Genomic DNA, 72089 nt, shown 5'->3' with positions numbered 1-72089 from the left:
GTCGAGGGCGACAGCTAGTTTATTAATAATTATCATACTAACAAGATATATTTGATGTTAAAACTTAAACGGTTTCACGTAAATATTTTCAAATTTAAAAACCATTATGAATCTCTGTTTGGGTATCTGATAATGTAATCGATAGATTAACACTATTTATCAGTTTTGGAAGACTTAAAGCGACCGACCAAAGACGGTATTAAGTTGTAACTTTAACCATTTTAATTGTTATTAATTGCTTTGCGCTATGAATCTTTGTTGGGATTTTACTAAGTCTAAAATGAAACTTGATTGAGTTGCGGCTGCACTGTTCACGACCCTACTTACTGTTAGGACTAGGTGACTTCACGGTCAATACGTCAATTAATAGACTGATAAATGCTATAAACATTTATATAACTTCTATCTTGTTGATTTACTCTGACTGTGGAAGTGTGGAATAACAAGTTTAGCTCGCTAGTGCATGCCACAACCAGTTGATTCATATTTAAATAGTCAATTTTCAATGTCGCACATTGAAAACTTAAAATGCAATAATATCTTTAAAATGTATATAGCCGACGGTGCACATCTTTTTATTACGTGACCAATATATTTGATTAACATATATAGATCAATGTTAAACAATAAAATATTTTATAACAACGTAAATACTATCATCGTAAAAAAGTTTAAAACTTTGTCGTACCATGAATGTAAAATAAAAAAATAAACATATTATACAGCTACACGTTCTGTTTTAAAAGAACAGTCTGAATGTTTAGGTTTTTATGCTATAACTAGCTGTCGTCAATACTGTAATTAGTAGCTTATGTGTTCTTCCAGACTATGTTCTATATGTATGCCATCATCGGGATCCATTCAGCCGTGCTGTAGATACCTTCAAACAAACATCCATCCATCCAAACATTCGCATTTATTATTTTGGTAAGATGTGGCAAATGAACAAGCAGACATCTGAATTTACTTAAATAGGGAAGCCACTGCTGCCCAGAGACATCTGTAATTGCAAGTTTGTTGGCCTACGTTAAATCGATAAACGAAGAAATGCAAAGACAGAGAATATTTTCATCAAATCCACTTGCCCTTCTCCTTTCGTTATAAGAAAAAGTTGGGGAGAGAAAGAGGACAAAAATTAGGCTGGCGCGCATTTTTTAGAAGATAACAGTGGTAAAGCCCGCTTAACATCTTCTCAAGAATTGGCCGGTTCGCTCTGTGCAATACCACGATCACGCAGAAGATATACGTCAAGTTGAAGCAATTCCTCGTTTCGTCTGATGAGTGTGCGTCCCGGAGGCCAAATTTTTGTCCTCTTTGCCTTCCCAGCCTTTTTCTTATACGAAAATTATGGGAAGCCGAAGTGGATTTTTCGGATTAGGGGATACATTGGAAGGGAAAATAGTCTCTTTCTGCGCATCCCCTCCTCTGTCGATTAAAAGTAGGCAGTGCATATGCAATTACGGATATGGGTAACGATCGCTTCGGTATTTCAGCGATTTTAGTTGCCACCTTATGATATATGAAAAGAACGAAACACGAAATTTCCTACATATGTGTATAAAGCATATATATATATATAATATCATATCGTCGAAATAATTAATTCAAAATACATTGTATTTCATAGTGATATTCAACTATTACAGTTGTATACATATTTATTTCACGACACTAGTAAGTATGTAGCGATTTGTACTTTGTACTTAGCTAAATAGTAAGTTATGTATTCATTTACTTAGCTTCAATTATTTTCAAATACTATTACTATTTAAAAAAGCGACATAAAAAATAATAGAGGGCACCTCAATTAAGAGCAGTCATATGGAAAATAATATGTATCTTTATATCAAACCAAGGAAAAACATATTTTTTATTATGTTTGTACTCGGCATTCGTTTTTTTTTAATTCATTATAATTCTATTAATTTAAAAAAAACTTTTAAGAATGCTTAATACCAACAGATCGTATATCAAAATCCATCTTACTAATCTTATTTTACTAATATTATAAATGCGAATGTTTGGATCGATGGATGGATGGGATGGACGTTTGTTTCATGGTATCTCCAGAACGGCTAAACGGATCTCGCTGTAATTTTTAGATGATATGATGATATATGTAGAGCATTGTATAGAGAAACATATAGGCTACAACTTATTTTATTTTTTTAATTCCGCGCGGACGGAGTCGCGGGCGACAGCTGGTTACAGTATAATTGAGGCAACCCTGACCTGTAAAAGTCATTGTTTCTGGTACAGTTTGTGGAATAAAAATAAAAACGTATGTAAAATAATGTATTTTATTTCGACCTCGTAACTACCGGACGGATATCAGACAGGAAAAATGTACCATCTCGTCGTGTGACGACGGTTTACTTATAAAGTTATTTTTTTTAATCACTCTGTTTAATATTCTTCAAGTGTTTTATACATTGCTTTGAGAAATTGATTACGACATTCATAGATGATAAAATATTTTTTACTATTACGTTTATTCCATTGATTGATAAATGTTTCATAAAATATATTACATTTAACTTTCCTTATCGAATTCTCAAGGATTTAGTACTAATGAAATCTTAGGGCTGCTATGCACGGACTAAAAGCGGAAGTTTAATGTCGTCCTTCAAAATATTGGTTGACGGGCCTTAAACCATCATCATCATCATCATCATCAGCTCGCTATACGTCCCCACCGAGGGGCTCGGAGCCTACCCTAAGTTAAGGGTGATTACGTCATAGTCAATCACGCTGGCCAAGTGGGAGTTGGTTGACTTCACACATATCTTTGAATTTCTTCTCAGATATGTGCAGGTTGCATAACGATGTTTTCCTTCACCGTAAGAATGTCGGATAAATGTACATATGTAAATCGGAAAGCGAAAAACATATTGGTACATGGCGGGATTCGAACCCAGGACCTGCAGATTGCAAGTCAAGTGCTTTACCACTGAGCCACCGACGTGTATGGTCTTAAACCATAGGCGTTTACTAATATGTTATAGAAACTAAATTCAGAAAATGATTGACACTATTTACATTGTTCAAACTGACTTTCTATTATTAAAGTAATTTAAATATGTTTATTAAAAAAGAGTTTACTATTTTATACAATTTGAGTACGTTTACGTTAGTTTTTTTATCAAATGATTGACGATATTTGACACTCTTGGTGAAATTGTAGAACTTCTTCTTCTTCGTCTTTCTCAGCCATAACTCGCTCACTGCTGGGAATAGGCCTCCCCCAAAGATCGCCACGACGACCGGTCCTGTGCTATCTGCATGCAAGACGCTCCCACAACCTTGACCAGGTCATCGGTCCATCTCGTGGGAGGCCTGCCCACGCTGCGTCGACCTGTCCGTGGCTGCCACTTTAGAACTTATTTTGCTAAAACTGATGAATAATATTGATTGAAATAACGGTTTTGAGGAGATCGATCTAAAATATTTTAAGCACGCGAAAGAGTTTGTTTTGCGGATATTTTAACTAAAATTTGAATCAAATGAATTCAAAGTAGACACTATCGGAAGATCTTGTATTTAAAATTATAGAACACGTAACAAAAAATAATTAAAATTATACGAGGACCTTGGCTTGTTACGAATTATATTTGAAGTAGACTCATTTGACTAAACTTGTTTATGTTATGGATTATGGGAAAGAAGTACTTTACAACAAACTTCTTTTTTATATATAATATAATATGAACCAGTTTAGACAAGTTTTAAATCAACAAACACATAACTCACACCCGTAACCTAGAGGGATAGGCAGAGACTACGGACTTCCATTAGGACTGCCTAATACACTTCTATCGCTTCTATATTGACACATCTACGCAGACATGTTCGTCGGGTACTCGTAATTGCTATTATTTCATCTGTTCGCTTTTCAGAGCATTGGCTAAAACTGAAAGTGGCCTTAATTATCGTCGACTTACGAAACGGTACTTCAGGAAGACTTCTTCGGAAGTAAACGTACCTAAATAATGTTCTAATTTATACAGGGTGTCCCGCAATAAACGATAATATGAAACCTGCTAAAATAACATCTATAGAAGGCTCAGAAAAACATAAAACTATTCTTAATAAATTAGCTCTTTTATTACAATTACGACTACAGTATCAAATTAATTAAATTTTGTTGTTTTTAGGGTCATATTAATCCTCATTAAGAAAAATGGATACACTTGTGAACATAATTGTACGGTAGAGTATGTTATAATTTTTTTAAAGTTTTGTATTTTACGAACCCTCTTAAATATATTTTTAATCACTTAATTGTACTATTAGGATTTTCAGGACTATCCACTAGTTGTGGTACATCCTGTATATTGTGTTTATATGCTGCCAATATTTGTTGACATTCAAAAAGGAGTGGAATTAGTGAAATCTTCGTAGCGAGATTTCTTTTGCGTTTAAATAACTTTTACTTACCTATTTAATTGTATTGAATTGTATTTGACGTAGGAAAAATGTACTATGTACTCAATAAGGTCAAATAAATTAATTTTAAACATATACCAAGTAATTTGCGTAAGCAATAATACAGAAATGAAGACCGTTTAATAATGGACATTTTAAATAATGATTTAGCAATTTACCTGCGTATAGCATTGCTAATTAGTATTCTCACCTCCATTGTGTGATATAAACGAAATACGAACGATACTTGATCGATTAAATGAAATAAAAAAAGTAATTGAACGTCCTTATTCAAGGACAACCAAAACTATTTGATTTCTACAAGTAACTATTATTTCTGTCTGTATCTTTGTTTAACAGTGGTAGAGTCCGCTTTATCATCTTCGCACGAATTGGCCCGGCTCGCCCGGTGAAATGTCACGACCACACAGAAGACAGGCGTCAAGTGGAAGCAATTCCGCGTTTCGTCTGATGAGTGTGCGTCCCGGAGGCCAAAATTAGTACTCTTTCCCTTCCCACCCTTTTTCTTATAAGAAAAGGATGGGAAGTGAAAGTGGACTTTCCAGATGGGAGGATGCATGGAAAGGGAAGATATTTTCTTTCTGTGCATCCTCCCCTCCGTCGATTAAAGGTAGGCAACGCATATGCAATTGCGTATGTCTATGGGCAATGGTCACTTCGCTATTTCAGCGATTTCAGGTGGCCGCTCGCTCATTTGCCACCTTGTGATATAAAAAAAAAACAAAGATTAAAATATTAAAAAAAATCTGCATAGTATTTCTTGATGTAAAATATTTATTTTTATGTAAAAGTGCATCAAATGTCAAGGATGGCGCGACAATCCAACCGTGGCAGCGCCGGAAGTTATAGCTCACTACAGATGTGCTCTCTTGTTTTAGCGAATAAAGGTGGATTTCCATGGTGTCTGAATCGGACAGACGCATGGCGCACCATAAAAACTTTGTCTTCTGTGGTAGCGTAATGTAGTGACAAGTATCCATCAGATCTGCGTGGCACGGTTACAGAGTAAAATTGTTAGAGGATGGAGAACAGTCCATCTCAGTCCATAAAATTATGCACCGTAAAAGCCCGCCTTAATACCTAACATAATTCTTAACATTTTCCTTTTACGTAATTACTAATGGAAAAAGTTATTTTAAGCAATAATTAAAATTTAATTTTCCTTCTTAAAAGTACTTTATTAAAAAAATATATATTATAATAACAATACTGCACATAGATCAGATCACATCATCAGATTTTTACTATACAATCTTCAGGACTATTCACGAAAGTATCAGTATCAATGTGTTTCAGTCTTATTACGATTAATTCTTTAGCTTGCGCAACAGTGTACAGACGTAACAACGTCTCTTAAGAGAAATCTATCCCTTTAAGTATATCAGGATATTGGGAACTGACCATCTACCCCCAATAATCATTAGTTCTTTAAATTCATGACGTAATAAACAACAAAAACGTTTTCATTTAACACTAACTGTATACGATATGCGTTGCAATGTCACAAAAAGTATACAAAGAAACAAACTAAATGTCAAATCATCGTGCAAACAAAAAGTATCATTGCAAACGATTGTTTTTTTTTGTGATGGAAATTTTTCTCGGAAACTTAATCTTTTTCAGAATAATATCAGGGACATCAGCATACTATTATATGTTTCATCCGTGTTCTTTTGTCAATAAACACCGATCAACGGTTTACTAACGTATCAAGGAGAAACATATAAACATAGATTTTTTATATGTAGATAAATTAGACATAGATAACAAGATACAGAGGCTACTTAATTATAATAGGTGATGCGAAGCAAAGATTTTCGGATTTTTTCGAGCGTGGCAATCAAACATTAAGGTGTAACGTTACACCAAATCATGTACTCCGACCGCATATAGACCTCTCCATATAGAGCCACAATTTTTAGGCAGCCGGTCAGAATATTAAATAAAATACTCAAACGCGTCAGATTATAACAGGTTGAGATACATTCAGGCAAGTCTACATGTCTGTGTGTCGCGAGCCTACGTATAAACCTCTGATATTGCATTGCGTTTAATCGGTTAAAGACTAAAATAGCCGGGTTTTGAATATTTACGTTGTCTTGTGTACAAAGGGCCTTAGTAATATCAGTCAAGGAAGGGTTTAAAAAGTTCAAGTACTTATTATTATGATTCAAAAACAAATAGTTTGTTATGTATGTGAACCGGTTGTCGCGTTATTTAATTCCGTGACTTTATTATGTATTTACAATTTTAAAACCGGCTAATGTTGTTTACAAGTACATTTTTGCGTATTTTCCAATCAGGCTTTTAGATTAAGTACATCGAAATTAAAGTATGCCCTCGGCATTAAGACATGCAATTTATTTTTACCTCACTGACTCAGTGGGGTAGTATTTTTCTCGCGTCTTTAAGTTTTTTTTACTTGACTGACGCAGGTCTTGTTTTTCGCGCGTTTACGCTGTATGTATACTAGTTCCATTGTGACCATCTGTAGCCTAAAGACTGATTCAATTTTAACGCGTCATTCAATTCGTATTTTTCCATTGATTATTATAGGGGTGGGTACACAGTCTGATTTATTTAATTGTGCCGAAATATAAGATAAAAACAGGTCTACGACAACAAGCTCTGATATAAATAGTGAATCTATGATATAAATTGCGATGGTTATAGACAACTCGTAGATGTTATCGAAGTGACCTGTTCGTAAAAAGTTGGCTAATTCATCGTAGGAAAAATTCATCACTATTTTTTCGACAATATTTCTTAGAATCATTTATAGCGAATGGCGCGTTTTCGTTACCTAATCAAGTGTCAGATTGATTAGTGAGGGGATATAAACGTTGATATTTTAATAAGGCTAGTGTTGTGCTGATACACCGGCATAGTGTAGGATTTTCTTCCTAACACAAAAACCATTGAAATGTAAATGTTTACAATTAGAAAATATAAATCTTCCACTAGCAGTAGCGGGAACAAAGTGTTCATTGACCCCTATGGATATCGGGAAAACCGGAGGAACTGCAACTACGTCATCATTTGAGAAAGAGGTAGGTTAAATATTAACTATAATTGACTTATACGGATAAATTAAAGAAATTAAATAATTTCATTATCTTACTTCTTACTAATATTATAAATGCGAATGTTTGAATGGATAGATGGATGTTTGTTTGAAGGTATCTTCATAACTGCTGTTTTGTTCTCGTTGTAATTTGACACATAGAACATAGTCTGGAAGAACACATAGGCTACTAAGTTTTTTTTAATACCTCGCGAATGGAGTCGCCGGCGACAGCTAGTTCTATATAGTTACTACATTTTTCTAAGATCTAAATATGTGATGATGTTAATATTTTAAGGTCATCAAAGTCTAAAGTGAGTGGACATTTTTATAATTGTGAACGTGCGTCACATAACGGAGGTATTGTCGTCTTATATTTTTAAAGCCTACTTTATGAAAAACAATGTAAATGTTATGTTATTCTTTAGTTTAACAGTGGGTTTTTACTGTTGTTTCTTTTATTGAATAGCAAAAAATGGATTTTTATATTAGTCGTGAAAACCAAGGATTTCTATTTTTTTTTCGATATTATTATTTTTAACTCAATAATAAAGAACTTGATAATTGACTCATTTAACCTTTATTGTTACTTTCGGTAATACATACAATTGCATTGATTATTTTAATTTATATATTATTTTGTTTTCTTTCTAAAATTTAACGGTGATATACTAGTACGGAAACATAAAAATCTTTTTTTAACACTTACAACAAATATGTTATTTGTCATAGGTGTTAAAAATAGGTCAATTTGGAACTGATAAATTATTAACCTATTTTATCTTACGTTATAAAATAGAAAACTAAATGACCAATAGCAGCTAGCACTAAACTCGTGTAGACGATTCGGCAAACCAAATAGTGTTGGTACTCTTCGTATTATAAATGTTATAAATAAGTACGATTTGGTATAAACCTATTGATATACCATACATTATTAATTACCTAGACAAAAGTTCTTGTCATTTGCATAATAATTCGCTGCGTACGCTCTTCTTGCTAACGTCACAAGCGTGTATATAGAGAGTTGCGCGGGAGTCGATTAAATAGTCCGCATTAAGACGCGGTAGGCATCCCTTAGAACAGTATATTTGCTTTGTATCATTCTGTGTCGGCTCTCGAGGGAGCTGGGTCGTTTCAACTAAAGGTAGGAATTCGTTAGTGGTCCGTGTTTGTGTGTTGATAATTGATTTATTAAAATATATATTTTTTTAAATACAGTTTTATTATTTGAATTTAATTTATAAATTGTAAAATTTATTTTATTAAATAATATTATTTGCAAGTGAAATTGAATCACGTTAGATGAAAATATATTTTCACGTTCATTGTATTCAAAATTTAAGTGAAATAAGTTAATAATTTGTGAATTATTTTTTTTTAAAGTTCGCATCATTATAATTCATATTATTAACAATTATTTTTAACAATAAATACAGTACACGCAAGTTGATATATTTAAAATTTTTAAAACTGATGAAGTATCAGAAATCTTGACTAAGGCACTACAACTATTTGGAGTCCTCTGACGGTTAAAGTTGTGTTTTATAATGGATACTTTTCTTTATAGAAAATGGGTTACACGGCTACCGAAAATGTGGTACAAAGCAGCACGTGGGCTGCAACGAACATGTTCTATGTTCTCCTGGTACCAGCTCTCATCCTCTGGTACGCGTACTGGCGTATGTCCAGGAGACGTATGTACGAGCTTGCTGAGAAATTAGAGGGTCCGCCTGGACTGCCTCTGATTGGAAACGCTTTGGACTTCACCGGGGGATCCGACGGTAAGTCAAAATCGCACGATTAACCGCCGGTTTCTGAGCTAAAATCTCTATATAAAACATAGCGTCATCCAAGTCATTATCTTTGATAAAATAAAGATTGAAAATGTGTTTTAAACTGGGAATGTGGTCTTAGAAACCCACGGTAAATGATAAAATGCATTATTTTTCACAGAAAGTACATATGTAGTAAAATTTAATTTTACAAAACAAAAATATAAGCATAAACGACGATTATAATTACAGATTAAACTTTCATTAAACTTAAGTTTGGTTATATATTTTTTAATTTATGCAATTGTGTACAAATAGGTGTAACATAACAATTAAAACACTCTTAGATTTTTTTCTTTTTTTGTCGCCAGAAATTTTCAGGAACATTGTAAGCAAAAGTTATCCTTACGACAGGGAGTCCGTTATCAAAATATGGATCGGACCCCGTCTCATTGTGTTCCTGTACGACCCGAGGGATGTGGAGTTGATCCTTAGCAGTCATGTCCACATTGATAAAGCTGACGACTACAGATTCTTCAAGCCCTGGCTCGGAGATGGTCTTCTGATCAGTACAGGTAAATATAAAAAAAGGTTTTAAGAATGTTCCCTTTTTTCAATTCTTTGAACTATAATAAAAAGTTCACGTTATGACGTTCCATCTGAACATTAGTCATGCAGGTACTAAGTACGTACTTAGTACTTAGATAGTACGTGCGTACTTAGTACGTGCATGTCTTTAGAATTTAGATTGGAATTTTTTAAAAATAAATATAATACAACAGTCGCCTGATGATTTTTGCACCGATTTGGTACCTGCACACAACCTGTTTAATATAAAAAGGTTTTTTGTACTGCCTTTAATGACGTCATCTCTAACGATGTGGATTATAACATTTTAAATGATTGGTTATATTAATTTCACTAATTTCTCAAGTAAATAATGACAAAGTATGTAAAATATGCACATAGTATAGTCAATAATTCATAAAATAGTCACAACTTGAGTTTATTTACTGGAAAATAAACTGCTTATAGTAAGATTTTTTTGTAATTAATTCTTTATTAAGGTTAAACTTATTTGTATAATATTTTGTAGGCATTAAAATATTTAACAAACGTAAAGTTTAGCTGTTGTACGTATGTGGATTGCTGAACAATGTTTTTTGTTTTTTTTATTACTTTTAGATATTATTAATTACAATCCTTTGGCGCGAATGGTGCGCCTACATTGCAAAGTCGAGTGTCAGAATGGGGACACAGACATTGACATTTTAGTAAGGCTAGGGTTGTGTCAGTACACCGGCACAAAGTCGGATTTTCTTCCTGACATTACTTACATTATTAAAACAATAAAATGATTCACTTCCATATGGCGTACTATATAGAGATGTTTGTAGGTTAAAGATTAACACGGCCAGTTTTCCTCAACAACCCGCTAAGGGCAGTGGTTTAGCCTCAAAAACCTTGTTAATGCATTATGTGACTAGCTTAATAATATCTTATTTCCTGACCGTCTTAAAATATAAACAATATATTTCCTCAATAAATACTATAATATTTATGTTGCATAATATTTATGTATGCGCATGTCGTATGTTTCAAGGAATTAGTTGCATTATTTGATTTAAATTATAAAACTTGATTATGTTAAAACAAATTTATTTATGTATTAAAATGTTAACCAGTTTCTATGTCAAATTATTAAATAATAAGATAAAATAATATTGAAAGAGTAACTATAAATTTGTCGTTAAAATTTGTATACAAACTAGTATGATCCATCTATTAGCTTTTTAAAGAATAGTAGGTACTGTCTACAAATACGGTAGACATGTAAACACACATAATTTGATAGGTACATGGCGATATATCGAAAACTGTAGCGACTTTTTTCATCAGGATCTTGACAAACAGGTTCCAAGCGACTGTTTTTGGCAGCTAAAAAACAAGGGGTCGGCGACGCGTGCCTTTGTAGGGACCTCTATGCGTATATTTTGAACTGCTAAAATCACTGGGTTTGGAAGAATACAATTATCAATATTATTAAGAAATAAGTTTTTGTAATTTGTTCTCTCAAAAAGAAAAACTGAGAAAAAACTAAAAGGCACATAATATTTTAGCGATCCTAATTAAATATATTCAATCTGGTTACATAAGTAAAACTTGATACTGTTGATAATTTGCATGATAACATTCCACAAACTTTTTTGTATAATAAAAACAGGCGAGTCACTATCCTTGGGTACCAATTATGAATAAATTAAACATTCTAAATGTGAATCTCCACTATCATAACAACTCTATTACGGCAATATCGCTATCTCATATTCTATTCGAAGAAACAAGAGATAACAATTGTGTTGTATATCATAGTCAGGACATTTGAGACTAACGGTAATATTAATGTACTAGGACAAAAATGGCGGTCTCATCGCAAGTTGATCGCACCTACATTCCACTTGAACGTGCTGAAGAGTTTCATCGACCTGTTCAACGCCAACTCCCGCGCTGTTGTCGACAAGCTGAAGAAAGAGAGCGGTGTGTTTGATTGCCACGACTACATGAGCGAGTGCACAGTGGAAATCTTGCTTGGTAAGTTCATTATATTTATTACCATAATCAGCTCACTGTACTTGCCCACTGAGAGGCTCGGAGCCTTCCCAAAGTGATGACTGGGCTATAGTTGAACAGGCTGGCTTAGTGCGCGTTGGTTGACTTTACACATATCTTTGAATTTCTTCGCAGATATGTGTAAGTTGCATCACGATGTTTTCCTTAACTGTAAGAACGTCGGATAAATATGAAAATCTAAAATCGAAAAACAGATTGTTACATGGCAAGATTCGAACCTAGATCGCTGTGCTACTGGCCCGTAAGCCACCAATGCTCCTAAATAGTATAATATATCCGGCCACGTTAAGAACATATAATCACGTATTATGTTATTAAAACACAAAAATTATTCGCTTCGTTTTGTCCCGTGCACTTTGTGCTTGTGGTCCTTCGAGCCGGACTTTAAAATATCAAAACATAATTTTGCCCACAGGCAAACATATGTTATATTTTAATTGACAACTCAATAAATCAAAAAAACAATAATTATAAATATTAATTCCGTACATGAATAAACGTGTTTTTTTTCTTCTAACTTGCTAAGAACAAATAAAGCGGTATTTTATAATTATTAGACAAGTTCCGCATTAAATATGTAACCTCAAAGGTTGCTTACCATAAATGTAATAACCAGTTATAAAAATTGAATCAACGGATACAAATTATAAATACTACGTAAACGATTCCTACATTAATTAAATAACAAGAATTGTAATTACATTTATGGTGGTCGATAGAATTGTAGAATACATAACTATTTACTACACGTGTATAATTATAATATATAATATACATTGCTATGTAAACAATATGTGGTCTAAAAGTATTCATTCATTTGAAAAAAATGACGAAACGTCTCAAATATAAAATGTGTTATTTTGAAACAATAAATCATATTAATCCGAAGGTTTTATTAAATTTTATGATTTAGGCAAAAATTGCAATACAATATTGCGTATAATTTCCGCTGACACTAACTCTAGTAGCATTGACACAGATTTAAACATAACTGCAACCTCAGAATCATAATATTTCTCTGTGTCATAGATAATTTTTAAACATAACAAAAAAATATATAGATTTTATTTTTTAAACGAGACAAAGTTCTTTATGACAGATGCATTATTGTTTGTAAAAAAAATTGGGATAAGAGACAAAATAAATGAAATCAAAATTAGTATAATTGTTTTGTTCGTTACAATAAACTGAGCAAATGGAAAAAACTGATACAAATTAGACTGTTTATAGCTACTATAGCGTAAACAAGTAAAAATGTTTTCGAATATTAACTTTTTTTGTTTTCAATAAAGTTCAAGGTTACCACTATATGTGGTGAGAAATATACATACATGTAGTCATCGGCAAAAACGCTACCAGTCGAAAGCTTTTACCGTTGGTTCCTGAGACCAAAGTTTCTGTACAAAACATATCGTCATCCCTGCCTTTCATCTTTGACAAGACAAAGATAACAATATGATTTAAACGGATCTCAGAAACTCACGGTAAGTATGTGCCAGTTGTGTGAGGTTCCTCTCTGCCACACTGACCAATGTTGATTTTAGTTATATGATATAATAAGCAGTCAAAATCCATATTTCCGACATTGATTAATTTCTAGAAGTTGTTAATAAATATTATGTAATACTACAGATGAATTTACCAAAAATATTGTTAGATGGTCTTGAAATTAACATATAAATTAAGTTTTCAATGTTGATACTGCCTTACATCAGTCAAATCAGCATAAGTTACGATCTTATTTTGAATGGAAACGCGAAGTGTTAGTTAAATACTTAATAATGTGTAACTTATAATATAAATTCGAATATTTGGATGGATGGATGAATGGATGTTTCTTAGAAGATATCTTCTGGACGGCTACATCGATCTCACTGAACATTGTCTGGAAAAATATCATATCATAGGCTACTTATAAGGTTTTTATTTAAATTCCGCGCAGAGAGAGAAGCAGGCGATAGCTAGTATTTTTATAGATAAAAAAACGAATTCATAACATTACGGTATAGTACCAGTGTCTCCTTAACTATAAATTTAAATTGAATCAGTAATGTAGACTATAAAACATAAAGAACCGGTATTAATAAACTACATCATAATTATAGACAAGACAAGCTATCGAATGGAAATATACAGACCAAAACATAACATGTTCCATTTAAAAACTTCCATGAGCTTAAGATAGACGTTCTATATATTTTTTCCATTACGTACACAAAACACGTAACTTCCGAAGTTGTTTTTATTTTCAATTTAATGGAATTCATTTACAATAACAAGTTAATATTATCATGTTCATTTTAAAATAAAACACATTTAACAATTTTTTTTTTTCATATTTTTAATTTGCTCCGTTTATTTTCCGGATTGACAGGTGCATTTGTAATGAATACATTCTCTATTGTGACCTCCAATATTTTAACGATTTAACTGATTGTTCTAAAAATAAATCCACCGTAAAATCGTTTTCTCCACCATCCTAAAATTAATCAAACTAATATTATAAATACGAATGCTTAGATGGATGGATGTTTGTTAGAAGGTATTTCCAGAACAGCTGAATGGATCTAGCTGAAATTTAGCATGAATTTAAAACATAGCCTGGACGAACATATAGACGGAGTCGTAGGCGACAGGTAGTTTTATATTAATTCGATGTAAACCAAAACAAATATCAATTTAGTTAATAAAAGAGACAAGGTAATAGGTATGCAATACTTTCGAATGCCATTTGTTCCTGCTATCACGTATTCTTTAGTGTTAACATGTTATTTGCCACTCAATGGAACCCACTAGATGCCATTGAGTATAAAACCTTGAGAGCAAAGATCAAGTTACATATAAAGCTAAAAGAAAATCTTAGATATTTGTAATTAACGCTTTATCTGGCGTTTTTATATTTCCCACTTATTTGTTAATCAATTACTTTTGTAATTAAAAAATAAACCATTTGCATAGCTAAAATAGCAATTAATAATTACACTGGAAGACATTAATACAAGTATATGTTAGAAGAGAATGCAATAAATGCATACAATTTAATTTCTGTAAGGTCAATGCAAAGTAGTTTAGTTTAAATGTCATTATTTCTACGGAACAGGGTCAGAAGAAAATGCGCAGTATCTTACAAACTTGGCAATATCCGCGTGTGACTTCCACTTGCAAATGATATTGAAATCATACGTAACATTCAATTCAAATGAATTATTTAATACCTCGTTATAATAGTCGTCACATTGTTTACTAGAAGTTGTATTAATTACTAGCTGTCGCCCGCGACTCCGTCCGCGCGGGAATAATAAAAACCTTAGCTTATGCGTTCTTCCAGACTTTTTTCTACATCTATGCCAAATTTCATCGAGATCCGTTCAGCCGTTCTGGAGATACCTTTAAACAAACAAACATCCATCCATTTATACATTCGGATGTATAATATTGGTAAGATTATTAATAATAATAAAATGCTCACAAATCACGTCAAGTACGTGACGTACCGTGACGTATCGTGTGTAACAAAGTTATGCATTTCGTGTGATACAGGAAAATAGATAAAACATGTGGCATAATTCCGTGTGAAGTTTGTCGACCACCCACGTTCAAACATATTGGTTATGACAATCGTATGGCGCGAACAATTAAGTATCGTATACCACATATCCTTTCACAATAGGTACTATTACTGCGGGGTCAATAGGTCCATCAGTTTGAAAGAAATAAATACGTGTATCCCGCAAAGGCTTTCGTTATTGCTACGATGATCGCCATTTAATATTCTATTCTGCATCGTTTTAATGCTATAAATCGCTTTGTATGCGAGAAACGAGCCGATCGTGCACTCGATGCGACCGAAAACGGAATACGTTTTAAACAAAAAGCATGCAAAAAATTTTAATGGTTTTTTCCACGTTTTTTGCCGTCATGTTTTATTGTACAAATTCATCATAAATTCGACGAAAATAAGAAGGAAGAGTGTCTAGTTTCGACGGTTCTTCCTGAGTAGCTGAAGTAAGGTGCTTTTAACTAACATGATAATTTTATCTCAATTAAAATTTAATATCAATTTTTTACGTTATGGCTGGTTTCTTTTGTAGAAAACAACTTAAAATTATATCTTGAGTTCATCATAGTGATCTTGCTATTTATCTGTTCATTTTAAATCAAAATAGTAGTAACATAATAACTTACTTATATTATAAATGTAAAGACGTAGTCTAGTTGGTCTATGAAATTTTGAACTATTTATTTTGTTCACAGAGACCGCTATGGGTGTCAGTAAGAGTACTCAAGATCAAAGTGGTTTCGAATACGCCATGGCTGTCATGAAGATGTGTGATATCCTCCACTTGAGACACACAAAGATCTGGTTGCGACCTGACCTGCTTTTCAACTTCACTCAATACGCTAAAGTTCAAAACAAACTTCTTGACGTCATTCACGGACTAACCAAAAAGGTAAGAATTATTTGGATTTGTAACTTCTATCACAAATTTTTATTTTTAAATGTTAAGCCACTAAGAAGTTGTATTTGATAAAAGAAAGTGAACATTTGTAAATTTGTTTTAAAAGGTCATCACAAGGAAGAAGGCAGAGTTTCAATCTGGAAAGAAACCAACAATTGTTACTGAGGTCGAAGTACCGAAGAACAGTTCATCCAAGACCACATCAGTTGAAGGACTTTCTTTCGGTCAATCCGCTGGTCTTAAGGACGATCTGGATGTGGACGATGATGTTGGTCAAAAGAAACGTCTCGCTTTCCTCGACTTACTTCTAGAGAGCTCACAGAGCGGTGTCGTGATATCGGACGAGGAAATCAAGGAACAAGTCGATACTATTATGTTTGAGGTAAAACCGTTTAATGTAAATTATACATGATTGCTCTATTATAAAAACAAACATTTAAAAATAATTTAAATTTATAGGGTCACGATACAACAGCCGCTGGCAGCAGTTTCTTCCTGTCTATGATGGGTATCCATCAAGATATCCAAGACAAAGTCGTTGAAGAACTCGACCAGATATTCGGTGACTCCGATCGTCCTGCGACATTCCAGGACACATTAGAGATGAAGTACCTTGAAAGGTGTTTGATGGAGACCCTGAGGATGTTCCCACCAGTGCCCATCATTGCGCGTCATCTGAAACAAGATGTAACCCTTCGTAAGTACCAGAAGATATTAGAAAATATTAAACAAGAATAATTTTGGTCATAGGCACTTTTTGTAATGGTATAATCGTTACTTTAAATATTTGAGTCCGATCCTTAATATTGTCTTCAACAAGGGAATTGTGACAATATGGGAATATGAAATTAAAATTTAAAAGCTTCTTTTAAAGTCTTATTAAAACGATTTGAGTTATGTGGTAATGGAATATAAAAATATTCCTTGATAAAATAAATTGAACCTTGAGTTTCCGTTTGTCTTTTATTATGGGATAACAGTTTTAGGATAATTGTTAACACGCATTATAATGTTTTGTTAGATACTGTACCGGGTCCTTAATAAGATAATTAACATTCGATAACCGTATCTCTTACAGCATCGAATGGCAAAAAGGTGCCTGCCGGGGCTACCATCGTCATTGCGACATACAAGTTGCACCGTCGCTCTGATGTGTATCCTAACCCAGATACATTTGACCCTGACAACTTCCTACCCGAACGTTCTGCGAATCGTCATTATTACGCTTTCGTGCCTTTCTCTGCTGGACCCAGGAGTTGCGTCGGTAAGTTACTTTTTTGACAATATAAATCGTAGAATCCAAAATAATAATAATTATTTTTCTTGCGTACAAATTGTTTGATATATATAGTAGAAAGGAATTTTTTGTACATGTTACAGCCATCAATAAATTAAAAAAGAGATAAAAAAAATGTTTTAAGAGAAAAATAAAATTCAATGTTTATTACAGGTCGTAAATACGCTATGCTCAAGCTGAAGATCATCCTATCAACGATACTCAGGAATTTCCGTATCCACTCAGACCTCAAGGAATCTGACTTCAGGCTTCAAGCTGATATCATTCTCAAACGCGCCGAAGGATTCAAAGTACGTTTGGAGCCACGCAAACGGATGGCCAAGGCCTTCTAAATAATGACCAAAACGCCTATATCTGTGAAAAATATAGTTTTTTACGGTTTTTAGTGTTATTAGTGCAAATGATACCAGTACTGACTAAATTATTAATAATTTTATGTATAATGGTGGAAGAACTTGTCGAAACGGGTTGTGAAGTGGTTAAAGAATAATATGTTTTGCTCAAATCTGTTACGGTTATATTTTTTTGTAAATAGTTAATTTCTCTCACTTGATTTAAACGAATAAAGAATAATTAATATGAAATCTTGGCGTCTTTATTGCCTCACCTGAATATGTTTATTTAATAAAACTGCTCCTCAATTTTCTAATGTCTTCTATTGTTACTCCTCTATTAAGAGTCTGCTCTGTTTTAGTATCGTCTTCATGGATATTTCTCGTAGATCTTTCGTTCAAACGCATCCTAAAAAGACATGCAAATGCAATATTAATATACATTTATATAATACTAGCTATCGCCCGCGACTCTGTCCGCGTGGATATATGAAAAAACTTAATTAGTGTAGCCTATGTGTTCTTTCAGACTATGTTCTATGCGTATGCCAAATTTAATCGAGATCCGTTCAGCCGTTCTAGAGATATCTTCAAACACCCATCCATCCATCCACATCGCATCCATCTAAACATTCGCATTTATAATATTAGTAAGTTAAATAAAAAGCAGCTATTCAAGGCATAAATTCGAAGAAAAAAGAATAAATCATATCCTATGTCCGTCTCCTGGCTCTAAGCTACCTCATCACCAATTTTCAGCCATATCGATAAAGCCGTTCTTGAGTTATAAATAGTGTAACTAACACGACTTTCTTATATATATAAGATATAGATGAACAAACACATGCTCCTTCACTTTGAATTACCTACTTGACTTTATTATTTTACCATAGATCGTTTATTTGCTACAAAGTGCTAATAATTAATAACATCTACATACCATAATACATCCAATGGTGTTCGCTGATGACTTGGACAAAGGCATGGTACGAATTTGTGATGTTCCTGGTCCACCCACCATGATGCCTTTGATGATTTCCATTCGATCACTTTTACTTTTGCAACAGTACACGAAGCTGCTTTTTCTAGAATTGTGAAGTATGACCCCATAAGTTCTTGACCTATAAAGTCATTGAAATTGTACCGTATTTATTTAAATGGTTTATTAAAAACAAAATAGATTGATAGTAATCTTATGTATATATATGTATGATTTAATTTAGCAACGAAATTTGAATAATGTAAAGGTCAAATCGTTTTCTCTATACATGAAACCCGTTTAAATGAAATGTTTCAACATTCAAATCAGATTCATTCAATATTTGTTGACAATTAATGATTAATGAGCAAGATATAATGACCAAAGTACTCTTTTTTCTTATAACCACCTCCGAATTTCCTGATGTATAATACTTCACCGCAGATTTAAAACCTGTTTAAAATCATACTACCTTATTAACTTCTTACACAGTTATTTTTCTAGAAGTATAGTGACGTATGCTTACCAGCTGAAATTGCCATCATTACTCTAGACTGTTCAGCCTCTTCGTCGAGAACTTCCTGTTTTTGCGTCTTATATATTGTATCGATGTCGGAATATAACGTACTTCTTTGCTTGTTTACACCATAGTTCTGGTCCTAACAAATAATCAGTGAATAGCTTAGCTTTCTAAGTACATAATTCACATAAACCAAGCGCCCATAGCCTAATGGTTAAGAGTACGGATTTCCGATCACGTGGTCGAGAATTCGAAACCCACTACTCGACTATTGTCATAAACCATATATCCTAGCATAAGCCTAGAGCTTAATTAGAATGATTCAAGAAATATTAGAAAATTACATTACAAAATCTGCTTATTATTTTTTACAATATTATGGTCACAGAGCTGTTAATAATTATTTAGTTACAACTTAATTGCCCTACAAAACTGGCCATTAAGAAAAAACTAGTCATTTACCATCTAAAAAAAAACAAAAATCGTACTATTTACTTGTACAATATATCCCATAAAACACATAAACGCTTCTTCTAGATGCTGTGTTCCAAGATCAGGTCTCTCTCTTTTCAAGTGCAGTTCACCGAGTAAATGCAAAGCACGACCTAAATGTCGACGAAAGCCATTCTGCATTGCCAACGCACCCATTTCAGTAAGCAATTTGGCGGCAGTTTCGTGGTCGCCTAATCTGTTAAACAATAAGTAACGATCAAACTTTCTAAAACAAACTACAAACTAATTTATTTAATGGAGTCAATTTCTTTTAAACACGCGATATAACGCTTCTAAAGAAGACAATTATGAAAACCAAATCTGTAATTTGTAAAAAAAACGTGGGATATCCCTAGTTCTATTTTAACCCAATCATAAGACATTGATTTTTATTTGTGCTCGTGCGTAGGTTTGCTAAAATTTAGAAAAAAGAAAGAACCAAAATATCTAGACAAGTATACCTTTGTCGCACGGCAGCGAGGTGCATTTTCGAAATACACAAACCATTAATATCATTATTAGCTTCGTATATTTTATAAGCTTTTTGAAATGATTTAAGAGCATTATTTAAACTGTTCATTGCTAACTGACTGATGCCAATTTCAATGACCGCTTCTGCTGCTTTTGGGACATCTCCAGCTGTAATTGGTTAAATAAAATTATTCTAATGCTAAGTGCCATATTCCGAATCTTTTAATTGCCGCTAAGGGCGAACCCTGTCGACAATTATTGCTTTAAAAGACCGTCAGTAAAAATGCTTGCAATGTCCGTGTCTCAACAATTTTTCATAAAATACGTCATTCTGCAATACAACTGTCGACTGTAGTGTTTTATAATTATATTTTAATATTTATTACATTATTATCTTACCATCTTTAGCTCTTCGTTCAGCCAACCGTGACAATCTTTCTGCTTTAGCCGGATCTTCGGCTCGAACAGCTCTTGCTTTACTCATTAATACTCTGTGTAGTTCCAATACTGTCACTATGAAAACAGAATTTGGAGCATCCCTGAGTGCTTCAGTGATTTCACTATCATTCTCAAAAAGAGGCCACTCCTAGAATGATGAAAATCGATTTGCAGTATATTGCACTTCTTACTTATATTATAAATGCAAATGTATAGAAGGATGAATGTTTATTTGTTTGTAGGTATCTCCGGCACTAAGTACCTTTAGTATATTCTTAACAATTTTACCTTTCCTATTGCGCTATCACGTACGTCCGAAAAGATTTCATACGCCTCTTCCATATCTGCTGAACCTGGAACTGATAAATACTGATCTTCATAAAAATGAACTTAAGGCCCGATTACAAGCATAAGAAATTGAAAACTTACATTTATTAAGCAAAAATGAGGCGTAGTGATATTTACAGCAAGCTTTTTGTCTTCCACCATCAAGTAAATAATGACTTGCTACTGCTATTGCGGCTAGGAAAAATTTTTCCGCCAACCACAAGATCCCTTTTCCTTTCTCAGAATAGTACAAAGCAAGCTTGAGCAACTCCAAGCACTCTTTCTTTTTGTTGTCTGCAAATAATAAAATTGTATAAAAAAATATTTTCGGTGGGAACTCTCCATAAATCCAGGCGTTTACCTCTATCACGTTCCCGTTCGGCTCTTTGTAGACCAGCACAAATATGCTCCAAAAAGTCCTCCCTTTTCCTAATATCAACCACTATGCCAATTTCATCTTCTGCTAGAATCTGAATATTATCATAAATAAGATCTTGTAGATAATCCGAGGATTCAAAAAATCCAGCTTCTTTTAATTCTAATTCAATGCACTCGTGCAAAGGTAATTTATGTCTGAAAGCGAGAAATATAAGTTAAATGTTCTACTAAACTCATTGTCGGTGTGTATTACCAGATAAATGTACACCTTTAATATGCTATTAAGTTTTCCAACTTTAACCACAATAACAGAGTCTTAAGAAGTTCGTTTGAAACCTGATCCCACAAGTAATATAGGGTAGTAAGTTCCTGATGTCTTTGACACCGATTTCATGAATATAATTACATTAAAGATTACTGTTTACCTTCGAATTCCTCTTGCATCAAGTGTATCTAAGCTGAACAAAGCCTTGTTTCTCATATTTTCAAGACTGTTTTTAGTCATGCATGCCATTAACTTTGGCAGCTTTCGCTTTTGGGGTATTTCGAACGGTTTTGCCATATTTAATGATGTAAATAATGTAATTATTTATCTAACAAAACTCATGAAAATATCTTTTGTTGACAAAATAAACTTTTGTTTTTTATTATCGTCCTGACAACCGATTGAATACTTTTTGGATTATTTCTTATACTCATCAATGACATTTTGTACCAAAAAGTATAGTTTATAATCTTACTAAAATTAATCTTTTATATGAATGGATGAATATTTGTTAGAAGCTGTCTCTAGAACGGCTAAAGGGATCTTGCTGAAAAACATAGATGTAGAATATAGTCTGGAAGAACACATAGGTTACTTGTTTTTTTTTAATTCCGTGCGGACGTAGTCATGGACGTCAGCTAGTTTAAAATAATAAATTACGTTCTAGAAACAGTCATCACACCACTCTCCTTATAAGTTTGGATATTGATCAGATTGAAAAATCAAGTAATCAATCTAACCTATTTAATATAGATGATAATAGAAATACTTTAATTGTAATTAATTTGAAGATTCTATACTAGGACTGTTTTAATAAAATTTTATCGTTCTTAAATTGTTTTTGTTTAAATTGCCTTGGTTACCAAAAAATCATTGACATAAAAAAAAATGTTATACTACCGGTTCCAACACATTAAAATTTAACTTATAATTTTTTTCGACTACTTACAAATTGTAATACATTTAATATTACGTAAGTTTTATAATTGTTAAGAGATGTTTTCATCTATAAAAAAACATGCACATCTGCGAAACAGACTACCTTTGTGTAAGACGGATAAAAAATTATTAAAAATAACCCAGGCATATTTTATAAACTTATAAAATAAAAAATATATATTAAGGTAGATTCCATTCTTTTTATTGTGCCATTTTATTATTTCTGTTTCGGTTTTCTTCACAAGCTGAGGTTCATTATAATTTAAATTAATAAATAATATCCAGTTTTTCTTAGAAATGTGTTATCAGATTCTACTTTCTTACATCCTCTTTACTTGGTGTTATATCTGGAGTCTGTGTGCTGACGTTAACTGGGTTTTTGACGACTACTGAAGAGGCTTTTGGTGGAGGTTCCTCATTATCGTTCCTTTCTTCTTGTATATTGTTGGTAGAACCTTCTGAAGTTTCTTCGCCGGTTTGACTTTTCTTTGCATCTTTTAATGCTTTAAGCATTTCTGAAACATAAATAACAATTAAATGATTAATATCGTGTCTTTGTTCGACATATTTGCGAATAATGGCCATATTTTGATTACACTGTAAAGTATTTAACGCGAGAAAACTATTGTTTTCAGGAAGCGCTGCATATTTTTGTTTTATTTAGACGACATAATTATTGTTTTAGCGTTGCAGTTAATTTAAGTTTTAATTTTACCAAAAGCAAACCTATGTTCTCTTCGCAGTGTCTTTTCTATTAGCAGTAGTATTATCTCAATTTTTCTCTGCTTTGTTTTTAATAAGCTTTTAGTAAAATTTACGTTGATTTTACAGTATAATTGTTATTACGAGAAAATATTTACCCCTTCGAAAGTTTCCTGATAAAGGCATTGTAAATTGTTTTTCTTGTCATGTGTACATTTTTAATTAAATTCATTTATCATATTTATCGTCATAATGAAAATAATTTGTTGAATACTTTATTTAATTCGATAAAAGTGATATTTGTTTGACAAATGACTTTGATGTTTTAACGTTTTGCACCGTTGTCAATGAATTATTTAAAGAGAGTAAAATAACAGAGGAACCTCTTTGTAGAATTTAAAATGTTCATATCCACTAGATCGTATTATCATTATTTCAAAAGGCTTTTTTATAATTATCAACGTAGCCAAAGCTAAATAAAAAAAGCCATGCACACACTAAGGTTCTACTACTAAGTAGTTTTAAGCTAGTTCTTCTGTTATACAAAATTAAAGGATACCTAAATTTGCACTTATCAATGAATAAATCCCCGGATTACCACTTTTCATGACTTTAAGCCTTACCTAAAAAACGATAAATACTATTGCAGATAAGACACATAAATTTTCTGACGAATTATTTCCCTTATTACAAATATCTCGTTTTTGTGAGCTGAATTTAATTTTCTTTTTCACATTTTGCTGAAAGTGTTTGCTTTAAGATCATCTCGAAACTATTTCAAGAGTTTTATCACAGTATTAATTATAAATTATAATTAATATTTTTATACTGTGATTAAAATTTAAAAAGCAGAAAACAAAAAGTTTTCGTGTATGCTTAAATGTTTTTTTTTTGTTGCTTTGACAAAGCAAGATCCCTGTGAACAAGACCTAAAAAAATTAAAACCCAGTAATTAAGCAACGTTTCTACGTTCTGTATTTAATATAATTATTGGTTATTTTAAAGGTAATTAAAAGTACATTTGTAATAAAGCAATTATGTAATAATAGACTACGATGTTACTTTAAAAGCTGTGAGTTTTCTCGTACTTTTTAATACTACTGGTTGTATAAAGGGTTAGTTTAACAAAATGAACAACGACATAGAGAAAGTTTTAAAACAAAAAGCTATCAAGAGAGTTAATACTTACCTCAGTATTATTGGCTTACAACTTAAAAATAATGAATCTGAACAAAATATAAAACGCCTTGTTAACAGATGGTTCTTTTGTATAAATTATATAAGTCTTTTCTATGATGTTTTGGGAGAAATATCTTGGATATTAAAAGGATCGCTTTCTGGAGATTTAGCTTTGATTGACCTAACACTTTTGGGTCCTTGCCTCACCATGTGTTTTCTGGGTTGTGTTAAATCTTATTACTTTTATAAAGAAATGCCTCACGCTTATGACTTAATTGAAGAACTTTGTCTCCTGTATTCTGATGAAACAAGAATTGTTTCTGAGGAGAAAACAAAGTATTTGCTATCTCATATGATTTTTCTTAATAGAGCTCTAAAATGTTTGATAACTTTGGATTCAATAGGTATCGTTGCTTTTAGTATTGGACCTGTTATAATATCAATATCTCAGTATTATACAACTGGTGAATTAAATCTTTTACTACCCTTTTTTATTTTGTACCCATTTGATGCTTTTAATATTTATGCGTGGCCTTTTGTGTATATCCATCAAGTGTGGTCAGGTATGTTTTCAACTTTTAATATTAGTAGATTTTTTTTTAATTATTAAATATTTCTAATTTTTTTTTCTAGCTGTTCTTGCTGTGTTTACTGTACTGGGTCCTGATAGCTTATTATACACATCATGTGTAGTAATCAATGAGCATTTTTATGAATTGAAACATAAAATTAAACTTATATTTGATCAGCATGATCCTGTATTAGATATGCAAGATAATGGATTGAAGAGAAAAATTGTAAACGTAGTTGAATTTCACAAGCAATTGATACGGTGAGTTTTACGTAAGAAATAAATATAATTCGATCTGTATTTATATAATACAAAAGTATGTTGTAATATATGTCTATGTGTATCCATACATATATAAAAACATCAATCATTAATATACAAACAGATATAAATTTAAATGTACATAGTTATGCAGGCGTCAAAAAACTTTACAATAACTGAAAATTTAATTGTAAAGGGACAGTAAAATAATCATGTTAATTTCTTCTCTTATCTAAATTTATACTATTTGTTAATATTATGTTACCAACAAAGCATGTTGAACATCGATATTAGTCTGATAATGCGTTGAATTTTGCATAGAATATAATAGTAGGCGCTTTCTATACAAAGAAAAGAGCTAAGTAGTATAAATAATTACACTGTAAAGTTTATATTTTTTACAGATATTTACATTTGATCGAGACAATTTATTCGAAGTCAACATTATGTAATGTGTTAACTAGCTCTTTGCTCATTTGTTTCACTGGTTTTAATGTGATGGTATGTTAAGGTTTTTATTAAATTTATCAATAATTTTAATTGTATTTATTAACTTGAGTATTTGAAGTCTTTTTTAAACACATAAAACTGTACGATGTGTAAGTTGTTCATTTTTACATAACTTTGTTAGTTTATTTAATAAAAAAAATTAATATCCCTTTTTGGTAAGTTATTAACGAAGAGGGGTCTTAACACTATTTGTTCTATAATTTTTTCGTATTCTAGGCAGTTGATAACCTCATAATGGTGATGCCGTTTATTCCTTTCTTACTAATGGTGGTTGGGCAAATATTTTTATTATGCTACTATGGAGATTTAATACAGAAATCAGTGAGCATGTTACTATTAATTAATCACACTTTGATACTCAATTCTTACTAAGGTATACAAATCTTAAATCTTAAAAAGAAAAAAAAGTAAGAGACTAAAGAGTAACAAAATATTTTTTTCTCAAAGATGTTGGATGTTTCCCTAAATATTTGTATTACGTCAACTGTAAGTAGCCACTATCTACACATTTGTACTATTATGAATGGTTTTTATTTAAGTTTTTCTCATATAGAATGAGAAATAAGGTTGTATATTTTTTACGTGTCTTTCCGCATTAAAAATGCACAGTAATATCATTACAATTAACACAAAACGTGTTTCAGAACGAAGGATTAAGTGATGCCGTGTATAGTAGCGCTTGGTATGAAATTAGATCACCACTCACCAAAAATCTAATAATTATATTGATTCGGTAAGTATTTTAAGCCAATAAAAATATTATTAACCGTTAGTTAAACAGGAAATAACCTTGTTACAATTGTATACCAGTTTTATTACGTTATTTAACGACATTATTTGATAGAACGTTGCTATAACATCGGTCTATTAGGGCTATCTATTCAGATGGATGTGTTTTTCGAATTAATTCATATGCCGGACAAAAAAAGGAATAAAGTTAACCACTGCCAGTCATATTTTAAATTAATATTAGAAAAAGATTATTAAATTTACTTGTCTCATAGTGGGTTTCTGAGGTGTAATACATATTGTTTTAAACCCTTTTTTGTCAAAGATATGACGATATAAATAACCAATTGTGAGATGTTTCTTTTTTGTTTATAGTATCAAACCTTATTTACAGAGCTCAGAAGCCATTTAAATTCACAGCATATGGTTTCATGGATATCAATATTGCTGCGTTTACAAGGGTAATTATTTTTTTTATATATAATATATTTAATTATTTACAAATTCCGAAAGACATTTATTTCTTTTGTTTCAGATAATGAGCACATCCTGGTCATATTTTGCTTTACTGTTATCATTTAATAACAGCGATTAATGTATAGAAATACTTCGCATCTTCATTCTAATCTAATCTTAATAATATAAATGCGTATATTTTAATGTATGGATGGATGTATGTTAACTAAAATATGTCTTCAGAACGGCTGCATGGATATCGCTTAAAATTTAGCATAGATGTAGAACACATAGGCTACTAATAAAGTTTTTTTTCTAATTCCGCGCGGACTGAGTCGTAAGGGACAGCTGATAAATATATGAGATTTACTTACTATATTTGAAAATTAACTATTATTTATTTTAGTTGTATATTATAATTGGTAAACAATAGTTTTATTTACGAAGTAAATATGGAATCTATTAAATATAATATATTATTGTTAAAAGCATTTCTGTGTAATCACTTATTTTAATAATTACTAATATTATAAAGCGATGCATTTGTTTATTTATATATAATAATACTTATTTACAATATGCTTTGTACATATGTATCGTAAGTATATGTATACACTTTTACAACAGTATATTTCAATAATACATTTTGTTATGACCAAGTTGGACTGAGGTCAAACTTTTGTTATAACTTTTCTTCTTTTTATAAGTTGTATACAAAACTGAGACAAACTTGAGCTTGCCAAAATAAGCTTTTATTATATTTTATGAATCGTTTTCCTTGAAGAGGTTTGATATTATAATTTTGTCTTTTAACAATGATGCCTTTAACCGCTTACGTATTATATTAAAGACTTATGACTCATATTTTTTTTATATCATAAGGTGTCGAGCGAGCGGCCACCTAAAATCGCTGAAATAGCGAAGTGACCGTTGCCCATAGACATACGCAATTGCATATGGGTTGCTTACCTTAACCTTATGTTTGATTGTTGTAATATTTTGTATATGTGACTGGAACTACTGAACTGATTTGAAAAATCTTTCAGTAATGGAAAGCTACACTGTCCTCGGTTAACATAGGCTATATTTTAGACTTTAATTAGCCCGGCTTGCCCGTTGAAATACCACGGCCACACAGAAGACAGGCGTCAAGTGGAAGCAATTCTGCGTTTCGTCTGATGAGTGTCCAGGAGACCTAATTTAGTCCTCTTTCCCTTCCCACCCTTTTTCTTATAAGGGAAGGATGGGAATTGGAAGTGGACTTTCCGGGTGAGAGGATGCATGGAAAGAGAAAATATTTTCTTTCTTTGCATTATCTCCTCCGTCGATTAAAGGTAGGCAACGCATATGCAATTGGGTATGTCTATGGGCAATGGTCACTTCGCTATTTCAACGATTTTAGGTGGCCGCTCGATCGTTTGGCACCTTATGATATAAAAAAAATGTTAACAGATTTTTTTATTCCGCGCGGACGAGGTTTCGGACAAATGATAGTTTAGTTAATAAAATTTCAACGCAGGAAAAAAATTTATTACTTAATTTTGTACAAAAAGTTGTATTAGTTAAATTTATCCAAAAGCATGAAAGAAAACGTGTACATAATGATATAGAAAACTCCCTTGATTATTTCTGTATTTTGGTCACGACTTCATCGAGGCCAATTGGGGTGAGATAAAATATATGAATATTAATATTATTGATAATTCACCTCACGGTTCTGTCGATTATTTTCTTTCAATCGTAAAGCAAATATTTTAGATAATTTACTTAAGACAATCTAAAACAAACCAGCTTTATGGCTGCTATGACCTAAATATTCTGTCGCAAACAGATAAATTGGCTAGATTTAGTAGGATTATGTAAGACACAGCTAAATATAATTTAAGTTAAGTAGTTGATCGAATACGTTTATGAACATAAACATAGCTACAAAAATAAACAATTAAAACAAAATTTTATAAAAACAATACTGTTGGAATTCACATGTTTTTTTTTCGTTTTATCAACCTGGAATTGATAATAATCAAAAAGGCCAGCGTTTTGTACATATTTAATTAAACCCCTGGTAACAGCTCGGTTATACTTTTTACCATAATATTACTTTCAGAGGGAAAAAAATTTACATTTAACGAACGCGTGCACAATTTCTTTTTTAAAAGTTTTTTTCATTTTTTAGCTATTATTAAAAGAATATATGAAAACTTATTCAAGTTATATATTTTATTTTATTTTACGCGCAACTAAAAATATGTCGTAATAAAAATTACATTGAAGAAAAATTTGTTAAAAGTATAGATTTTGTACTACGAGTCTCTAAGAATTATAGACCAGACGACCTCAATGTATGCATGAGTTAGATAACGCTATGAAATACGACCTAACCTATGAATATCCAGTACTTTATAAATCGGTTGAACCTTATAAAAGTATAATACTTTAATATTTATCAAATTTAAGCTGATCCTGGGATATTATAATTAATCAGTAATCATGTAAAAAAAAAGAAAAAATATTTTTTTTTAATTTCGGTATTTCATGAGGCACACGCACTAGCGGCCTCAAACCTAATAAAGTTTCATCAAATTTGTCCATTGGTTTACTGCAAAGTGTAATTAAATTCAATATAACTAAACTATATATCGAATCACATTTGCCACGTCAATATTGTTTTCAAAGCCATTGAACGTGACCCAAGCCTTATTGACTTTACTTTGTGAACGGGTCAACCCGACCTAATTTTATCTGACAACACTACAATCTAATCTAACTTATATTATAAATGCGAATGTTTAGATGAATGGATGTTTGTTTGGAGGTATCTCTAGAACAGCCCAACGGATCCGGCTGAAATTTGACACAGACGTAGCACATAGTCTAGAAGAACTCGTAGGTTACTAGGTAAGTATTATTTTCAATTCAGAGCGGACGGAGTCGCGGGCGACAGCTAGTATATTATAAATGCAAACGTTTAGATATATGGATGGATTCAACGGATCTCGATGACGTTTGATCACAAAACATAGTCTGGATGAACTTAGGCTATTTATATATATTTTTTTAATTTGTGTAGAAGGAGTAGCTGGCGACAGCTAGTCTTCAATAGTAATAATATAATGAGTAACATTTTATATAAAAACAGAAAAATAAATATAGTTGTATAAAGCAGATAGCTGATGAAATTAAATTATTTGGATTACTTCTAATTGTTACTAACGAGACTTTGGTTTTACCAACGCCAAAGTAATGAACCGATTTACTTATTCGTAGTTCGGTTAGTTTTACATTAGCGACCAAGTTATATAATATAGTTGTTGCACGCATATTGATATTAATCAAAAGTTAATTGCTTTGTTCCGGCATGAGTAATTACTTTACTACAGTTAAGCAGGAAGCTGTAGGGTTGATTTGTATTGCAGATAAGCATATTTTGAATCGGTAACGCTACTAAAATAAGAAACTACGAAATACTAAACAGTATTATAAGAACTTAGGAGACATTCCTTGTAAAGATTTATCATAATTTCGACTTGTTGTTTCTATTTGTTTATTATTTTTAAATTATTGCTTATAAAATTAAATATTAATATAATACAATATTTACATATAATAAGACAAAATAAGTTGCTCAGTTTGTGGTAAAAGAAAAGTGCTGAAGCGTGTGTAACGTTAACGATACAACTGTGACATACATTTGTATTGTTTGTGACGAAGTTCCAAAAGAAATGCATATCATCATCATCATCAGCTCACTATACGTCCCCACCGAGGGGCTCGGAGCCTAACCTAAGTTAAGGGTGATTAGGCCATAGTCAACCACGCTGGCCAAGTGCGGGTTGGTTGACTTCACTCACATCTTTGAATTAAATCATATTTTTAAAAAAATGAATAATTTTGCGAAAACTCAACCTGTTTAACACAAATATGAAAGCTTTAAAAGCAAAGAACACTGAAAATGTTGCTTTATGCATTCTTTACTATATCAAATATTCAAGTCTCGAATCATGACACACTCGTAGTACATTAATCATGACACACCCATGTTAATGTAGGTAGCGCGCCCATCGATAAATAAAAACCCATCAACTGATACTGAGATTTAATACAACACTCTCACCCTAATGTATTATCAAAGCCATGAAAGCAACACATTGTATTCGCAAAGTAAACTTGAATAAAACAGATTGTACAAACACGAGTTTCGATTGCCGTGGGATTTGTACAGAAACATTGTCGTCTCTCTCATTCGATTTGAAAAAACTGAAATAACAAATGTTTTGTACGGATAACCGATTCAGAGTAAATTCACGATATCAATGTGCCAAATACTTATCTACAACATAATTCATGTTTAATAATTTGAAATGGATAACTGAATTTTGAAGGCATTCTGCCTTATCTTAAACTAGCTGTTGCCCGTGATTCTGTCCGCACGGAATTAAAAGAAAGCCTAAGGAGCCTAGGTGTTCTTTGGGGTATGTTCTACATCTGTGCCAAATTTCAGCGAAATTTATGCAACTGTTCTGATGATACCTTCTAACAAACATCTTTCCAAACATTTGCATTTATAACATTAATAAGACTATATAACACCAAACTTCGATATACTTGGTCTATATTTTCTTATTTACAAGTCTCTACTGTATAAGTGCACTTTGCTCGAGCGGGTAAATTATTGCCATGTAAGCTTATCTTTTTGAAATACGAATGCTTTCCTTTTTAAATGTAAACAGCGTTAAAAATATTGATGAAGAAAGTTGTAATTTATTAAAGAAGAAATTCAAAAAGAGAAAAGACAATTACTTCATATTTGGAACTTTAGGGCAATTGGGAGTTATTGTATACAATAAAGTTTATAAGTAGGCAGTTTCCTCGTAAAAAAAACCTCCACAGCGGTCCACAGCTGTGTTGAAAACTTATTTGAATCAACATCATCTCCATAATCAGCCTAAATATGTCCACTGCTGGACGTGTGCCTCCCCCATCGATTGTCACAATGCCCCGTCCTGTGCCGCCCGCATCCAGTGCACTCCCGCAACCTTGACCAGGTCATCGGTCCATCGTGCGGGAGGCCTACCTACGCTGCGTCGACCCGTCAAGCGTACGTACGTGCTTATTTGAATAGTTTCTAGATATTATTTGTAGTATTTACATATTATTAAATAATTTAAAACTGAAATAAAACTAACTTAAAACTTGATCTATACTTTAATATTACTTGACTTCGATTTATTATTATCATAAAGAGAAAAAAATGAAATATGTTTTTATCAGTTAATATTTTATGATCCATGTAAAAAGTTTGCACAGATTAATGGTAGGGAAAGGGACCCAATTTGTCTTTTTGCGGATATTTTTACATAATCGTTGGGAATATTGAGATCCTTTTCACGTAAACTACTTACTTGTTAGTTTTTATATGACCCTTCTATAACTCATATCGAAAACCCCAAACCTGTATTAAATTACAAAAGTCACAGCAAAAAGACAATTTCACAAATTGATTTTATTATTCATAGAAATTTTCATTTAAGAGAAATGACACGTAAAGGCACAGTCAGAAAATTTGGACTAATGAAAATACTTTCCGACTCGCGAAATAGACATCCCTTACATAAGTTTCACTCAGCATTGTATTTCTTGTTAGAATTAACTTTTTATATTACCAAAAATGCTGAAAAGAAAAATCTGTAATAGAAAACGTGTGCTAATTAACCAATGGTAATGATTTGTTAGCCAATATCATGAATAAACACACAATAAATCAATAACTGCTTGCTACACAGAGTTCAGTGCGTCTACATGGCGCCATCGCGACCCTGGTGTTATCGAATCCCGTATCATGTTACCGCGTTAAGTCCGTGATTTCTAAACATTAATGATCGGAAAATTAAAATATATTCGCCCTTTGTTAGTGGTGATTTCCACTGCTGTATCAGCTGTCATAAACAAACTATCTCTATATTACTAAGAACCATGAAGAAATAGAAATTAAAAGTAAAAAGCTATAAATAGACCTAGTAATCTAGGTAGGTCAGGACAACCTGATGAATATTTTTTTTAATTTAATTGCTTATCCATGTTATCAAATTATATTAAATTGAAAAAGTGTAACAAAAATTTATTATAAAATATTAAAGTACTGTCCGCTTATTAGTTACACAATCGTAGCAATTTGGACGCTCCCCAGTACCTACTCGTTAGCAATCACGAACGCTTATATCGACCCATGAAACCACGTAATAGCAGATTTTATCTTCAAAATAACACTAATATACGATTTTCTGTACGTACATTTTAAAATATAACTCAGGAAAAAACAATACAGAAATTCGTTCCTTGGATTCTAAGAACTAAATCCCTGTATAAGTCATATCGCCAACTATCTTTGACAAGAGATATGAATAATTTTATCTCTGTTTTGTCGGGTCGATTAGGGATATTCATTATGACAATGTAATGCAAAGTAGAAAGTTGTGTGAAAATCTTAGAAATGCCAAACTATGTCGTGTTCAGTAATATTAAAATAGAAGAACTATTCAAACAGTTCTACGAAAACTTCTCCGGTAATAAATCAAGAAACAAAGGAATTCGAAAGTTCGTATATACAGTCGAAACTATGATAAACTATTTATTATGAGTCCTAACTATTGTATTTACTACAAACAAATTGTGTACAATATACTTAAACTATCGGAAACTATGTACAGTCAGCAGCATTAATATATGTACATTTACAAAGCGTCGTAAGCTTGTATACGCTTTAGGTGTCTTAATATGTAGGCACTAATCTATAGGTGTGTTCTGACTACAATGTATACATGGTGCATACATATATGAAATCGAAGGAGTACACAGGTCTCAAAAGTTTTGTAAATGTTTAGATATTTTTGAAGCTGACTGTACAAATCATATCGCTAGAACACCCTAATATTTTATCGTCAGTTATCTGCCCACCATATAAAAACATTTGACATCATCACGCGAGCTATAACATTTTACAGCATCCTGTATTTACAATGCTGTAGGAAGTGTGGTTATGATTACAAATCATTAATAGTCATGAAAGGGAATTTCTTATGTATTATAAAAGTATTTTTATCGATTGTTATTTTTATCGGAAGCCAGCTGTCGCCCGCGACTCCGTCCGCGTGGAATGTGAAAAAAACTTAATTAGTTCCCCGCAATAATTCGAATTTTTCACACCTTTAAACCTTCCCTAGACCTCAAAGAATATTTCAAAAACACGATGAGATAAATCCGTTCAGCCGTCCTCGACTTTTAGTGAGTCTAACGAACAGCAATTGATTTTTATATATATAGATAAAAAATATATGCTTTGTTACTTAACGGACATTCTAAGTTGCTATTACGTAATTACTATTTTACACATTGAGTCTGTTTGTGTGTTGAATTATTATTCATAATAATTATAGACACTCAAGAATCCTTAACAAAGCTAATATTTAATTAACATTGTTGCCTACTAATTATGTTTCTAATTGTTAGTTTAATGTTTCTAAAAGCAATATTATACAAATGTGTGTGTGAATTACAGTTTTTAATTAAATAAAAAAAACTATAGATAATAATATTTTCATACATACTCGTATATTATTAACTTCTGAATTATACAAGGAATTAAATCCTGATTACTGAAATCGATTCATTTATTTTCTTCCGAAAGTTACTTCGGAAGAAAATAAGCTCATTTTAAATTTATCTTTTCTTTTGTTTTGATGTAGTATTCTTATTGAGAAGATATGTTTCTTTTTAAAACACTACTTAGTTTATTATTTCAAGAGGATCAACTAATCATTAAAAAAACTATGCAGTAAGTTCACCGTTCTATTAATGAAGTAAACTAATTCTATTAATATATGCTTTACACTATACTATTTACATAAGCCATTATCTCATTAACAGACGCCTGTATTGTACCATTAAATACTTGTCTGAGTGAAAAGGGCAACCATTTGTACATTGCTTCAGCAGTAATTTGATAGACAGTCTCGAGAGAACAGTTACGGTCCAAGAAGATGCATAAACATCAAAGGAGTACGAAGAGAAACAGTAACCTCCCTCTACATCGACTAACTAATCTTACTAATATTATAAATGCGAATGTTTAGATGAATGGATGTTTGTTTGAAGGTATCTCCGGAAGGGGATCTCGTTGAAATTTACACGAACACATATGCTACTTATTACGTCTACTTATTATATAATTCCGCGCGGACGGAGTCGCGGGCGACCGCTACAATTTTGTATCATAAATCGATAGGAGCAACTCAATTTTTTATTGTAATATCGTACTGATGTTTAAGATGTTCTCAAAACTATGAATCTTATATCTATTCCTAGATTTCTTCATAACATTATATTGCGTATAACCTCATTCGTCATCACGATGTAAGAAGCTATTGAAAAATACATAAAGTGTTCGATATAAAAATAACACTTCGATATTTTACCATCTCATAAACCAGTAGAACAATTTTAGCATATATTAGAGTGCAGCTAAGTGTTTCTACAAATCCACCATGAACCATTTAAATTCATAAGAATTTTTAACCGATTATTCATCATCATCATCTTACTTCTAATATTATAAATGCCGAAGTTTAGATGTATGGGTGGATGGAATTTAGAAAGTATCTCCAGAACGAATGCATTGCTCTTAAATTTGGCATAGATGTAGAACATAGTCTGGAAGAACAGGTAGGCTACTAATTAAGTTTTTTTGGTATTTCAGAATAAAAGATAACAATTTTCTGTATCCTGACCCGGCCATGACTTTGAGACAAAACGGTAATTTTCCCCAGCTCTAAATTTTGTCGTTTTTATTCAAATTAACTAGATTCGTTCTTTTTGCTTTGCGTTCCGTAAGTAGCTATACAAAAATAAACTTCTAAAATAAGGATACAAAAACCTCGTTGTCACATCATATCGCTGTGTATTTGACAAGGCGTTTTCATTCGTCCGACAACTGGGTCGATCATATCCTGTGACTCAGTAGACTGGAACAAAACGAGGAATACGGAATATTCAATGCTCCGATAAATTTGATACATAAGTTTCATACATATATATTGCACATAATTGAAAATACAAAAGCACGGTGTATAATTCCTTAATTCCTGACACAAATAAACAATTCAGCTGAATGCAACAGGGACAATGATTTCCTAAAACAATGATTACAGACTAGATAAATTTCACTAATATAGATAATTTACCAGATGTTCACTATTATTTGGCGCAATATTTCGAGCTTATCTGTACTATTGCACCGCATCGAGTCAGACATAGCGAAGTGTTTATGCCATAAATTACTCATCTTAAACAAACATTCGAATATATTTTATTGCTCCATAAAGACGAAAATGATGTTGCAAAGGCGCACCGCAATTCACTTTCCATGCCAAAGATATATTCCAATAGCAATAAATGGTCCATACCCAAGTTTATGCTATTCAGTTCTATGATGCTATCTTTGTGTAAACAAAATGTATGAAGCAAAGATTGAGGCCACAGTTGTGGGTACAATAGAGTATTAAAAGAGAGAAGCAACTCAATGCCTGTCGCCCCAATAGATTGTAATATTGTTAAGATTATTCTGACTTTTACCGCATCTACCACGGGGAGTGCTGTGAAGATTTTTTTGGAACGATTCCTGCCGCCCAGTTCCGTCATCGGGCGACACGACAGACAGCCAGGTTCTATCCACACCATCTCGATGGCTGGAATTCCACAACCGTACGGTTTGCTCGAAACTTCCTGCCTCGCACAGCAGCGTTGTGGAATGGTCTGTCCTGGGCGGTATTTCCAAACCGCTACGACTTAGGGTCCTTCAAGAAGCAAGCTTATCACCATCTCAAAGGCCGGCAACGCATCTGCGGTTCCTCTGGTATTGCTGATGTCCATGGGCGTCGTTGCTCGTTTGCCCCCTTCTGTTATAAAAAAAAAGACTTTGTGGAAGATGTCGTCGAATATTTTAAAAATCACTTCCTGCGATCTTCTGCTCTATCGCAACATTTATTTCAATTTGTAGTAATTGGTACACAAATAAACTGGAAGTAAAATACCGTAAGTATTGAAATTAATGAAAGGAAACTACGAAATAGTATGCGCATAGCAACGACCTTAAAAAATGTACCATCATTGACGATAATCAAGTCATTTGGAACACAATCCGATTTGCTGATGAATCGATTGGTTTAATAAAGCGAATTAGACTTATTAAAAACCAATTAAAACCATAAGTACTTATAATTAATAAAAAGTCATGTCTGTAGAATTATTTAAAGTAGAATAGAAATGAGAAAGAATTTTGAATTGTAATTTTTGAAGAGAAAAATCATATTGTGATTACTTTGAACTCTAAATCTGAGACGAAATACATAAATAATTTTTATATAAAACTTCCGGATCAAATAATAATAGTCCATAATAATATAAATGTAAATATAAATTTAATACATAAATATTTGCATGATAGCTCACTAACAAACAACACAGTAACGTTTCGCACAACAAACTGAAGGTCGCCGGATGGACATCCTATAACATCCTATCGATGTTTGTTCCGCGTTACATTGTATGTTTAGACTACGTTGTGTTCTTTGATGTTTTTCATTGACTTTTTTCAGCAGGCGCTTACGAATTGCATATGACAATACTAGCTGTCGCCCGCGACTTCATCCGCGCGCAATTAAAAACAATAATAAGTAGCCTATGTTTTTCCAGACTGTGTTCTACATCAAGGCCAAATGTTATCAAGATCCGTTGAGTCGTTCCGGAGATACTTTCTAACAAACATCCATCCATCCATTTATCCAAACTTGCACGTTTATAATATAGTAAGATAAGTGCTAAAGCTAAATAACTCAACTATGGATAATAACCCCTGTTGTTCAGTGCCATTGGTATTGTATTGTGTGGAATTCTAATCTATATTATAGTGACAACAGTTGGAGTATTTTATAATTAAAAAAACAGACAGAGAAATTGAGAACCTCCTCCTTTTTGAAATCGCTGTCCATAAAAGTTAAGAAGCAAATTTGGGTTTACGTTTTTGGTGGTTATAGCAAAAATAAAAATTTTAGAAGTAAGATAAAGTTTTGAAATGTGAATAATCACAAAGATGCTTCAATTTACTATTTACAAGTAGTAACTATATAAAATACACTAAAATCAGTATAAAAAAATAGCTATTGAATCTCAACGTTCCAAATATAAATAGAAGCAATTCGTAAAGTAAATAAAGCGTACGGATTTCAACGGTCAGTTATCCAGTATTTATAAATGCATTTACTTCAAAACACTACCCGTTAACACACTGTTTAAATATTAAGAACTGTTAAACTAACCTTTTGATGTGATATGTGTGAAATGTAAGAAGATTAGTAGAATAACAAATTAAATTAAATATTTTTCATAGTTTTAACTTCGGATAGAAACAACACAGCCCTATTAATTCTCCAGACAAGGAAAAATCAGGTACAGTCATTTCTCCAAAAAAAAAAACAATACGTTTCCCTACTTTTAGATATTATTAGTTAAAATCCTTTGGCGCGTATGTCGCGCTTTCGTTACCAAGTCGAGTTTCAGAATGATTAGTGAGGGGACATAAACGTCGACATTTTAGTAAGGCTAGTGTTGCGCCAGTACACCGGCAAGGTGTCGGATTTTCTACCTAACACTACAATTGTTTCGACAGTGGAAACTCACGGTTATATTTGGCTGTACCGATTACGTGGTTCAATTAATTTGGGCGTATGTTGTTATGTAGTGCAACGCTAATGAACTTCGTGTTGTCAAATACCAGGAACACATAAAGTTTGTGACCACACTATTATGTCAATTCATTAGCAATGGAATCGCGTAATTGTTGTAAACTATGAATAAACACCATCATCCGCTCACTACACATCCACACTGGTTGTGACTAGGCCATAGTCAACCACACTGGCCCAATGCGGGTTGGTTGACTTCACACATATCTTCGAATTTCTTCGCAGATATGTACAGGTTGCATCACGATGTTTTCCTTCACCGTAAGCACGTGTGATAAATGTACTTATGTAAATCGGAAATCAAAAAACATATTGGTATATGGCGGATCGAACCCAGGACCTGCAGATTACAAGTCACGTGTTGAAACCCCTGAGCCACCGACGCTCTAATATGAATAAAGACGTATACACAATAATGATTGTTACAAGAAGTATCTTTATTACCTTTACTTTTGGTTTTTCTGTACGTTTCTAACAGTAGTAGAGCCCGCTTTAACATCTTAGCACGAATTGGCCCGGCTCGCCCGGTAAAATACCACGACCACACTGACGACAGGCGTGAAGTGGAAGCAATTCCGCGTTTCGTCTGATAAGTGTGCGTCCCGGAGGCCTAATGGGAAGGATGGGAAGTGGAAGTGGACTTTCCGGATGAGAGGATGCATGGGAAGGGAAAATATTTTCTTTCTGTGCATCCTCTTCTCCGTCGATTAGAGGTAGGCAACGCATATGCAATTGCGTATGTCTATGGGTAACGGTCACTTCGCTATTTCAGCGATTTCAGGTGGCCGCTCGCTCGTTTGCCACCTTATGATATGAAAAAAAAATATTCATATCATATTAAATTTTAAGTCACCGGAAGTTTTTCTCGTTTATCCCGACGCTTGACATCCATGATGGATGTATCCATTAACAGATCTTAAGGGATTTTGTTGGGAAATGATTGATTATGTTTTAAACTAATATTTTTACAGTAATAAATACTTTACAATAAACATATTTAAAAAACGATGATGAAAAATTTGAAATTTAGTTATTCCTAATAGTTTTATTTCCTCCATTAATCAATAACATTAACACATTGTACAATAGATAGAAACAAGTGAACATTTCTACAGGCGACGGCCATTTTGTATTATCTTTGTACAGCGCTTGAGTTGACACGTCTTGCAGTAGAGTACTCTTGTACCCGATGTGCCAAAATAAATACCGGGTACTACATAAATTAGGTCGATCTGTTCCCGCAAATCGTTTGTTACGAGATGCGGAAACTTTCTTAATGTTTCCACAAAATTTGTCGCGTCATGAAAGCATCGCGCTGTGTGGGAAATGTTACGTGGCTATAAAACTAACGTATTAACGTGCACATCCTGTCACAAAACGTAACGTAAACAGTTTAACATACCAAACGCAACAAATTATTCTTAGAAATACTGATTACATTGATTAATTACACTTACGAGAAATGATGCAATCAGGATGCATATTTATTTTTATAAATTACATCTACATATATAAAAAAAGTCGTGTTAGTTACACTATTTATAACTCAAGAACGGCTTTACTGATATGGCTGAAAATTGGTGAGGAGGTAGCTTAGAGCCAGGACACGGACATTGGATACTATTTATTATTATTTTTTCAAATTTCTGTCTTGAAGAGCTTTCTATTTAACTTACTGATATTATAAATGCGAATGTTTAGATGGATGTGATGTGGATGGATGGATGGGTGGGCTACACTAATTAAGGTTTTTTATATATCTACGCGGACGGAGTCGCGGGCGACAGATAATAGGTATATATATTTTTAATGTTATTTTTTTCCTCAAAAGGAATGTGTTAGTGTGTAATACATCTTTTACGTGTGTAACAACAGTGAAAATAACAACATTTGATCAAAATTTTGAAACAGATTTTCAAAACCTTTGAATACCATATTCAATTATTATTTTAATAAGCTTAATCGTTTCTTGTATAAGTATATAGCAATAAATATACTCTGCTTTATTTAATAACTAGCGTTTGCTCGCGACTCTATCTACGCAAAATTAAAAAAAAAACTTAATTAGTAGCCCATGTGTTCATCCAGGCGAGATCCATGCAGCCATACCGAAGATATCTTCTAACATACATCCAAACATTCGCATTTATAATATTAGAAAGATTTATTATATGGTGTTCAATTGTTCAATCAATTTAATGAGGGAATTATTACCAAATGAGAATAAACTCAATGGAACGTCATTTACATCTGATTGAAATTTATCGCGACACGTGCCATCACTCTTAATAAAGTAGCACACATTATCACTGTAGAAGTCCATTGCCGTGATATAATACATTATTGTCATCCCTTTCATTTCCTCTGACAAAATAGAGAGATAGTACTACTATTTCTACGTCACTGCATTCTAAATCTACAGTATGAATTAAAAATTAACAAGTTAAAGGATGTTTCCAGTTGGTCGAAACGGCCGACCAATTAATCGGCCCAATGAGATTTTTTGCCATTCGATTGATTGAGTTCCTAGAATAAAAATATTCCCATAGTGCCGAATAAGTCCATAAAGCACCCCGAGTTAACAGTGCGAATAATTAACAGGCTAATGAAAATTACGTACGGTCTAATTTAATTTTCTTTTTCAAAGATGCCAGAAAAGAAAAAATCAGGAGACAAATGTCGTACAGAATGAAAAAAACATTACGCATTCCTTTAAATACAATCTCGATGAGTGTGTCGTATTTATAACTTTGTATTTTATTTTAAAAGCCGATCGCTTTGATGTTACACCTGCGAGGCAAACAGATTTTATTTACTCGTATTGTATGAGAAATTTTTACACTTTAAATATTATATATTTATTGAAGAGTAGCTTTAGGCCGCCACTCGGTCCGCAAGGAATTAAAAAAAAACATTAAGTAGCCTATGTGTTCTTCCGGACTATGTTCTACATCTGTGTCAAAATTTATCAAGATCCATGGAGCTGTTCTGGAGATACCTAACAAACATCCATCTATCCATCTAAACTATCGCATTTATAATATTAGGAAGATCTACAGCTATTCACTTAATAAATAACAAGAAGCATCCCATTGTCATAAGAAATATATGGTAAAGCGACGACGTGTGAAACGCCCAGAGCCTCACATATCAGAAATACGAAATACTTTATCACGTCTGTTTTCTGTAAGTTCGTAGTGTTTCAACGAGTGGCTGGATTTATGCAACAGATTTTACTTGCTCTTCCTTACCTTTGTTCTGTCTCATTGATTTAAAATGACTAATGACTGTATAGTAAAGTTAGCAACAATAAAAAAAGAAGAAATTAAGATTGTTGTATATAATAATTGTACTAACTAGTTGAAAGCTTGACGGATATATGAACGTATGGAACATATAAATAAATAATTGCATTTCTTCCTTGTCAATCAGACGTCAAGAGCTTCGAATTGTATTTGAATCAATATTTGCTCAATGTCCATCTAACACGCTCGCTATAGTACACTTATAAATAGATCCATATCAACTGAGATGTTCTTTGCGAGCACTTCACAAAAAAACAATCCACCATTATTGTAGTGATTTATTATTCTCGGCTGTCAAAAGATACATACGTTAAAATTTATAACTGATATTCGGATGAGTGGTCTGCCGCAAACACATCTGAACAAATTTTGTACAGTACTAAAGTATATTTTTTTTATTAAATTTAAAATGGGTGTAATTGAATCATTCAAACTTTCGTGAGACATACACATACTAAACTGATATAAAAAGCGGCTAAACACTCACGTATATTCGTCCGGTGGCGGCACCGACTAGTTTCGAGCCCATCGGGGGCCCTGTATCAGGATGAGTGGTACTGGTATTATTTCGCGGACGCGGCCCGTCGCTCAGTTGAGTGTAATTGACTTTTAATAACATTAATCTAAAGCACTGCGTATTATTAAAATGAGTGGTCGTATAAAGGTACGCATCTATTAGCCAGGGCCGGAGGCACCGCACGCACGGCCCGCAACTGATTTTAGTTTGTATGATTTTACTGCGCCCATCATCCGCTCCGCCCGCATCGAGTAAAAACAAAGCGAATCTGTGCGTGCGGTACGTCCGACGTGGGCCAATTAACGCGCACTTTAAGGCACCAAAATAACAAGTTGAGAGGCGTAAAAAATAAAATATTGTTTTAACAAAACGCGTATAATCAAATTAACAGTTATTATAGCAACATTACAATTTCCTTATACATTATAATAAACATTTAATTTTATATAAAACTAAACACTGGCAACATGCAAAATATTTTTTATAATGAACACAACTTTATAACCGCACCATAACAATTATTTTTTTATTTATGATACAAAGTGATGGTGGATATAACATCATTTATTGAGAAATATCTGGCAAATTTTATAAGCAATTTTTTTTATAAAATATGTTATTAGTGAGTCTAATAGATTTACAGAAAGTTTTACGATCGAATCGGTGACATTACGTCGTTTTGAATTGAATTTTATTGCTTATGATTCACTTTGCATTTTCTTTGTTGAAAATTTAATTTTAAATGTTTATTTTTCAAGCTAACAAACAATCTTCACTTGCCAAAAAACAGAATATATTGACTTTTTAGCTTTATTTTGCAACTCTAATGGAAGGAACGTTAAATTTAATCAAATAATTATACTTTATGTGGCTTTTTGTGATAATATTCGTGATATAAAATCTTTTTGGCGAGATACAACCGTGATCCTGTATTTGTTGCATAGTATAAAGCCCATTAAAGACGTTCAGTTTTGTTCGTTTCGGCCAATTCAAAATTCAAAGTTCGTTTTCGTTTTGTTTTGGCCAATCGAACTGTAAAAATATACCTTTTTACAGTTTTAAATGAACAGTTCAGTTGTTCAATTATAAACAAATTTTTTAGGAAAAAAAGAAAGACGCCTTCATAAAAAAACATTCGCAAATAAAAAAAAACATACTGAAACCAAATAAAAAAACATTCTTAAACAAAATGCACTAAAAAGTAATAAATTAATGTCATGAACAAACACCTACGAAAGCAATACATTTTTAGGCTTTTAAAAGGAAAACGGAAACGACTCGACTTATACTAAAAAACCCTTACCATACATAAAGTCATCTTGCACATATACTGTGATTTGTGCCAAAAATTTGTTTGTGCTTTTTTAATACAGCATAGTTTTGTATTGTAATAATTTCATTAGACAGTGCCAAATTACCATTTCTTTATTATATATATATATATATGATAGGATTGTGATGAAGTGCTGATTGAGACGGAAGAAACATCTCACTTGTATTTTGGTGTAATATGTTTATATTATAGGATATCTTCGTAGACGTAGAAAATGGCAGAAAAGTTTTTTAACATGATTCTTTTAGTAAACCAAAGTCTACATTTCACTGTGAACGCAGGGAGCGATCGCAAAGCAATGTATATGTTATACTACTGAACCGATTCTCATACAATTTTGTAATCATATATAATTTGGTCCAATTCGGGTGATAGAGTAGTTTTTATCTCAATTTTAAATCACTCTTTTAATTCCACGGACGGAATCGCGGGCTGCGGCTAGTATAATATAAGTACTTAACCAATATTTTGTACATAGCATTTTGAACAAAAAATAAAAAAAAAAAGCTTTAAAAAAAAGTTTTGAAAAACAAGTGTCAATCTTTTTGTGTAATTGGCACGGTACCTGTGTCGCATACCACGGATCAGCTCGCCCGAGGAAGCTGGCATTCTTACTCTTTAGGTACGAACGTCCGAACGTCTCAAATTAGAAGTTACTTCAGCTAACTGATCCGTTAGCAACTGCCACCACAAACATACCGACAATTTATTTATATGTGCGCATCATTCAATATTTACATTCTACAATTTATACATTAACTAGACAATTGGCTACTAAAAAAAATCTTAAATTAAACTAAATACATATATTTTATACTTAAAACACAGTATCTAAAATTATGGAAATAATATAACACAAAAGAATGTCTTATGTGTCGTACATAACAATACAATACATTAATTATTCATAAAATATACAAAATGCTCTTAAAAAAAATACATATTAAAGTTTCTAATATACATTTTTTCTGATTTTAACTAAATACCACATCGTTATAAAACTTTAAAGCAATATAAAAAAATAACAAAAGATTAACCAAAAAAGTTTTTTTTAATTTTACAAACAATTTATAATCTGTTTACATATAAGAACAGTTCATTTCAAAACATCTTTCACAGTGATACACAAAACTGTCAAACAATTGAAAATATTTATTTTTAAATTCAACCTTAAAATATCAAACAAATGTCCGCTCTAGACAAGCGAGTTAAAAGCTGCCAAAATGCCTGAATAATGATTAGGGAACATACCCATACTACGTGACCTATTTTTTCAGTTTTTTCTCTCACCCCTCGGTGATCACTCGTAGTACATGCCAAGAACCGCCACCCCCTAGTTTTTACGTAGTAATTCAAAATTATGATTTTTAATCATTTCACAAACATGAAAAAAATGGCACATACATACATAATTACTAATGAAGTTAGTATTATGCAAAATAACAACTAACGACTACGTGATAAAAACCTGAGCCACGCCCCCCCCCCGTTCCTGTAACTGACCGTAGTATTTTAAGGACCCTAAACGGGTCCCGTAGTATGGGTACGTTCCCTTAACGCTAGGCAGCAATCAGCTCAGGTGTAAGAAATAATCGTAACCTTAGAACCAGTAACTAGAACCAGATGACATTTACAAGTGTACAAGTAGAGTAACACTCACACAAGCTCAATTGAATTTTTTTTATATCATAAGGTGGCAAACGAACGCGCCATCTAAAGTTGATAGAATAGCGAACCGACCGTTGCCCATGGATATACGCAATAAGAAAGAAAGCAAGTATTTTCACATGGTCTTAAGCGAACGGGCGATTCCAATCAAAGACCATTAAGATTTATCAGATGAATATTTATTTAAATTTGAAGCAAATGGATAGAAAGTTTTTGGAGGTAATCATTCGATTGAACCGTATAACCATTTGTTGCTTTTTCTCGAAAAATTGTAGCTCGAGGTGTTTCAATATATCTTTCCGTCATTAAGAAGAGTCAAGTTTTTCCACAAATACACTTATCAAATCAAAATTAGAAAAGAGTGTGGTCCCATGATCATATGATCATACATACTATTTACGACAGGTAAAGAGTTTGCAGGGCTCCAACATCTGAATTATCAATAATAACTTATAAATAAACTCAACCATAAGTACTTAATTAAACTAATAATACTATATGAACAGCGTTCTTGCAATCTTCATTTACATGCCTATACACGAACAAAGTACTCGCTGTCCTTTTGCTCGCTATAAATTGTACGAACAAAAGACAATAACATTTTATTTTTAGATTTTTTTCTTGTTTATTTACCTCTTCGAGGAAAAACAGTTTTGGAATGAAAGCATCAATTCCAAACGCTTAAATAAATATCGCTTAGCATCTGTGCACTTTTAAGCGTATATTTATTTTCCCGAAATGTTTCTTGATGAAGGATTTATTCGCTCAAGAAACGCAGCGTGCGTATTTCGTGTAATCATTATTTTAGGCAAGTAGATGCTAGACAGATGATTCGTAAATAACTATTTGTACGATTGGAGGTTTCTGAGGGCTTTGTATCGGAGTGGTGATGTCCCTTATCACTGCTTCCACGGCAGCCTCCAATTCTAGCTGTCTCTTCTCACCCAACATATCTTTTCCGCTTCCTAATCTAGGCATGGTCACCTATAACAAAATACATTCAAGTGAGTAAATATTCTAACAACTAAATTAATTCCAATTTTTGTATCATTATAACTTTGATTGTAAAAAAAAAAAAAATGTAATATGGACGGAATTTCAACATAGTAATAAAACATTTTTTTTTAATATAACAAAAAGTGATCGTAATTGAGTACGCCAGCCAACAAGTTTTAAACAAAAAATATATGAGATATATAAAAGCAAACACACTTGAATCCAAATTTTTATTTTTTTACATACGCATACAAAATTGTAGCATACTAACAAGCAAAAATTTGGTATGGCTAGGTAAAAAAAAGAACTGGACTGAAGCGCATTTACTTTTTTATCCTTCATATTATACTAATATTCTTTTATAGTTTTGTCTAATTTAATCATCAGAATATATAGCAATTTACATAATTTCTAATAATTTATTTATATATTTTCTATATATTTAAATAAAGCTATTATTTCTCTGATAAATTAAGACGCAATTTGCATAACGCTATATTTACATATGAAATGTAAGCAAAACTGTTTGCTGACGAATTAACTTACCATAGAGAATAAAATTAATAGATGAAAAGGCCAGCTAAAGATAAATGGTCTTGTGCGTAAATTACTTGCAATAAGCATTCTTAGAATGGACCATAAATTTAGTTGATTGATAACTCCAGTGTATTTACGTATTTGCATTCTAGTGGAATTATATAATTCATTTTTAACCTTCAAATGTATCTTAGTAAATGCGGTTAAGGTAAAGCAATTTTATTCCTCTTTCCCTTCCCATCCTTTTTCTTATAAGGAAAGGATGGGAAGTGGAAGTAGTCTTTCCGGATGAGAGGATGCATGGAAAGGGGAAATATTTTCTTTCTGTGCATCTCCTCCGTAGATTAAAGGTAGGCAGCGCATATGCAATTGCGTAAGTCTATGGGCAACGGTCACTTCGCTATTTCAGCGATTTCAGTTGGCCGCTCACTCGTTTGCCACCTTATGATATAAAAAAATCTATCAAATCAGAATTACATACGGATGTGAATATACATTTAAGGTGGGGGTTCCATGGTCAAAATAAGTGAATATAAATTATGACCTCGTTAAGTCTCTTTGAAATTTAAATACAAGGTATGACACCACTTCAAGTAGACAATTTCGAATAGGCAGTCATATATATTTCTTGAGACACAGTGACGTAGTGTTTAGAGATCTCAGGAAGGCCAACGTGACTATGACGCACTTTTATAATGGATCGATTTTACAACCAACGGATCAGAAACTTATAAATATACACCGTAAAATTCGACTCGTAGCTTATCTCATTGTATCAAAATTTAACGATTTAGACGAACTACGATATTTTAAAATATTTATTTGTCTAGAGTTTATTTTATTTCTTTTATTCTACGTACCGTGCATATAAGCAACTATAAATCTAAGTTACCTTTGTGTGAGTAATTTAATAGTTGGCTTAAGTATGTACGCTTTAAAAAAAATAAGAGCCATAAATGTGCGGAGAATTTATGCCTACCAAGGAGGTTACAAAAATTAATAATTAAAGAGAAAATCTATATTTTTAAATGTAAACTTTACATCTATATTTACCAGTACATAGTGCTTGCTGAAAAAAAAATTAAAGCAGTATTTTTAGTTTTAAATACAATTATATCAAAACGTTATAGAAATTGTCATAATTCAGTACCTAGATTTTTAAGTAGTCTTTGCGAAGGAAATTTCAGAGAAAAACTCACCTTTAATTGTCCCCACCTAATAATAAATAAAGTCTAAAAGGTAATTAAAAAAGTTTGTATTTTGGAATGACAGCTCAAGTTCAATAAAATTTAAAACCTCTTTTAAAAGCTGGTTATTGTCGCAAATAAGGTAGCGAATAGCTTATTTGGCTTGAAAGGCGCAAGCTTTTTAGCTAGCGTTTTCCTTAAAAACCTTTAAAAGCATATCTGTACCAACATACCCTCGTCCCAACGTGCGTCTTGTTACTGCTGTCTTTCTGAAATGTTTGTAACATGAACGTAGATAAAAGTGTTTTATATGAAAGTTAATATCAAAATACAATAATTATTTGACTATAAAACATCCTTTTACTGTATTTTGTAAGACATTTCAACAGTTATCTCATTTAATCTCATTAAAAAGAACAAACAAGATAATAATATATATAATAGAATCTTAAATAATAAAAATACTATAATAAAATAGATCTTCAAAAGTATAAATTGTCAAACCGAAACATGTTCGTTATATTGGGCATATTGGTTCTTTAAAGTATAGTAGTTCTAAAAATGTTCAATGGAACTTGAGCGGTATAAAAAGAACGGTTGTTTTATCCCAAACATAATAGAGCTGTTGCGAACGGTTTATAGGGTACTAAAACTAAAAGGGTGGCTGTTGCCGCATCGGCACTCGATGACCTCGATCCTGAGCATAGCACAACAAAATAAACAATTATATTCTGTAAGAGACGTTTGTGTTTACGATGTGACAAAAAAGCGATTGCCCGCGACTTCTAAGCGCAGGAAAAAGGCCCATGTTACTTCCACAAACATCAGCTTCCAGTGAGTCTCGAAAATATAGGTTCGGAGATTACCCGGAACAAACACGGACTTCAGAATAGACAGACGAAAAATTTTTAAAATTGATTTTTCGTTTTAAGTAACGCAAATACATAATGTACGCGCATTATTATGTATTTTTAATAATATAAAGAGACACAATTAAAATATAAATATAAATTTACCATTAACCAATCAATGAGTTTTTTAAGCCAAAAAAACTAAGATTATTATTTCCTAATAGTCGAATTGAAATTAAGATAAGCTTGTACTATGTACCTAAAAAAAAGTTTATATATTTACGTATAAACCGTGAGCTTACCCTTTACGTAAGGATTAAATAAAACAGAGCACGTATCAGTGTCAATTAAGATATATATCCTACACATTTAAATCAACACGAATACCTTTCAATCAGATCGAACAAGGCCACGGACGTCTATTACAAAACACAATATCGGTATTTTATTTACATTGGAACAGAATTTCGCTCGGTTTGTACTCGTACGAAGCAACGAATAAATAGTACGTTCGTTTCGACGTTTTTATTCGTCCGCGAACTAAACTGAGATGGTATCTGTCAATACAATCGATTCGTCGGTAATGCGTGACCACACTAACGCTTACAATAATTCTATTTGAACATAACATTAGGAGTTGGTATCACCATAAGTACGAGGTTTAAATATATTTTAAAAAGTCAACAAATAAGCGGCAAGTGCAATCATTCATATATTAAAATAAGGACAATTTTAAAAAATACCTCTAATAAATTTAAAGTAAAAGTATTAATATATTGTTAAGTAATAAGTGTATTATAGTCAACGTGAGAATTTATGAAATAGTAATTATTACTCCAAATAATACCAGTTCATGTTATTTCCTTAAAAATCGCATAATACTGGTGTCTCCTATGCGATGTTAACGAAAAAGTGAATAAAACCTATGAACAGGTTAAACTCAATTTCCAATACGAACTGGACCAAATCGACTAAAACACAGTTGAGACATAAGATTTCTACTAAAATTTAGTATAAAACTTTCGAACTGCACCAATTTATATGCGGAGTGTCCTACTTACGGAGAGCTAATAAAAATATGCAAAATTCAACTTACAATAGTGAGAACTTTACGGAGATCGTTGTGTAGTGCAGACACGTCGACGCCGCGGCCCGCGTCGCCCAGGCGTCGCAGCGTGTCGGCGAGCGGACCGGAGAGCGCGCGCAGCTGCTGCCAGGACCTGGCGTACTGCCGCCGCACCAGTTCGATTATCGTAGACGTCAGTGCCAACCCGATTAATATGTATAGAGTACACAACAACATGTACTTTGGTCTCTCTAGAAAAAAAGAAATCGCGTCAATATAAGCAAGAATAATAGACACAAAATTAGCTAATCGTCTGGGACACGTCGAACGTCGCGTTGTAGAAAGAGGAAAGGATGACACTATAATACAGGTGCGCTATAACAAGTGGTTTGAGATCGGTGACGTCACTGCGGTGTTCTGGTTCGTCGCAAAGAACCGAGAACTATTGCCAAAAATGATGGGCGCATGCGGGTAGAGGGAGTTACATCACTCCGTAAAAATATTCAATGGTTGCGTCGCATTCGCAAACTTTTACTGCAATGTCAAACATTAAAATAATAAGGATAATCGTTTTATAAACTTACTTGGAACGAGATCACCGAATCCGATGGTGGTCATAGTAATAAAACAAAAGTAGAAACCATCGTAGAATGTCCAGTCATCCTCCCACATTTTGAACAACGCTGCGCCAGCTGACAGGTAGACGAAGAGGAAGCAGACCGCCCACAGCGCGTACAGCGAGCGCTGGCTCGCAGGGTTAACCTCAGATACGCGGCTGCAACATTCTGAACCCAAACAAGCTACTTAAAATAACAAACACTTGTTATTGGAAAGAAAAATTAAAAAAGCCCTTTTCATTGTGCCCCTTTAATACTACGGAGAAGAATTTAAATCAAATAATATCTTACTTTTCAAAATTAGTTAAGTCTTTTAAATTCACTTACTCGGCAATGCGGGTAACTGTTTAGCAGCAACAGACAAAACTGTGGCGAAAACTCTTCCCAAATCCGCGATCACTGTGAGCGTTAGCGGTATCCCAATAAGAGCATAAGCTATGCAAAATAATCTGCCCCAAAACGTTTCAGGTACAATATTGCCGTATCCTAAAATAAAAATTTGTTTGAGTATCTCAAAACAAGTTCACAATAACAGCCTTTTAATTTGATAGAAATAGTACAAGTTTATTTTGTAAAACAATTAAATAAAAATTGGATAATTAGTTAGAGAAGAGGACTGCAATGCGAATTGAGTGACTGCAATCACCTATTTACACTTTTATTTATACTGAGATAAATTTACGGCGACGGAGATGCAATTCACAAAAACTCGAATATACATAAAAAAATTCAAATGAAATATACAAAAATACCAACATAATGTAAATGCACTGGTATGCTTACATGATCTTACACACCTATAGTGGTGAGCACCGTGGACGAGAAGAAAACAGCCTGTAGTATACTCCACCTTTCTTCAGAAGGTGGAAACTTCTTCTCCACCTCTAATGACAGGCCGCTAGATGAAGCTTCTTCTAATATCTAAAATTTATCACAATATTGATTAATCCTCAACGAATTAACGCAAAACGCAAAAATGCCAAACCAGCAAGTACAACTTTTTAGTAGTATACCATAAGTTTTAGGAATAAAGTCCAAGATTAGAAGGTACTATTGACAATTTTATTCTAACAATTGGTTGGACGTAAGAAGTTAAAACTATTCAATAAAATAATGTTCTTTTGTCTTAACGTACCTTTTCATAAATTGCCAATTGATCACTGATTAATTTTTCCATGCTGACAAATTCTGTTCCATTCATTCCGTAATCGGAAACAACACGTATAAGATTCCATCTTTCCGAGAGCAATCGATCTCTGTGATATTCCTGCTTAGCAACTTCAGCTGGAAACTCCAAAGCACGGAAAACCTGTGTACAAGAAGATCAATTACTTAATTTATAAATAAATTATTTTACAACATTATTGATATGTACAACCTTTTACAGTGAAGACTTTCATAAGTTTCAAAGTTCAATGCACCAATTCAAATAATATGACAAGAATATATGTTATAAATATTTAATAATTTATCTTTACAGCTGTAGTTGTATCGTTTCAGTGTTGGTATATTAAAAATTTTCAAATTCTTTTTCAAACAAACAAACAGGTGCTTTCTTCAATTTTACAGAAGTCGTTTCCAAATTCGTTATCGATTCACCAAATCCTTTACAAACAGGTCTATACGGTGGTACAATTTTTTGATGTAAAATATCAACCCAGTCTACTTCACTGAACCATATGTGATGCTTTATATCAAATACTCCCGATTTCAAGGAACCAAATCGTTTCATTGGATCAAGAAGTATCAAATTTTTCACAAGAGATTTGCAATTAGGCGTCATACAATCTGGTGTCTTAAATCGAGCTTCAAGTATTTTTTCATAAAGATTTATTGTATGAGAACTGTAGAAAGGTGGATGGCCAGCAATCATTTCGAATATAAGAATACCGAGTGCCCACCAATCGACGGGAAATGAATATCCTTTTGATAGAATAATCTCAGGAGCCAGATATTCAGGTGTACCGCATAAAGTCCACGTTCGGTTTTTAATTACTTTACAAAAACCAAAATCGCAAAGTTTTATATATCCACTTTCAGACAGCAAAATGTTTTCTGGTTTCAAATCTCTATGTATAACACCACAGTTGTGAAGGTATTCAATTGCTAAGACAACTTGTGCGGCGTAAAACTGTGCTAATGGTTCCGACAAAGCTCCTAGCTTTTTTATTATAGTAAACAATTCACCTCCCGTTTCAAATGGCAATATTAAATAAACGTAGACATTATCTTTACAGCAATAGTCTAAAGAGATTAAGAACGCAAAATTTATGCATTGTAAAATTCTTTTTTCACGGTGCACCTGTTTAATGGTATTGTTTTGGACAATCTCAGCTTTTTCCAATACTTTCATTGCATGATATGTAAAGGTATTTTTTTCTCTTACGAGAAATACTGTACCGTAAGCACCGACACCTAATGTTTTGATTTTATCAAAATCATCCGCGGATTTATCGCACTGTCCTGGACTTTCATATGTTCTAACAAATTCTTGTTTTAAATAATCCAAATAATTTTTATGATTAGCTTGTAATGCACTTGAATAAAGCAAATTGGTTTCTACATTTTTACGAGGTGGTACTGTCATATTGTCATAGCTTTGGATTTGTTTTCATTTGTAATGGTTGTCACAATGACAAATAAATCAAATTTTTATACTTGTGATATTGCATTATGGAAATAAACACTGTTAAATGTAGATAAAATATATAAAAATTAAAGAATTAAAATGTGGTATACTACAAATCTTATATAACACATTCATAAGTATGTAAATAAGTATCATCATCATCAGTTCACTATACGTCTCGGTCTCGTCTCACTATACACTATACTATACGGGGTTTGGAGCCTACCCTAAGATAGGGGTGCCACATATGTATACATACTAATATAAGGATTATGTTTCTGCTATTTGTGTATCAGCCCTAAGGCTTACACTTTTTTATTTTAATAAATGATTAATAAGCGCCACCTGTACCGCAACCACCGCATTTTGTATACGTCATGATTTTCAAAAGGTAAGGAGTTGAAATATAATAAAACAAAGAGACACAAATAATGACCAGCTATATTACTTTATTTACGGATTAATACATATATTCCCTAATTATCAAGACATAATAAATTCTAATTATTTGTATATAATTCTAAGTGTAACGATAACACTAAAAAAAATTATAAGCAAAAATCTCCGCGCAAACAGCGAACAGAAACAATAAAAAAGCTTAAACGATATTAAAATCGTTATTAACCATCTTTCAGTCTTATGCTCATAGACGATGAAGAGGCTATTTTTCGAAGAAATATCCCCAAATATAAATTATACATGGTCTCGTATTATCATGAAAAGTAATTTAAAAACGTTCTTCATAATTACATAATAAACAAAATTCTAATAAAATGTTAAAATTATAATGGCTATACAAATGCACTATACTATCCATAAAATTGGATCACATATCCACCGACGAAATATCTGTATAAAATAGGAATTCCGAGTATTTAGGCGGTGGTAACATATAGTTAAAATATGACAGGATTAAACTTGGTATATCTTAAAAATCTGAAAATTCCGATTCAAACATGCATTTTGAACATTTTTTTAATATATTTTGATTAGTTCGCATCAACTCATCCAACTCCTTTTCAAGTGAAACATTCGGCATGTAAGGAGGTTCTACACTTTGCTGTAGTATTGAATTCCATGATACCCCATTGAACCAAGGATGAATCTTGATATCGAATGCACCGTTTTTGAAAGAACCGATGCGTTTTGATGGATTCAACTGCAAAAGACTTTTAAGAAGATTTCTACAATCCGTATTAATTGTTTTCGGACATTTGTAATGACCTTCTAATATTTTGTCGTATATCTTTGCCGGTTGTGAATCATAAAATGGTGGATATCCAGAGAGCATTTCATATATTAAAATACCTACAGCCCACCAGTCCACTGGGAAAGAATATGCTTTTGAGGATATTACTTCTGGTGCTAAATATTCCGGTGTACCACAAAGACTGTACGTCTTTTTGGAACATACTTTTGCAATTCCAAAATCACACACCCTTAAGTATCCGTTGGATGCGATTAAAATGTTTTCCGGTTTTATGTCTCTGTGAATTATATTACAATGATGTAGATATTCTAACGCTAAAATAACTTGGCTTGCATAAAATTTCGCCAAAGCGTCCGAAAAACTGCCAAAGCTTTGTAAAATCTCAAATAATTCTCCACCGAACATAAGAGGAAAGATGAAATAAAGATAAACATTATCTTTAAAAGCCTCGTCCAAGGCTACAATGAACGGAAACCTGACCGCTTGAAGAATTTGCTTCTCCGCTATTAAATTGGTGACGGTCTTTGTTTCGACTCCTGCGGCTTTCTCTACTACTTTCATGGCATGATAATGTAAAGTATTTTTATTTCTTACTAAATACACTTCACCGTATGCACCACTTCCGATATTCTTTATGATATCATAATCATCACACTTTCCTTTGTATTTTTCTGGTTCGTTATACTTATTTTCGAAATCTTCTTTAAGGGTATCCAAATGACGTAAATAATCAACGTGGTTTTGATATGAAAATAACGATTTGGCCATTAAAAATCCAATTATAAATGAATTTTGTTGTTTGTTTCATATTTGTTAAAATATATAAATACGAACATTGACTCAGCTACCCCGATGCCTACGAATATTGACATTTTTGACGTACTGTCTTGACATATTATTTATTGATAACAAAAGTTGATCAATATGGGGTGGCCATAAAAATATAAACTATTGCAGAAAACCTACGGAACTCGCAACTGATATCTTGTAATGGCAACAATTTAATTAATAAAATCGTACCCATGGCATTGACATTGTCTTCAAGTTATCTACGTATTTTATTATTGTAATCGTAGTGTAATTTATCAATTCGTTTAGGTATAATAATAGATTTGATTTTTAAATGACACTAATTCGTTGACGTACATATAGAATGTTGCAATATCAGTGGTGATTGTGGCGCCCTCATGATTGTTACATTTTTGGTCGGGCTTTACTTATTAAAAATTTAAATAAATCTTTAACCCTATTATTAAAATACAATTATAGTAAAGTTCTTTAATTTTTTTCTTTCTATAGAAGAAAGCAATCACCTTTAACTTTAGGGTAGGCTCCGAGGCACACGGTGGGGATGTATAGTGAGCTGATAATGATGATAGAAGAAGATGAAGATAGTAGGAAAATCATTGGGAACTAATAAATTCATTAAAGTATTACTCTCAGTTCAATAGCAGCTTCATCCACGTTTTAGTTACTTTGGTAACACAAGATAGCCAAACCTTTTGTTTGATAAATCTTGTGTTGCAAGACTTTATTGCAATTATATTGACTTCTATGAAAATGTCATATTTTGTTCTATCAATGTTTTTGTTTCTGACTTCTATCACCTCGTCTAATTCATTCAAAAAACTTAAAATTTTGTATTTACTAGTTCAAACAAGTATCGGAAATGGCAGAGGATTCCAATCGATTTCTTACATCGATATCTTCAGGCGGAGGTTACAGTCAGGTGAAGCAAGAACAATATACGCTATACTTGCGTAAACTTCACAAAGAATTTCTAGAGATATGGAACGAAACTCCCGAAACGACTGCGAAAATATCTGATTTCGAGAAATATAAAGTTTTAGGTACAGGAGCATTCGGTATAGTTTATTTGGCTAAACATGTTACCACCGGAAGATATTATGCTATGAAAATGCTCGAAAAAGAAAAGATTGTCAAATTAAAACAAGTCGAACACAGTTTTTATGAAAAGAAAATATTATGTGGACTCAATTTCCCCTTCGTTGTATACATGAAATACTTTTTTAAAGACAACGTATACCTTTATTATATTCTACCATTTATTCCGGGAGGTGAAATGTTTTCTCATTTACGTAAATTGGGAAAATTCGAAGAGACTACGTCAAAATTTTACGGCGCTCAAGTAATTTTAGCTCTAGAATATCTTCACGCTTTAGATTTAGTTTATCGTGATTTAAAACCGGAGAATATATTGATAGATCGACACGGATATATTAAGATAACAGACTTTGGTTTTTGTAAGCTTATCCACGGTAGAACTTGGACACTGTGCGGCACTCCAGAATATTTGGCTCCCGAAATCATTTTAAGCAAGGGTTATGGGGCCACTGTAGACTGGTGGTCGACGGGCGTTCTGCTTTTTGAAATGAGTGCTGGTTATCCACCATTTTTTGCCTCAGATCCAATGAGAATTTATGAGAAAATCGTTGCAGGAAAATATCGATGTCCCAGCCATTTCACAATGGAATTGAAAGATCTTATATCGCATGTTCTTCAAGTCGATGTTACGAGACGTTATGGTAATCTAAAAAACGGAGTGTTAGATTTTAAAAATCATAAATGGTTTAAAGAAATCGACTGGGATGCACTTTTGAACATGCGTCTTCAACCACCGTTTATACCGAAGGTTAAACATCCTGGAGACACAACAAACTTTGAAGTTTTCGAGGAAGAAAAAATTAAAGAAAGTCCAATTAACTTGTTTGAGGACGAATTTGCTAACTTTTAAAATAACTACTTTACCGTTTATATAAACAGCTACTAAGAATACGCAAATAGTTAAGTTAGAACGATAAGAAGTCACAAAGTATTTTAAGTTATTATTATTTAAACTATGTTATGTCTTTCAAATATTAATTTACCGCAATTTTTTCACGTAATAATTTAAGACAAGAATGAGTTCTTTATTTTTTCAAGCCAGGTATGGATAAAATATAACGCTTGGGTCTACATATATTTATGATAGCTCGTACGTCTTAATTTGTGCGTTACGAAATGCACGAAATAAACCATTTGTATTGCTAAAACTCTTGTTTTTTTTTATTTGACGTCGACAAAGAACTGGATAACTAACGTTTTGCAGTTCAGTTAACCAAATTTCTAGCGGACAAACGGGTCCGTCAGTAATCGGTACCAAATCGACCACAGAACATAAATTAACCCTTCGATTAGTTTACGGAAGTTGATAATATTATATCACAAAACAAGAACACAACTACGGCCTTAAGGGTTGTAGCTGTTGTCTTTAGTTGTGTAAATGTGTACTCACCAATCCCCCTCCGGCGGTGTACAGCATGAGAGCAACTAGCAGGCCAATATGCGAGAGCGCAGCGCGCGGACAAAAAGTATCCCAGCGCGACGGCTTGCTCGGTGCCGCGCCCATCAGCGCCTCCGTCTCCCATGTTACGCCCTTCACGTTCTTACACATCTCATACACTTCTATACACTTTTAGTAGACATGGGTAACTCAACAAAAATTTAGGACCTGTAGATTAACTCACAGTTCATATGTGTGGAGCAGATCAATGAACCGATTCGTAGCTCAGCTCAATTTGGATAGCATTGAGTTATGATTTGGGTTTTGAGCTGAGAACTGCCAGTGACTAAGCAGCTCGTCAACACACAAAGTTATTGTACAACGTGATAAGGTAGGAGCTGCCAATTTACTTGTTGAACCGCAGCTCAACGGTATAAGTTTATGTCAGCTGAAGTTTTGAATCGGTTCAGAACTGATTTGCACATGGCTAACTTTTACTAAGGAAAGCTGAAAAAGTTTCATTGTATTTTAGGACAATATGATCCCGTTTGAAATATGTGAATGCTAGTTTTATTCTCACTCAACAAGTTTAGTTAAAGTCTTCTTTTATAACATTAAAGTTACTTAAGTACCGATTTAAATAAGTTAATGCAAAAAATAAGGAATAAATAATTGTAGCATATTTCTCATCTTTTCAAAAACATTCAAAGACGTCGAATGTTGTTATTAATCAAGTCCCTTGGTCAAAATTTATCTCAGTAAGAACGCTTTTTAGCCAATTTACTTCTTCCTAATGTGTTATTTAACGATTAAACTCATTTTGAAAATATTTAGCCTATATCCAGCCGAGCCTTCTAAATACAGTTACTCATTATACATGCAATCTAAGTTTACATGCAACCGCATAACCTAGTGCAGGTCATCGATTCTTTGTCAATTATTGTTCACTGCGGTTCCATTAATGCCATGGAAACTTAGCATGAAAGCATTATGAAAGTATTTTCATTTTTAAAACAACACTTTTTACTTTCTATTTGGGCAAAATAGCAAATAAAAAAATGTGTAAATCCTGCAAACGAACTCGCCCCATTATCAATAAAAACTCGTATTATATTATAAGAAACAATTACGTCACATAAAATAAATTCTTTAGAATATTGCTTGAAAAAATGTAATGTTTTGACCTAAATTAACCCTTTTTCATATTAAATTAACATTGGATTTAAATGTGCGCTTATACACGCGATTTAATTGTAAATCCCCTTCCAACCTTACTGCCGCACTCAGAGACATTAAGCGAATTCTAAGCAACTTTTTAGGTATAACTAATATTTTTTATAAATATACTTTTAGTTTTATCATCGTAACATATGCATCGTATTCTTATTCATACTAGCTATTATGTAAATATTTTTTTCTATGACTATTTTAGTAATTCAATCAAATTCAGAAGAAGACAAGAAAAATAAAAAGTGTCGCATACTTATGTCGTTGTAACAAAATGGTTGCGGCAAGGACGGTCGCTTCCTAAACTTAAGGTCACAGGACAACCTAATTAATTGTATTAAAAAACTTAATTAAAAATGAGGAAAAGTTTTCAGTTATCCTGTCACAAAACATTAGCAATAATTAACATTGTCGAATTAAAAAAAAAAACATTAAAGTTAATAATATTAAGTAGATTACTTTATCTACTGAAAATCTGCACTAAATCATTCTGCATTAACTCATTTTAACTGTTTTCTTTTTTTATTTGAATAAGTGTCTCGACAGTGTCCCCGTTGTAAAGAACAGGCCTTTCAGAGATTCACATAACCCATTATACTAAGTAGAGAAGTGGGTTTAAACGACTTATTCAACAAACTTGGGTCCCTGGGTTATATTTTCTGGTTATGTCCTCTCAGATATAAAAAGTAATAACTTTTATGGTGAAATACAATGTGCGTATTTTATATGTTCAAGCATACAGCATAATTTAATATCAAGTGCCTATATGCCTACGTGTCTAAACTAAGAAAACAATCTATCTTTATATATATAATTCTTCTGTGAGTGTGTATGTCACTGAACTTCTCTCAAACGACTGGACCGATTTTGATGAAATTTTTTGTGTGTGTTCAAGGGGATCTGGGAATGGTTTAGATTCACAATTTTCATCAAATATTAACTTCATACTAATTTATTCAAATTAAAGACCTGTAGACAGGACAACGTCTGTCGGGTCCGCTAGTATATATATATATATAAAAGAAAGTCGTGTTAGTTACACTATTTATAACTCAAAAACGGATTTACCGATATGTATAATACATAGGATACTAATTATTCTTTTTTTTCGAATTTATGCCTTAAAGAGGTGTTTTTTATTTAACTTATCTATATATTAAGTTTTTTTATATATTCACGCGGACGGAGTCGCGGGCGACATCTAAATAAGTTAAAAACTGAATAGACTGAATAGATTTTCATATCGTTTTTAGCATTAAAAAGTTAATGGGCCTACCCCTTTATGATAAGCTTAAATGGTAAGAAAGCATAATAGTACGACTAAAAAAATATTATGTGCCTTAATTAAGGTCAGCACCACTACAATGACTTAAGAAAAATCAGTTAAGCAAAAACATAAAAGTAATTGTTCGTGCCTAAGATTTATTTCAACACGTACGTTACAAATTGTTTTCTCTATTACTAGCTTAGCTGGTATACAGAAATTAATTTGTCTGACTACATCTGTTGTATTACGGGTTTCCATTCCTTTACTGATACATTTATTAGCTCTATTCCTACAAAGATAATGAAAGGGATGACGATATGTTTTTGTAAAGTGTTACGTCTGTCAAAACGTACGGTTGAAAACTATTTAATCTTACTAATATTATAAATGCGAATGTTTAGATGAATGGATGGATGGATATTTCTACGATGGTATCTCCGGAATAGCTTAACGGATCTTGTTGAAATTTAGCGCAGATGTGGAACATGTACTTTAATTCCGCGCGGACGTAGTCGCGGGCGACAGCTAGTGAAAGATAATTTAATTCTCACGCTAATTAGCATGACGATTAGAACTAGTTAAGTCACTAGTAAATTATCATTAGACTAAAATGGAGATGGCAATTATGAATGTTTTATTAGGCTCTGTAACTGAAATATTAGCTTCAAGTAGCTGTAACAAGGAAAGCTTAGCTAACAGGAAGATAAGGTCCAAGAGCTATTAATAAGATTTTTTATTTATAATTTTTAATGCATTATGAATTACAACTAAGCTACAATTTAGAAATAAATATGCTACCGTATTATATAGGCTAGCACGTGTATAAAAAGTTTCACCATAACGCCATAAACAATATTACAATAAACTAATGTAATTTGACCTAAAAAGACGGCATATTATCGAAACTTATGTAGCCTGCATTGGCGTAAAGTTACATAAGCTATTGAAGGATAAAATTTATAAACATTAGCCTCAAGACGAGTGCGTAAGTGTATTAATTTTTATTTTGTACTGTTGCATAAATAATTTAAAATATTAACAGTATAAAATATTTTACGAATATTTTTAAACACAACGGCAAAGTTACAACTACCTTAAAACCAACTTTTTAGCAGACTTACGTACCACGAAAAAAAATATTATAAAGAAACCGGGATTACTAAACACTAATTTTTATAAATAATTTTCTACTATTTTTATGTCATCTACAAATTTACAATGCACGTGATCACTGACGAAGTTTAAATCGTATGAATTGAATTCGCGCGGCGGGAACACATCCTATCCCGACGGAGTATCGCGAAGGACTGAAAAGATTTCGCTTGTAACCGGGAAGCGCGATAAGCAATGTACATTATTAATGTAAGTAAAGCCAAATATATTTAGGTCAAGAAAATAACTTTTACCAATTTATTATATTTGTTCTTAAATATAATTCATAAGTCTTTAAACGTATATTATTGACCTTAGTAATCAACTCAGGTTTTTCTTATTTTTTCCTTAACCATATGTGGGTTCCATAATGGTTGAGTGGACTAAATGCTATTTGTATTGTGTAACGTAACTAGATTCGAATAAACAGCATTAAAGAGAATCATATATTTTGTCTCTTATGATATCTAGAATGCAATAAACCTATAATTAGAAATTTTAAAAAATCATACTCGATACGCGTTAAAATAATGAGAAATATTTAATTGTAAAATAAATCGTGTAATTCATTTTCGTAGACATATTAGCAAACATTTTGTTTCTTATTATTTCCAACAGGCGTTGATAAATCGATGTTTTACTGTTATCGATGGCCAACGCAATCTCTAGCGACACTTTGGACATCGATTAACACCAAGCCGCTGAAAAACTGACATATCTATAATTAATCAAAATAGGAATATCTGTATGTATAAAAATATTTCATATTTCGTGCACTTGATGTGTTTTGGATTTTTAAAATTTGTCCGTTTTACTCCAACTTTTCAATTCCACACTGCCAAAGTCGCGGGCAACAACTAGTTATAAATAGATATCAGTTTAAGTATAAGAGAGTTGATTTACTACAGAGGCTTGCGGCGAATTTATTGGTAGCACGCTAACGCCTAATCTTTCTCGTAGATTACAATTCCGTATTGTTAAATGTTTTTAGCATCAGGCGCTTTTTATGTTTATTTTCTTAATTAGCGGTGTTGTGCCGCGTTGTTAAATCAGTTAAGAATACTTAACTAACATTATATTATATAATAATTACTGTGATTATAATATACAAAATAAATATAAAACATTTTACCGCTTTTAACACGCACAGGAATGTGCTAAAATAATTTTCGTTTTAACACGCACAGGAATGTGCTAAAATAAGTATCTATGCCCTAATACCTTCAACATTTTACATTGACAAAGATTAACAAAGCGTTAGTTATACAATTCCAATAACCATTCTAATAATTATGTCTAAACAATGCGATGAAAAATTATTTTTTTCCGCCAACCGTCTCCTTGTCATTTCTCACCGGCATTGGTCCAAACAGGAAAAAAATTTGGCATGCACTCAGTCAACAAAGACTGTTGCCAATCATTTATTGACTACGAAAATTCTTTCTACCGTTGACTTATATTACCTCGTCTTAAAAGTATAGTCAAACAAAGTTATTTGACCCGGTGCGAATAAGTCAAACTATATTTTGATGGCTCACTAGCGTCACCAAGTCAATATAAAAAACTGTTAAAAGATTTATGTTTTACCGCAGGTACCTTATTATGTTTTTTGTTATGTGTGACTTTGTGTGCACATGTATTACATATATATTGGCAGAATTAAACTTATTATTGCTTCTCTCACCGGCCCAGATAAACTCATCGCACTATACATACTTCGTCTAATATTTATTATTCGTTCGGAGCAAGCTTTTAAATATTTTAGAAGAAGCATCGATCAATGAAGTAAGAGGGCTCTTTCCTGTGCATGTAATGATTTTATAACGAATCACAGGTGTTTCCCGTTGGGCCGATCGGCCTACCGTTCAATCGAACTAATGGTAAAAAAATCCCATTAGTAGGCCGATCGTAGTAAGAGGAAACAACCTAATCCCGCGAGGAAACACATTTCGCATATATACAAACTTTCTTATTTATTATTAACAAGCTGAATATGCATAACGTAAACCTTTTTTTTCAGAGGGGAATGCTCCATGCATACTCTGCGCCCCGGGGGGGACGCGGTAGTTATGTGGGATTCTCTTCCGGATGGGAAGCATACCCATTAAACCCCTCTGTTCCTCCTACGCATCATGGCGAGACCACGGGCACGCTTGCGCTTTCGTCCGCAAGTTCACCTGTGCATAATGTAAACCTGAAAAAGTAATGAGAAGGGAAACAGGTTACTAACCGAGGGTTTCTGAGACAAAAATTAATGTACATCATAACATCATTCCTGTCGTTATCTATGACAAAACGTAGATAAGAAATTTGTTATAAACGGAGATTTTGGTCTCAGAAATCGAAGCTGCCGCCGTTATACTTATGTCTTGTATTATTACTTTTAATCTATTGTCAAAGAGAATATAGGGATATTTCAAAAGGATACTACAGTAAGCTTATCATAATCAAAGACTGTTGAATCTCGTATTATTGTATTTGTATTACAAAGATCCGAATCGTAGCGACATCTATCCACGATAATAAATAGAGATTTTAAATGTAATGATCGTAAATTGTTGGAAGTAGCAAGGGAAACATAAATACGTATCTCTTACGTTGATGAGGAGAAAAAATATTCTCACCAATATGTTCATTCTAGCATTGTTTATTTGATGACAATGCAATATTGTTATGTTTTTACCATGAGGAAAATATTATAGACATTATGATATGGCCACTGATAGCCCATCCATAGTAATAACACACTCATATCTGTTTTATATTTTCCTTAAGTAATAATTATAAAGGAAAGAAAAGCACTAGCGGTAATTTAGGAACATTTGGAAAAGAATGAAAGTTAAAAAAAAAATAACCTTACTAATATTATGAATGCCAATATTTAGATGGATGGATGGATGTTTGAAGGTATCTCTAGAACGGCTGAATGGATCACGATGAGATTTGGCATACATATAGAACATAGCCTGGAAGAACACTTAGGCTACTGATTGTCTTTTTTAATTCCGCGCAGACGGATTCGCGGGTGACAGCTAGTAATTATAATAAATAAAGGGCGAAAAAAAACGATTAGCAACCACAAGAAAATAAAACATGAGAAATTCTAATAAAAAAAATATAAAATTATGACCAAAAAGTCTATAAAAAGAGATCCGTTTGTATCGGCAAGAATAATATTAAACGTAAAAAAAGGAAAAAATCCCGTTGAATAATATTTAGAATCAGACAATTTGTAGTTAATAGGCAGTCAATTAAGCTAAAAAAAATAAACGATCGGCGCGAACACACAGCCTCATAAAACATTTGTAAAAACGGAAAAAAATAAATGGAAGCTGTAGCAAATGTCAATAACTCGAACCGAGAATATTAAGGTTTTGTGCTGAACCATGACCTATCAATCGTAAAGAGCAAAAGGTTATTTTATCGTCCACTTCTAAGGACATGACATTAAAAATATTCTGATGTATGAAATTTCGCCAAAATAAGATCGCCTGCCTTAAGACTAATCTCATTTTATTCTAGAATGATATATTTTGTATGCATCCATATTTAATTGTCTACCGATATTTTTATTACAATGCAGTGCATATATAGGTAGATTCTTATTCTTACAATATTAAAAAAAATATGAATATAAAGACCATGGGTTTTTAAACAATCAGACCTTTCCTGTTACAATTGGGTAAATATTAAATGCAAATTACCACAGTTCGTGCTTGCGAACAGTGGACAGGTTTTATTGTGTACAAGTTTTATTTACCATTTCCTGATCTGCTGCTAGGACAATACAAACGGCAGTTATGCAACAATTTAAAATAGTTTTAATTATGAACACAACAGACCACTTTACAGAAGACATGAATGTTAATTTTTCCTATTTATCGGCCGATGAAAACAATATTTCGCATAGAGCTGGAAATTCTGAATCTATAACATACTAGCTGTCGCCCGCGACTCCGTCTGCGCAGGATTAAAAATAGATGTTTGCCGATTCACAGACCTAATCAATATGCTCACAAAATTTCATGAGAATCGGTCAATCCGTTTCGGAAGAGTATGGGAACGAAAATTGTGACACGAGAATTTCATATGTAAGATTAGTGTTCCGACCATTCTGTTAGGAAGTAAATACGACATTATACCGGTATATCGGCGATACTAGCCTTATTAAAATGTCATCGTTTATGTCCCCTCACTAATCAATCTGACAATTGACTTGGTAACGAAAACGCGCCATTCACGCCAAAGGATTAAGTTACATCAATCCTAGATTGGTGAACGAACTACCCTCAGATTTGATTAAATGTATTTCACGAAAAAACATAAAGTGCCAGCTCAAAACATTTCTGTCCGGAAGACCTTAACGCTTGTAACAAACCAATGAGGCTTATTTAGCGTTAAATATATGTTCATTTGTATTCAAAATTATATTGTTAAATAAAAAAAATAAAAAATAAACTATTATAATAATCTCTAAAAAATCCTATCAATTTTAAGCTTTATACGAATAATGGTAGCTTCAATATTTTAATCGTCCGAGGTGATATTAATTTTAAAGAGTTATAACTGCAAAGAATAAATAGACAAGAAATATTGCTTTGCAGTCAAGCATGATGACCAAGTTAACGGATAATCAGAGATTAATTGAAACAAGATACTTCGTCCTCATTTACTCAGGGTTAACAATCTACCCATGCATTTTTCTTCCTTCTTGTGGATTTCTTTATAAGGATATTTGGTTTTATTACGCGAAGAGAACCACAAAATAAAAAGAATATTCCCATAAGGCGCTTATTTAATTTATTAACTTTTTTCTGAATTTATTTAATTTCATTAAATGAAAGGGCTCTTTGTGTTCAACATTTTTGAACTGGCAATAAATCTACGAAACACTAGCTCCCACATAAATATGAAATCCAAATATGGATACGGAAATATAAGATATTAAACCCTTACCCATTGTTAAAGAAACGTTTTAAAAGCTTCTTCTTTGTTGGATCAAATGTTCATCACGTAAATCATGTGACTATTTATTTCGCAATTTAAATTCCCTGTTGCTTTATTAAATTACCATTGACTAAAATCTCGCCGAAGAATTGTTACTATGTATATTTGGAATTTTTATTTTTCACAAAACAGGGACTAGAAAATCCTTTAATATAAGTTCAACGTTTGGACCCAATATTTTAGTTATAAACATGTTTTTTTTATGTTAAAAGGTGGCAAACGAGCAAGTGGCCATCTTAATTCGCCGGAATAGCGAAGCGACAGCTGTTCATAGACATCTACAATTGCAGATGAATAGCCTACTTTTAATCGACGTAGGGGAGGACACACATAAAGAGAATATCTCCCCTGCTATGCTTCAATTGCTCCATAAAATTCACTTTCCCTTCCTATCCTTTCCATATGAGAAAAAGGTGGAAAGAGGACTAAAATGAAGCCTCCGGAAACTTACTTCCACTTAAGGCATGACTTCTGTTTGATCGTTACATTGGGCGAGACACAGATGTTATTATTGCTGGCGAATACCACTATTAAAATTTGCAAAAACAAAGGTCTATAAAAGGTAAGGTTTTTGTATCATAATATGAATATTTAGATTCTTTTAATTTTATTTTTTTTTCGCCGTTCAACAATAGAGTAATTAATTTTAGCATATATTGCTTCAAAATAATGTTTTTATCATGCCACGAGTCACTTTTTGTGCATTTGCGGCTATATAAAAATACATATTAATATAATACGCATACATATTTTTAATAATATTTTACTGGTATTTAAACTGTTTTTTTTTTTATTTTATTTTTTTTTTTATTTTTTTATTTTTTTTTATTTTTTTTTTTTATTTTTTTTTATAAATGTCGTAGCAAAAAAAATATAAATTGCTTCACCTATTCCAATATTTCCATTAATATTTTTTTGCAAAATTATACTTATACTAGCGGACCCGAGAGACGTTGTCCTGTCTACACGTCTTTAATTTGAAAATTCGAATATTATTTAAAATTTGACACTGCGATGGTAGCGCCCTCTGTCGGATCCAATGTAAAACATACCAAAATCAACAACTACTAATAAATTAAAAATTAATTAAAAAAACATTGTCCAGCGGACAAAATTGTGGATCTAAACCATTCCCAGATCCCCTTGAACACATACAAAAAAATTCATCAAAATCGGTCCAGTCGTTTGAGAGAAGTTCAGTGACATACACACTGACAGAAGAATTATATATATAAAGACTAGTGATGCACACGAGTTCTCGCATGTAATCAATAATAGAGGTCAGAAATATCCAATCCTAGTGAACCCAGTAACAAATCATAAGTTTCCGATTTTATCTTTTACTAGATAAAAACAAACAGAATTCATAATTTAAAAATTCATAGTCCAATAGCATTATTACTTTAAGAAAGAAACTGGTACTTTTTTTTAACTTAAAAGTTTATGATGCCGAGTCAAGGTAAAGTAAGGCTGGCAACGCATCTGCGGTTCCTCTGGTATTGCTGATGTCCATGGGCGTCGTTGAACACCTCGGTGTTCCCGCTGCTCGTTTGCCCCCTTCTGTTATAAAAAAAAAGTAAAGTTCTACACCAATCAAAATATGCTAATCAAATTTAAATGCATAAAATCATCACAATAGGTTTCATATTCATATTAAAGTTAGTTAGTAAGTGATAAAAATAATTATTATACATGCAACTTGAGCAAAAAAATGCACCAGTATTAAGTTTTTATTTTATATTTCCAAGGTATTAACAATGTATGAATAAAATCATTCGCACATAAATAAGATGGAGGTAGCCTTCCTTGGGACAGTAGGCGTCGAGTCGTGAGCAAAACATCAAACTTGTTGACTCTACTGTACATAATTTTAATTAAAAATAAAAATGTATTTTAAAATAAACATTGTGTTATTTGTGACGCTCTTTTGTTATATCAATGCTGAAGAAGAATTATTACGTAAGTTTTAATTTTTTAATATCTTTATGACTTAAACTAAAAAAAATATTTTTTGAGGAATATAATAATTAATAAAAAGTACTACTACATTTAAGTTATGTTTGTAAAAGAAAACACAACAATTTTTCGAAAAAGTTAATTTTACTAATATTATAAATGCGAATGTTTGGATATATGTCCGGCCGAAATATCTATTAGTAGGTATCTCCAAAACTGCTCAACAGATCTTGCTGAAGTGGCAAAGATGTAGTAGATCACAGTTTGGAACAACACATAAGCTACTACATAATTTTATTTTAGTTCCCTGCGAAAGGAGTCGCGGGCAACAGCTAGTATAATTCCGTTTCCAAAAGCATCAATTCTAGTCCATATACATTTATAGTATAACCTTTAATAGTAAATTAAATTTAAGCGCCTATATAAATTGTTAGCGACCTGTTCCGGCTTCACATGTGTGGATATTTATTTTTTATATCTTACTTCTTACTATCTTACATCTTGCTAATATTATAAATGTGAATGTTTAGATGAATGGATGTTTGTTTGAAGGTATCTCTGGAACAGCTGCATGGATCTAGCTGACATTTGTAATGCATATAAAACGTAGTCTGGAAGAACACATAAGCTATTCATTACGTTTGTTTTTAATTCCGCGCAGACCGCGGTTCGGGCGACAGCTAGTACTTTATAACAATATTGACATATGTAGCATAAGGTACTCGGGGATTATGTAGCATTCTAATGGTGATAGAATTTTAGAAACCGGTCCAGTAGTTTCTAACTTTAATTTTTACAGACGTACAAAAATATATTTCCCTTTACAATATTAATATAGATTAAAACAATTTTTACTTTAATGTTGGTTAAAAGACCTTTTTTAATTCCGCATTGTGGTTTGAAAAAAAAATATTTACATACAGAAAATGAATTAAAATCCCCTTATACCTAGTATGGATTTAATTAACTTAACATTCGCATAATTACAATCATAAGATCAACTCCAAAGAGTTTACGACCTGCCAATGTTGACACATTTACCTCATTAATATTCTGTAGGACACATTATCACCATGAAATCGTCGATTACAATTACAATTTATGATCCATTACACGTAAAAAGTTAAAAACTGTTTTAAAATACCCTTAAGGTAAGATAAATTCGGTCGGTCCATCGAGCCGGATATCGAGCGTCGGTGGCTAAGAGGTTAAGCAAACTAGGAATCTGCAGGTCCTGGGTTCCAATGCAATTGAAACAATCTGTTAGTTATGTTTAGATCCCATATTTCTAGGCATTTATTTTGAATTTGATAAAATGTCGTCAGTTGTAAATTGTGTACAAAAATTGTAAGACAATTTTGAAGTAAGAGCTTAAATTCACTAAAAAAACAATAAAATCATTTATCTTTTTAGTCCATCACAAACCACTTTTATTGATGGGTTCAGTGAATAGTTATAAAATAAACATTGATTTATAGATGATTTAGTTATGTTTAATTATAATTTGTTTTTCCTTATAGTTGTGTGAATCACGGCCAAACACATCCTGTATAAAACAATGCGATTTACTACGTCATGCTACTATTGTCTGCAATTCAATTAAAATGCACAAGTTCAATCAGATCGAATTTATATTTTATAAGCAATCGATAATATTGTTTTTACTATTTTCCGCATCATCCTGAAGGTTCATGTTTACATAGATAACTTACTAATCTTACTAATATTATAAATTAGTGTGTTCGGATGTATGGATGGATGTTTGCTAGAAGATATCTCCAGAACGACAACATGGATCTCACTCAAATTTGGCATATATGTAGAACATGGTCTTGAAGAACATAAAGGCTAGTAGGTTTTTTCTTAATTCCGCGCGGACGGATTCACGGGCGACAGGTAGTGTAAACATAACAAAGACTTGAAAAGGGTATATATATAATAATTAGCATATATAACGAATGAAGGACATTAATTTTATTGTTAGTTATAAGATTGCAGGTAACGCATCTGTAGATTTATTTACATGTTTAGAAGTTTGCAAGATCATTTGAGGTCAAGGGATCTGTTTTCAACAAGGTCGAATTTATTTTATATTTCATAATTCTTGATTTGTAAAATAAAAACATTTGTTTTATAGTACATTGAGTCATTAACAACAAATTGATAAATTTCGTCACTTTACAGTACCATACTTAGTATTATTCACGATTAGCGGCTTGTGAATTGTTAGTATTGAAATAATATGAATAACAAATGTTTGTGTGCTTTTCTCATTTCACAAAGATGTTTTACGATTCTCTTGTAATTTTTTGCGTACATCAATATTCAATAAATAAAAAACTATTTTTAAATTATATAAATAATCGGTCGCCCGTGACTTCGTCAGCCAGAGTTGCTCCAGCACACTTAAGCTATCTTCCAGCAAAACCCCATCAAAATCGGTCTAGCCGTTTTGGAGATTACCCCGAACAATTTGTGAAGATGAATTTAAATGGCTCTCAGAAATTTTTTTCTTTTCACAGATTAAGTCGGCTATTTTATAGGTAGTAGAATATATGTGTGAATGAAAAAAAAATTGAACACGAAACCTGTCTGATAGTGCCATTAAGTGTCAAATCTTTAAATTTTAATTCTAAAACTTATTATACGTTATGTATGATTACTCCATATAAAAACACATCACAGATGTAATCCTGTTTTGGAATGAAGTTACAAAACCTGCTTATATCGTTGTTATTAATAACTTATATTAATGACACTGGTTCTGATATTTTTTTTAATTTCATTTAAATCAATTTATGTTTGCGTATTAGGAGCGTCGGTGGCTCAGTGGTCTAACGCTTGACTTGCAATCTGCAGGTCCTGGGTTCGAATCCCGCCATGTACCAATGTGTTTTTCGATTTCCGATTTACATATGTACATTTATCCGACGTTCTTACGGTGAAGGAAAACATCGTGATGCAACCTGCACATATCTGAGAAGAAATTCAAAGATATGTGTGAAGTCAACCAACCCGCACTTGGCCAGCGTGGTTAACTATGGCCTAGTCACCCCTAACTTAGGGTAATCTCTGAGTCCCTCGGTGGGGACGTATAGTGAGCTAATGATGATTATTAGAGTTGTCACCCGCGCAGAATTAAAAGAAAATTAATTAGTAGCCTATGTAACATTCCAGGCTTTGTTCTACATCATGCAGCCGTTCTGGAGATACCTTCAGAAAAATCCCATCCATCCATCTATCTAAAAAATTAGCATTTATAAT

General features: G+C 32.5%; 6 protein-coding genes across 13 annotated transcripts in view; 3 read left to right on the top strand and 3 right to left on the bottom strand.

Annotated features, from left to right (window-relative positions):
• Nucleotides 1-7427: 7427 nt before the first annotated feature.
• On the top strand, nucleotides 7428-18257 carry Cyp4g15 (Cytochrome P450 4g15). 2 transcript variants are annotated; one of them, XM_013319690.1, is made up of 9 exons: nucleotides 7428-7496; nucleotides 9081-9294; nucleotides 9657-9860; nucleotides 11698-11877; nucleotides 16171-16367; nucleotides 16483-16758; nucleotides 16836-17073; nucleotides 17455-17640; nucleotides 17827-18257. In XM_013319690.1, exons 1-9 carry the CDS (start codon nucleotides 7443-7445, stop codon nucleotides 18003-18005), a joined length of 1728 nt encoding a protein of 575 aa, XP_013175144.1. In that variant the 5' UTR covers nucleotides 7428-7442; the 3' UTR covers nucleotides 18006-18257.
• Nucleotides 18053-22249, bottom strand: LOC106123407 (uncharacterized). 2 transcript variants are annotated; one of them, XM_013319693.1, is made up of 10 exons: nucleotides 22036-22249; nucleotides 21594-21805; nucleotides 21335-21526; nucleotides 21194-21264; nucleotides 20867-21053; nucleotides 20458-20635; nucleotides 20000-20192; nucleotides 19511-19643; nucleotides 18946-19126; nucleotides 18053-18414 (listed from the first exon to the last, which is right to left on the bottom strand). In XM_013319693.1, exons 1-10 carry the CDS (start codon nucleotides 22170-22172, stop codon nucleotides 18291-18293), a joined length of 1608 nt encoding a protein of 535 aa, XP_013175147.1. In that variant the 5' UTR covers nucleotides 22173-22249; the 3' UTR covers nucleotides 18053-18290. The 2 variants fall into 2 exon arrangements, with proteins under 2 accessions (XP_013175147.1, XP_013175148.1); XM_013319694.1 differs by having other exon boundaries at nucleotides 18946-19090.
• A 23414-nt stretch (nucleotides 22250-45663) lies between these two features.
• Nucleotides 45664-62010, bottom strand: LOC106123517 (TWiK family of potassium channels protein 9). Of its 6 annotated transcripts, none has more exons than XM_013319904.1 (8): nucleotides 61928-62010; nucleotides 58229-58444; nucleotides 52230-52403; nucleotides 51892-52015; nucleotides 51422-51580; nucleotides 51062-51262; nucleotides 50508-50728; nucleotides 45664-46824 (listed from the first exon to the last, which is right to left on the bottom strand). In XM_013319904.1, the coding sequence occupies exons 2-8, from the start codon at nucleotides 58385-58387 to the stop codon at nucleotides 46660-46662; spliced, it is 1203 nt and encodes a 400-aa protein (XP_013175358.1). In that variant the 5' UTR covers nucleotides 58388-58444; nucleotides 61928-62010; the 3' UTR covers nucleotides 45664-46659. The 6 variants fall into 6 exon arrangements, 5 of the variants coding, with proteins under 5 accessions (XP_013175358.1, XP_013175355.1, XP_013175354.1 ...); XM_013319901.1 differs by having other exon boundaries at nucleotides 61804-62004; XM_013319900.1 differs by having other exon boundaries at nucleotides 61836-62004.
• LOC106123519 (cAMP-dependent protein kinase catalytic subunit alpha-like) lies at nucleotides 54166-55867 on the bottom strand. Its single transcript, XM_013319907.1, has one exon. The coding sequence runs from the start codon at nucleotides 55699-55701 to the stop codon at nucleotides 54652-54654; it is 1050 nt and encodes a 349-aa protein (XP_013175361.1). The 5' UTR covers nucleotides 55702-55867; the 3' UTR covers nucleotides 54166-54651.
• Nucleotides 56525-57980, top strand: LOC106123518 (cAMP-dependent protein kinase catalytic subunit alpha). The gene has a single exon (XM_013319906.1). It carries the CDS (start codon nucleotides 56603-56605, stop codon nucleotides 57686-57688), a length of 1086 nt encoding a protein of 361 aa, XP_013175360.1. The 5' UTR covers nucleotides 56525-56602; the 3' UTR covers nucleotides 57689-57980.
• Nucleotides 62011-68665: 6655 nt separating the features above from the next.
• Nucleotides 68666-72089, top strand: part of brP-2095 (juvenile hormone binding protein brP-2095) — a 7195-nt gene continuing 3771 nt past the window's right edge. Inside the window, exon 1 of the mRNA XM_013319942.1 lies at nucleotides 68666-68828. Coding sequence (XP_013175396.1) covers nucleotides 68756-68828 — 73 coding nt within the window. The 5' untranslated portion in view covers nucleotides 68666-68755. The remainder of the gene's footprint in view (nucleotides 68829-72089) is intronic.

The sequence above is a fragment of the Papilio xuthus genome, unplaced genomic scaffold (genome assembly GCF_000836235.2).
Source record: "Papilio xuthus unplaced genomic scaffold, Pxut_1.1 DF826115.1, whole genome shotgun sequence".
Classification (NCBI taxonomy): Eukaryota; Metazoa; Arthropoda; class Insecta; order Lepidoptera; family Papilionidae; genus Papilio; species Papilio xuthus.
Note: the sequence above shows the minus strand (reverse complement) of the source record. Positions and strands in the feature narration are given on the sequence as shown.

What these genes read in the sequence shown, in the direction of transcription:
- Cyp4g15 (XM_013319690.1), top strand. Translation starts at nt 7,443, where the DNA reads ATGGATATCGGGAAAACCGGAGGAACTGCAACTACGTCATCATTTGAG. An exon ending in GAAACAAGATGTAACCCTTC is followed by an intron (nt 17,074 to 17,454) that starts GTAAGTACCAGA and finishes TATCTCTTACAG; the next exon opens with CATCGAATGGCAAAAAGGTG. An exon ending in TGGACCCAGGAGTTGCGTCG is followed by an intron (nt 17,641 to 17,826) that starts GTAAGTTACTTT and finishes TGTTTATTACAG; the next exon opens with GTCGTAAATACGCTATGCTC.
- LOC106123407 (XM_013319693.1), bottom strand. Translation starts at nt 22,172, where the DNA reads ATGGCAAAACCGTTCGAAATACCCCAAAAGCGAAAGCTGCCAAAGTTA. An exon ending in GATGCAAGAGGAATTCGAAG is followed by an intron (nt 21,806 to 22,035) that starts GTAAACAGTAAT and finishes TCTCGCTTTCAG; the next exon opens with ACATAAATTACCTTTGCACG. An exon ending in AATGATGGCAATTTCAGCTG is followed by an intron (nt 19,127 to 19,510) that starts GTAAGCATACGT and finishes ATGACTTTATAG; the next exon opens with GTCAAGAACTTATGGGGTCA.
- LOC106123519 (XM_013319907.1), bottom strand. Translation starts at nt 55,701, where the DNA reads ATGGCCAAATCGTTATTTTCATATCAAAACCACGTTGATTATTTACGT.
- LOC106123518 (XM_013319906.1), top strand. Translation starts at nt 56,603, where the DNA reads ATGGCAGAGGATTCCAATCGATTTCTTACATCGATATCTTCAGGCGGA.
- LOC106123517 (XM_013319904.1), bottom strand. Translation starts at nt 58,387, where the DNA reads ATGTGTAAGAACGTGAAGGGCGTAACATGGGAGACGGAGGCGCTGATG. An exon ending in ACACCGCCGGAGGGGGATTG is followed by an intron (nt 52,404 to 58,228) that starts GTGAGTACACAT and finishes TCTTGTACACAG; the next exon opens with GTTTTCCGTGCTTTGGAGTT. An exon ending in ATTCGGTGATCTCGTTCCAA is followed by an intron (nt 50,729 to 51,061) that starts GTAAGTTTATAA and finishes CTTTTTTTCTAG; the next exon opens with AGAGACCAAAGTACATGTTG.